Below are 72089 nucleotides of genomic sequence, written 5' to 3' on the forward strand. Positions count from 1 at the left end.
TCATGGATTGCTTGATAGGAACAGGTTCCCTTAAGGAGATAAACAATTTAGACTATTTACGTCTTTCTAACTCTCGCACAGGTAATATAAGTTTTCTACACAAATGTATGAATTGGGTATACTTCTAGGATAAAATGTAAGCCTACAGGGTGGGCCATTTATATGGATACACCTAAATAAATTGGGAATGGTTGTTGATATCAACTTTCTGTTTGAGGCACATTAGTATATGGGAGGGGGAAAACTTTTCCAGATGGGTGGTGACCTTGGAGGCCATTTTGGATCCAACTTTATTTTTTTCAATGGGAAGAGGGTCATGTGACACATCAAACTTATTGAGAATTTCATAAGAAAAACAATGGTGTGCTTGGTTTTAACATAACTTTATTCTTTCATGAGTTATTTACAAGTTACTCTTTGTTTACAGCCATTGACATGTCGCATAGGTTAACACGTGAGGAGCGGATAGAAATTGTGTTGATGTTTGGTGAACGCAGTACCCGGGTCATTGCAGCAGATTTCAATGCAAGCCACCCTACGAGACCACCCATCTCCCATGCTACAGTAAGCAAACTGCTTGCCAAATTTTGTGAAACAGGTTCAGTGTTGGATTTGCCAAAATGTGGACGCAAGAAAACTGTCACTAATGAAGAAACATCAGTGGCTGTCCTAGCTTCATTCAGCAAGAGCCCCCAGCGTAGCACTCGCCGAATGTCACTGGAGAGTGGCATCAGTCGAACATCCCTTCGGTGGATATTAGCTACTCACAAATGGCACCCTTACAAAATCCAGCTGCTGCAGCATCTCAACGAGGATGACCCAGATCGGCACACTGAATTTGCAGAATGGGCAAAAAAAATTTGGAACAGGACCCTCAGTTTACACAGAACATTATGTTCAGTGATGAGGCAAACTTTTTTGTGAATGGTGAACTTAACAAACAAAAACACTGCTATTGGTCTGACACTAACCCACAGTGGATAGATCCCTCCAAGACTGTTGGAACACAAAAATTGATGATATGGTGTGGTATATAGGGTACAAAGATAGTGGGGCCTTTCTTCATCAATGGAAACCTCAATGCCACTGGATATCTGAAATTGCTACATGATGATGTGTTGCCCTCTTTATGAACTGAAGATGGCACGTTCCCTGAGTTTTTCCAACAAGATGGTGCACCACCACATTATGGGTGTCAGGTCCAAGCATTCCTACATGAACAGTGTCCTGGAAAGTGGATTGGTCGTCGTGGGCCAGTTGAATGGCTACCAAGGTCTCCCGATCTGACCCCCTTAGACTTTTATCTTTGGGGTCATCTGAAGGCAATTATCTATGCTGTGAAGATACGAGATGTGCAGCATCTGAAACAATGGATACTGGAAGACTGTGCTAGCATTTCTTCTGCAGTGTTGCTATCAGTGTGTCAAGAGTGGGAGAAGAGGGTTGCATTGACAATCCAACACAATGGGCAGCACTTTAAACACATTTTATAAGTGGTCATAAACTTGTAAATAATTCATGAAAGAATAAAGTTATGTTAAAACCAAGCACACCATTGTTTTTCTTATGAAATTCTCAATACGTTTGATGTGTCACATGACCCTCTTCCCATTGAAAAAAATAAAGTTGGATCCAAAATGGCCAACTTCAAAATGGCCACCATGGTCACCACCCATCTGGAAAAGTTTTCCCCCTCCCACAAACAGGAAGTTGATATCACCAACCATTCCCATTTTATTTAGGTGTATCCATATAAATGGCCCACCCTGTAGACCTCTGTGGGAAGCAACATAAAGACTCTGCCAGACGAATCATGATTGGCTTTATAAAGTTTATTGATTGTTTTTGCTGAACTATAGTTTCAAAATAATTAAGTTTATGATGGTCCATAGGCTGCATCGTTCTCTTTATTTTTTGGCACAGTTTAGGATATTTGGAGTCCTCTAATTGTCTCAAGTGTGGATCTGATAAAGCGGATTTTTTTCACATGTATTTGTCCTCTCCAGAAATTATTTTCTTATGGCAAGAAATATGTGAATATGTAAATAATAAGTGGGGCTGTACATTGACTCTTAGAGTCTTGATTTCTTACTATGCATTTTTTAGAATGGTTGACGAAAAGTCTTTGTAACTCAAAGACTCAACCAGAGTAACTCTTTGAAGGAAGCAACAGCTAATCTTTTTATGATAGGTATAGTTTTTATTCTAATAAATTGGCTTTCCTCTAAGAGAACAGTTCTTCAAGATTGGCTACAATTGGTTAAAATATTTATGAACATGAGATAATGGCAGCATACTCAGTGGGCTGTAACGGAATGATAATAAGGAGATGGTTACAGTTCTGGGCTAAAACATTCTGTTATAGGTGTTGTCCGGTGAAAACAAGTTATCAACCTATCTTTGGATTAGGTGACAACTTACTGATGAGTGGGGATCCAACTGTTAAACTCACACTAATTACCAGAACCATTAATTTTTATTCACATAGGGGCACGTTTTTCTCCATTACAAAAAAGAGCAGCAAGTTGATTGCCCAACCGACGATCCATTCAATCTCTAGGGGGATGCTGGAAAAATTTGAGCACATCCATTCACAGCCCCATAAAAAGTGAATGGAGCAGTGTTTGATCATGAGCACTGCTCTATTTTAACTGGGGATAAAAGTAACTCGTTCTGCATATCAAACCCCCACCAATCTATAAGTTATCGCCTAACCTGTGGATAGATGATAGCTTGTTTTCACAGAACAATGCATTTAAAGAATCTATTTTTTTGCTTAATTTTGTTATTTGTTTTATTTTTTCAATTTTCTTCTCTCCCTCTCTCATGGGCAGATTTGTAAAGGGTCATTTTTGTTTGTAATTCTTCATTTATCATACTTGTATTGTAACTAAAAAAATAAAACAAAAAAATCAAAATAATCGGAAAATGCATAGAGTGATATCACGGAAGAAGTATAATACACATTGTTATAACATATTACAGGAAGAACAAACTTCTACAGCGTGAACGGAAAACTATGAGCCATTATCCATAGTAAAATGTAGAATGGGACAGCATTCAGATTTGCATTAGTCATTAATTTTTGCACCTTTTCAGTAGAGATAGGCCCCCTTAGCTGTAGCAGCTGCAATCTCCATCCTCCTGGTAGTTTCGTCCATGCATATACCATATACATAATAATTAATTGTAAGGTATAAGAGAATTCAGCTGAAGCAGAATGGCGTTCAGGAGATGACTTTGGTTTTATATGCTCATATCACCAGGCTACCAGAGGATGAAGTGGTCAGATGATTTAACGAATTTATACGTTTTGTGAAAAAGCAGGAGGTAACGTCCTGGATGGCAGGTATGTGTCACCGAGGTAGCTGACCTTGGCAATGTAAGTCACAGGAGAAAGTGCACCAGTAACAATAGGTGACTGAGATGGTTTTATTTCATCTGGATTTTGGGTTCAGGATTTAGGAGCAACTAAAAGAGCCTGGGTGGGAAAAATCGCTCCCATACTCCAGTCCAGGTCTTACAGGCCTAATAACAGGCAGCTGGGTATAGCTCAGCAGAGTGTGTTATGCTAGAGCTGGAGAAAGATCATTTATGGTGGATAGTCTGTTAGAGAATGAGAAGTGCCAGTGACAGCAAGTTGGTTAAACCATTTAATTTCTTTTGCCTTACCCAAAAGAAAGGAGTGTTTTCTTATTAATTTGTGCTGAAGAAAGCTATTTTACTCTTGGAGCTCCAAAGTTTATGAAGGGCAATAAACTTTACTGTGCTCTGATATTAAACTCTGTGCCTATGCGTGTGTCCAAGTGGCTACAACAGAGCTGAAACCCCTACAGTGTATACATAAAGTAAATTATGAAGTTAATTTCTATTTATTTGCAGTCACAGAATAAAAATGTACTTTCCCTTCTTTTAATTATTCAGTCAAATACATTTACATGTGTTTCTAACTTTAGCATCTGCAAAAGCATAAGGTCCCTTTTTATTTGCATTTAGAAAAAATATAAATGTGAATGATGGCTTGATGAGGGACATTCTTATTTTTGAGTGATCTTTTTTCCATTAAAAAGAACAAAAAAAACCATAGCATGCTATCATTTTCCCCCATGGTGTAATACATGTAAACTATATAATGTAGATTCAGCCATGTATTATCAGTAAATAGGAGACAATGCAAGTTGCGCATTTAAATCCTGAAAAGCATGTTAAGCTATCTTAAAACCATTGGCACATTAGAAGAGGAAGCATATTATAAAATATGTAAATATGGAGCAAGGAGGTGTAAAATTAGAGGATTGATTAATGTAAGTGAAAACTGGAGCCAAGAATATTTTTATGACTCCTAAAGGCATGATCTGTTAGCAGAAACTGTCTCCAAATATTTACATCTAGTTAAATAATTGCTAAAAAATTCAAGTTCATGGCTTAAAAATGACAGTATACAGTAGTTGAGGATTCAAGCAAATGGGATAGTGTATCTGTTGATAATTTTGTAGTAATATGATTACAACATTTACCAAATGTTTGTCCCTTCTAGAAACAGGGCATACTGTTGACACAATTAAGATTTCTTTTTGATATCTTTTATTATACAGTGGTGCAGATGATCAAACTGGCTCCGTTCTTCATAAATTACAGACCAGTATTATGAACAGCAGGATTAGGACGGATTCACAAACATTATTTTGCTGCAAAAAAGGCCACATTTAATCAGTTCCAGACCAGTCAGAGACTTTAAATGACTTTCTAGAACATCATACACAAGACTGTAGGGGTGGTGAGTCGAGGAGCCAGACTCTGCCTTTGTGATCCCTGTATTCAATTTTCTGAACAAGCACTGTGTATCCAGATTAGAAAGCACTGACATTGCTTCCTTCTCTGGACCTAGTGTTCATGTGATTGCTGGGTTTAGGGAGAGAGCAGGAGCAGCTGGGTCCTAAGAGAATCAGTCAGCTTTACTATGCAGCAAGGCGGCTGAATATGCCCTGTAACTGGGACTAATATATCAGCCCCAGCTACAGGGAAAAACAGCAATAAAAATAATGTATTAATATGTTTAAATGCTCCCCAAAGGTCTTTTGACCCCTTCCTAACATATGACGAACTGGAACATCTTATGTCCGATCCTGTTCTTTGACGTGGGCTCAGAAACTGAGCCACATCTTTGCCGGCAGATAATGGCACCATGCTGGACACATTATCTTGACATCCTGGTTTACTATCAAGCCTCCTGATGAACCTGGTGGGGAAACGCGTCTAGACAGCTATTTTTTTCATCACCCTCTGTCTGTCCTTTATATCATACTTTTAATTTTTGTAGGCTACACCGGGTCTTCTAAAATATATGTATGGGACTGCATCTCAGTTATAACAGGGTAATTTAGGGCTTCTGAGGGACAGCTGTCGGTGGGCGGGGACGTCATAATCGCAACTGTTAGGGCGCCAACCTCCACAGCTAGGCAGTATCAGACTTTTCAGGTACAGATTTAGGATTAAACAGCACCCTTTGTAATCCATTCAGCATTATCATAGTACTGTATCAATCCTATACCCACAATAATATACACCAGTTATGTGGAGATTTTATCTAAGGTGTTTTTTTCAAGTCTTGTGAGTCCATGGTTTAATGTATATATAATAAAAATTTAAATTTTTATAGGGGGGGTTTACATCTTAGCTTGGCATTTTTGGACCTCTGAGTCTACGATCTCTATTTTATGATCTGTTATTTTTCTGAAGAGTAAAAGTCCAATAAAATGTTAAAAAATAAAAAGCAAGTTTCCATTTTTTTTTACATATTCTGTTTATTATACTCTGAGGTCTGGAGAGACTTCAGGGCATAATAAGGGACATTACATTTGTGGAGAATAACTTCTCTGCTAATCAAATTTCCAGTGATAATCCACACAAACAGATAAATTCAAATTTTGCCCATTTCGCTCATCTCTAATTGAGAGAAATTATGCCATCAGGACTTTTGAGCATGATAGTATGTTCCCAGATAAGAGATAGACACCAGTGTGTGAAATGTCGCAAGTCAGTATAAGGTTTATTTGTGAAACTTTTTATGCATGCTTATTAGTACATTTAAAGGGGAACCTGTCAAGTGATTCATGCTGTCCAAACCACGGGAAGCATGAATCAGCTTGGCTGCATATTTCTGAGAAAATCTACTTTAAAGATCAGGCTGGGGGAGGAGCCAGACTAGTCTCATTTCCGGCACTTCTCAACACTGCTGCAGGTGATTGACAGGTCTTTACCGGTATACACGCAAGAGAGAGACCTGTCAATAACCTGCAGCAGTGCTGGAAAAATCCAGCTGGCTGCAGAGTCGGGCTATCTCGTCTCGGGCTGTGGCCAGATCTTCGAGTGTATAAAGGGTATCAGAGAATAATATATGTGACGGCTAGGAACTGGATGGGTGTCTTTAAAAGCATCCAGCATCTAGAGGGGTTAACAAGTTGCAGCTAGGGGGAGTGGTCAGGCCTGCCCCATAAGGATTGGTAAAGTCAGTCTTTGTTTGGAGAGTGAGCTGGAAGGATGCAAATCTCTACACTAGGCTGATGGAGGTCCTGAGCTTCTCTTAGGCTATGTGCCCATGTAGCGTTCTTGAAGTGTCTTTGCGGTGTTTTTACGGCCGCGAAAACGCTTGTAAAACTGTCTGCCTTGCAAAGCAATGTGAATTCGGATGTGCTGTGCACATGATGCGCTAATTAGCGCTCCAAATTCGCATTGCGTTGCAAAACACAGTATGACCATTTCTACCGCAATTACGCCGCAAATTTGCAGCCATTGAGGAACATTGAAATGCAGCAAACACGCAGGTATATGTGGATTTGCTGCGTTTCAATTAAATTCAATGGCCGCAAATTTGCAGCATAATCGCGGTGAATGTGGTACCCAGGATGAAGAGGAGACTAAAAAGGTTAAAAATAAAAAAAACCTGTATACTCACCTCTCCGGCCTGCTCCCGGCGGCGGCAATCCTCTCTCCTCGGCGTCCCGCAGTGTACTGGCAGGACCTGCAGTGACATCATTTTATCAGCTGATGGTCACGTGTGACCGTCAGCTGACTAAATTACGTCACCGCAGGTCCTGCTAGTACACCGCGGGACGCCGAGGAGAGAGGATCGCCGCCGGGAGGAGACCGGAAAGGTGAGTATACAGGTTTTTTTTTATTTTTAACTTTTTAATTCTTTTTTTACTGTGGATGCAGCATTTAAAGCATCTAAGTTGGTCACACAATATAAATCCACGCCAGTTGTATGGATTTATATAGTGTGACCAAGTTGTCAAGCACTTTTCCAAGTGATGCTCAAAATCGCTTGGAAAAGCGCTTGAAAAAACGCATGTAAAAACGCTGAAAAAACGCTTCTTCCTGGCAGAGAAAAACGCATGTAAATCTGAATGCGTTTTTTCTGCCAGGGAGAGGCAAAAACGCTCTGCATCAAATCTGCATCGTGGGCACTTACCCTTATTGCAACTGACCGCTAGTTGTTAGCGGTAACTACCCAAGGAGGAAAGTGGAGAGGGAGCCAACGGTTCTTAAACTGAGGAAAAAGGAGTGAACAAAACGTCTAAGGGCTGGATTCATCCTTCTGCCCCCCCCCCACCACCCCACCTCACTGCAATAAGAAGGTAAAGTTGGCACTGGGAACAATGACTGTTGTGGGTGAAACAAACTGTGATTATTGAAGAGACTATCTTTATTGTATTGAAGGCCTGTTGCTGAAAAGACTTGTTTTATGTGCTAGACTTAATCTCCAGTTAAACAACTGTGTTCAACTGTTACCTAAGACCCTGTAATCATTGTGTATACCTGAAAGCTGATACATCTCATGACTGTGGAAGCTATGATCAATGGTCTCCCTGAGTAACGTTCCCCCAGGATTCCAAGAATTCATGTTAATTAGTATAGCCTCTATAAGCCTAGTGGCGTACAGGCAACGTATACCTGCTTATAATCGTGCAGCTGTGGCGCCCCTGAGGGTTCAGTCGCCACAGGGGTACTGCACCTCAGAACGAGGTGTGGTATCTCTGCTCCCAGGTAAGGATGGAGTACCTCACAGGACCCCAACCACACACTCAACACTACACCACTCCAGTTCTGAAGAGGGCCTAAAGCACTATAGTGCTGCCCCAGGCCTGAATGGAGGAGTTGGGGGGAACCAAAGTTAAGGGGAACCATGTAGTGAGTGAGGGTGGAGGAAGCACTTTATCTAAGCACTTAATAGAATCATATATAGCTGGAGGCCATTTTAATAACCGGGTCTTTGGTCGTGGGTCTTTGGTGCGGCAGGTCAGCACAAGGCTGCAGCCGGCTGAGGGTCCACGATTCCCGGTCTCAGGCCTCGAGATGGGGGATTGGGGCAGAGTATAATCGGCTCTGTCCCCGGTCTTAGTCCAACCAAGAAGGCCCAGGAGGGGAGCAGAGGAGTTAGGCTCCACAGGCGAAAGGATCTCAGGGGGTGCGGACGGAGCGGAGTCGCCACTTGCATACCTTATTCTGGCCCTGCCAGAGAGACCCTGCCGCAAGAGGGGGTACCGGTCCCCGATTATCTGACTTTGCACTTCACGTCTCTGTCGGAAAAGTCCGGAGGCTTATGTGGATCCCAGGGGGATACGGACGGAGCGGAGTCGCCACCTGTATGCCCTATTCTGAGTTTATCCAGAGGGACCCGGCCTAACGCCACATTCTCACCACCAGTCACCAAAAAGGGCACCCAGTCGGTCCGGGAACTACACGTTACCCACAAGGGACATCGCAGTACCCGTACGGGACTCAGTGGGGGACACAAGGCGGGAGAAGTTCAACTAGAGAGGAACACACTAGAGCGGGGGTCCTGTCAAGTGCACCTGAACTACCTGGAGTGTGCTGAACCCCACCCTGGCGGCCGCAGCTCACCGTGTGACAACAGAGAGGAGCTCTGAGCTGAGAAAACACTACCGTAAGTAAAAGGCTTGGATGACTTCAACTACTGCCTCTGTCTGTTCTTTCCCCCGCGGCTCTGCACCCGCCAACGCTCTACTCTGCATCCCTCTCTACACTGCCCTGAGGCCCCGCTCCACCTGTCGGGAGAAGCACCAACTAAGCTGCCTGAACACCGGCCTCAGAGGACTGTCGCAGGCTGGTGAGCCTCACCAGACACCACGGGTGGCGTCACGAACAGTCCCCTTTCCCATACACCTTTTCCCCCCCATTCCCTTGCTTTTAAGAGTGACCCGAGGGTACGGGCCTGGGAGCCGGCCACCGTGACACCCCCAAGAGTCAACAACGAGGCCCGGGCGCTGAGTCGTCCCCATCCCCTGGGCGCGTCATCTCTTCCTGGCGTCACGAACAGAATTTCGTGCCCGTGGCAACGGCAGAAACCTATACCCATTGCCATCGGGTACTGTGCGCCTTTCCTAAAGACTGTATTTCCACATTCAATGTGGCGCCTGCCCAAGAAGAATGGGCGCCATTATGTGCTGGAAGACAACAACTTAAGCCCTCCCATCGTGGGCCAGGTTCCCCAATGGCGCCAAAAGCTCAGACCGCCCATTGCCTTAGAGACTGTCCACATAGTTGTGTCCATCAAGACGGATGGGACGTCCCAAGGAGTGCCCGTCTGCGAGCAGCCGCTGAACCGCCCCCGAAAGAGGAGGAGAAAGAAACGGAGACAAGGTGTGGCCCGGGCAAGTCTAGACAGAACACACCTGGCAGCAGCGATGGAGGAAGCGCAGGATATGCCCTTCGTCGCTGGCCCACCAGCAGCCACCTCTCTTACGCTGGAGGGATACAGCATTCACTTGACAGCGGAGGAGGCCGAGTTCCTCCGCGGTGAGACGCAGGACCTGACCCGTCGAGTCGAGGAGGCCCAGCGGACAGCGGTCGCGGAGTGGAGAGAGGACCTGCTGGGGAAGCTTGCGGCCCGACGCCAAGACACGTCGTGCCCCACCAGCAATGCCCCAGCCCAGGCGAAGAAGGAGAAAGACCAGGAGGCTGCATGCAGCCCAGGAGCGGGTAAGCAAGAAACCCCTGCCCCGGGCGCCGAGTGTGCCGACCTCCTCCTGGACCTCCTACCGTCGCCTCCATCCCCGGGCGCAACCGTCTGGGAGCAGCTATTGGCCCCGTACCCTGAGGCCCAAGCCACCGCAGCCTCCGGAGACCTGCTGCCGCTCCCACTCCCGGAATCATCGGCACCTGCCCTCACCTGGGTGTACTCACACCCGAACCCGGACTGGTCCACAAGGGTCGAGGACCAACAGCGGCCCCCATTACCGCTGTTGCCAGCACCCCCGGTTGCTTGCCCAAAAGCGGAGGAATTTACATGGGACAACCAGGGGGGGGGGATCTAATGGAGTTTCCCCGGGAGACCCAAGCTGAGGCTCAACAGCGGGAGGAGTATTGCCAACGTGAGCTCCTCCAGCTAGAGAGGGAACGACGCACCCGGAGGGTCCGCTGTGAACAGCTGGAGGTGCGGTCAAAAGCCGCCAAGGCCCACGCCAGACAGGCGGAAGCCTCCCGTCCTAGCCCCCGGGAGGAAGGATTAATCGTCCGGTTCCACCAGGAAGCGGGATGGGGCTTTATCCGCAGCCCCCAGTTCAAGCATGACGTCTTTGTGAATCGGCGGGACGTTGAGCCCCACTTGGAGCAAGGCCACCCCGATCGCAATCTCTACCCGGGAGATTTGGCCTCCTACACCTGCCACCATGGAGTACGTGGGTGGTACGCCCTAGAGGTGCACCGGGTGTTTAAGGAAGACGCCCCCCTGCGCATTGCCACTGGAGACCGTTCCGGATCTGTGGGTAAACACGAGCCATACCCCCGGTGGGGATACCACCACTAATGCGGCCCCGGAGTCTGAACTTCCTCGTTGTTTTCCAGTTTACTGTTCTTGTTTTATTAAGACATTGTGTCTGCGGACATTGAGCAGACAACAAACTTAAATGTACATAGGTTGCACCTATTGAGGTGCCCCCTATTCGTTTTATATGCACAACATCCGACCTCAGAATAAAAACCTGTCTGGTGTGGCACCAATGGAGGTCCAACTCGGGATCAACATGCCCTGCAGCCACCCTAGGGCCTACGTGGAGGGTTTGCTTTGGACAGGTCCCTCATGCTGCTGAACTTGCACTTATATAATATTTTCTACGGTTTCCTATATATATGCCATGTTTTTGTATTTAACATGTATAATCTGTAACGTTAAAGCAAATTGCCTCCCATAAAGGGAAGATTGTTATGTTTAAAAAAAGTTTTGAATGTCTGAAATATACCATGTCTTTACTCTATTGCAGCCTGCGGACGTGCTGTGTTTCACCAGGGGGGAATGTGGCACCCCTGAGGGTTCAGTCGCCACAGGGGTACTGCACCTCAGAATGAGGTGTGGTATCTCCGCTCCCAGGTAAGGATGGAGTACCTCACAGGACCCCAACCACACACTCAACACTACACCACTCCAGTTCTGAAGGGGGCCTAAAGCACCATAGTGCTGCCCCGGGCCTGAATGGAGGAGTTGGGGGGAACCAAAGTTAAGGGGAACCATGTAGTGAGTGAGGGTGGAGGAAGCACTTTACCTAAGCACTTAATAGAATCATATATAGCTGGAGGCCATTTTAATAACCGGGTCTTTGGTCGTGGGTCTTTGGTGCGGCAGGTCAGCACAAGGCTGCATCCGGCTGAGGGTCCACGATTCCCGGTCTCAGGCCTCGAGACGGGGGATTGGGGCAGAGTATAACCGGCTCTGTCCCCGGTCTTAGTCCAACCAACCAAGAAGGCCCAGGAGGGGAGCAGAGGAGTTAGGCTCCACAGGCGAAAGGATCTCAGGGGGTGCGGACGGAGCGGAGTCACCACCTGCATACCTTATTCTGGCCCTGCCAGAGAGACCCTGCCGCAAGAGGGGGTACCGGTCCCCGATTATCTGACTTTGCACTTCACGTCTCTGTCAGAAAAGTCCCGAGGCTTATGTGGATCCCAGAGGGATAAGGACGGAGCGGAGTCGCCACCTGTATGTCCTATTCTGAGTTTATCCAGAGGGACCCGGCCTAATGCCACGTTCTCACCACCAGTCACCAAAAAGGGCATCCAGTCGGTCCGGGAACTACACGTTACCCACAAGGGACATCGCGGTACCCGTACGGGACTCAGTGGGGGCTCAAGGCGGGAGAAGTTCAACTAGAGAGGAACACACTAGAGCGGGGGTCCTGTCAAGTGCGCCTGAACTACCTGGAGTGTGCTGAACCCCACCCTGGCGGCCGCAGCTCGCCGTGTGACAGCAGAGAGGAGCTCTGAGCTGAGAAAACACTACCGTGAGTAAAAGACTTGGATGACTTCAACTACTGCCTCTGTCTGTTCTTTCCTCCGCGGCTCTGCACCCACCTCTACTCTGCATCCCTCTCTACACTGCCCTGAGGCCCTGCTCCACCTGTGGGGAGCAGCACCAACTAAGCTGCCTGAACACCGGCCTCAGAGGACTGTCGCAGCGCTGGTGAGCCTCACCAGACACCACGGGTGGCGTCACGAACATTCCCCATTCCCATACACCTTTCCCCCCCCCCATTCCCTTGCTTTTAAGAGTGACCCCAGGGTACGGGCCCGGGAGCCGGCCACCGCGACACCCCCAAGAGTCAACAACGAGGCCCGGGCGCTGAGTCGTCCCCATCCCCTGGGCGCATCACAGCCAGGATGCAATTCATACTGCTTTTGGTGTGGGCAGCATGAATCACCTGACTGGTTCTCTTTAGCAGTTTAAGAAAAGAGCAGGAGACCAATGTTTCAAATGTCACATGTCTATGTAGTATTTGGCCAAATTGTGCCTTTTTATGCATTTTTAAAATGGTTGCAACATAAAATATCATTTTAAATGCATTTTTAAGACTGCTATGACCTGTCTAGAATATGCAACTTTTTTTGTCATTTTCATGTTGAAATGCCTTTACAAATATGTCTTACTTAACGGCAAAAGGTTAATCAAGCCCCTTTTCTCATAATTGTAAGTTTTGACGTAGGTACTAAAATATGGTTTCAAAAAATGGCATACAACATTGATAAATTTGGCTTAGGCATTTACGACAATAAAATGTTGCAATATTTGTAAAAATGTTGACACAAGCGCAATGATAAATGTCCTCTATGCTATCTTTCACATAGTTTTCTCAATTAAAAAGTACTTACCAAATTATTCAAAATAAAATAGTCACCATCAGGGTAGGTACAGAAGACAGTATAAAAAATCATTCAGCGTTGTATCCAGAAAAGTGGGACGATTTTTTTCTCACTTATCATTAGAGATGAGCGTTGTTCTACTCGAACTGTTCGCCAATCTCAAATTCGAGCTGTTTTGGGCGGTGTTCGAGCCGGTTGGCGAACACGAACAATTTGAGAAAAATTCGGCTGTTCGAGGTTATGTTCGATAACTGTTCGTGCACCAAAATCATAACTGGATTTTTTCTCAGTAATGATGAAAATTAATGTTAATACGCAGTTTGAGTGTACAGCGGGGCGGGGGGAGGGGCAGGGGATGGATCTCTGCAGGAACAATGAAGATCTCCATTTTTTTTTCTCTTTCCCGCATTTGCAGTGGGGAGGTGCAATCTGTCAGCCTATCAGCAGCGCACACACGGAGCGAAGTGCTTTTTTTCACACAAGCAACGGCATGTGTCATTGGCAGTGTATGTCACATGTCCTTGCCCTATAAGACCAAGCCATTTTCCCCGTCGCCACCATTTTCTCACTGCTGCAGCTGCGTGTTAGACGGCACCGCTGTTGCTGTGTGCGCTATACCTTGTTAATTTCAAGCCAATTTTCGCACAAATATACAGATAGCTTGGGAGTAGGGAATAGTTGTGATTGCAGTCCTTTTAAGGACTAGGTTACAGCATTTCCTACGACTTTTATCAAGCAGGTCTGTGCTCTTAAATAGATAGATTGTGGGAGTAAAGACTAATTGTAATTGGAGTCCTTTTCAGGACTAGGTTACATCAGTTCCTATCAGCTTTTGCCAGGCAGGTCTGTGCCAGTGCTGTGCAAGTTTTTTTCACAGCATTTGGCTGAATCTAGCAAAGCTAATCCTTTTTGGCCTATTGCAGAGTGTGTTAGTCAGTGGAGTAGCCTATCTGTGTTGCAAGATATACCACCTGTGTATAGAATACCAATTTTTTTACTGCACCTAGTGAAGTAAAATCTTTTGGGCATAGCATCATTCTATTAGTCCATCTATACTGACCTCCATCTGCATCTAGCTCTGAAAAAATATTTGGGCTTCTAGCAGTGTGTGGGACTTGGTCTATTAGTCCATCTATACTGAACTCCATCAGGTTGCAAATTAAAAATAATTTTTTTCTTCATTTAGCTCTGAAAAAATATTTGGGCTTCTAGCAGTGTGTGGGACTTGTTCTATTAGTCCTTCTATACTGACCTCCAGCAGGTTGCAAATTGAATATAATTTTTTTCTGCATCTAGCTCTGAAAAAATATTTGGGCTTCTAGCGGTGTGTGGGACTTGGTCTATTAGTCCATCTATACTGACCTCCATCAGGTTGCAAATTAAAAATAATTTTTTTCTGCATCTAGCTCTGAAAAAATATTTGGGCTTCTAGCAGTGTGTGGGACTTGGTCTATTAGTCCATCTATACTGACCTCCATCAGGTTGCAAATTAAAAATAATTTTTTTCTGCATCTAGCTCTGAAAAAATATTTGGGCTTCTAGCAGTGTGTGGGACTTGGTCTATTAGTCCATCTATACTGACCTCCATCAGGTTGCAAATTGAATAAAAAAATTTTCTGCATCTAGCTCTGAAAAAATATTTGGGCTTCTAGCAGTGTGTGGGACTTGGTCTATTAGTCCATCTATACTGACCTCCATCAGGTTGCAAATTAAAAATAATTTTTTTCTGCATCTAGCTCTGAAAAAATATTTGGGCTTCTAGCAGTGTGTGGGACTTGGTCTATTAGTCCATCTATACTGACCTCCATCAGGTTGCAAATTAAAAATAATTTTTTTCTTCATTTAGCTCTGAAAAAAATATTTGGGCTTCTAGCAGTGTGTGGGACTTGTTCTATTAGTCCTTCTATACTGACCTCCAGCAGGTTGCAAATTGAATATAATTTTTTTCTGCATCTAGCTCTGAAAAAATATTTGGGCTTCTAGCGGTGTGTGGGACTTGGTCTATTAGTCCATCTATACTGACCTCCATCAGGTTGCAAATTAAAAATAATTTTTTTCTGCATCTAGCTCTGAAAAAATATTTGGGCTTCTAGCAGTGTGTGGGACTTGGTCTATTAGTCCATCTATACTGACCTCCATCAGGTTGCAAATTAAAAATAATTTTTTTCTTCATTTAGCTCTGAAAAAATATTTGGGCTTCTAGCAGTGTGTGGGACTTGTTCTATTAGTCCTTCTATACTGACCTCCAGCAGGTTGCAAATTGAATATAATTTTTTTCTGCATCTAGCTCTGAAAAAATATTTGGGCTTCTAGCGGTGTGTGGGACTTGGTCTATTAGTCCATCTATACTGACCTCCATCAGGTTGCAAATTAAAAATAATTTTTTTCTGCATCTAGCTCTGAAAAAATATTTGGGCTTCTAGCAGTGTGTGGGACTTGGTCTATTAGTCCATCTATACTGACCTCCATCAGGTTGCAAATTAAAAATAATTTTTTTCTGCATCTAGCTCTGAAAAAATATTTGGGCTTCTAGCAGTGTGTGGGACTTGGTCTATTAGTCCATCTATACTGACCTCCATCAGGTTGCAAATTGAATAAAAAAATTTTCTGCATCTAGCTCTGAAAAAATATTTGGGCTTCTAGCGGTGTGTGGGACTTGGTCTATTAGTCCATCTATACTGACCTCCATCAGGTTGCAAATTAAAAATAATTTTTTTCTGCATCTAACCCAGCCAATAGTTTTGGCCTAATACCACAGTTTGGCCACTCAGCTCTGCTCGGTTACCATCCATTGTTTTTTTGTGCAAACAACTCCAGAGTTGTGAATTAGTTAACCACCAAAATGAGTGGAAAAAGGCCTGCTGCTGGTGGAAAGGGGAATAGGCGTGTTGGGAAGGGGAAAAAAGGTTGTGTCCGTGGGGTAGGTGCAGAAGAAAGACCATCTTCCAGCCAAACTAAAATGTCTACTTCTTTTAGCGGACAATGTGATAAAATCCCTTTCTTACGGCCACGCCAATCGCTACAAATTCCAGATGAGGCACAAAAACAGCAGGTGCTTCAACGGATATCAAGTGCTCCTTTAAGTGGGCTCTCCTCCACATCAACTTCAACATCACAAATACTCCAGTCCTCAAAGGTGTCACCCAAATCGCACTTGCTTCCTCACAGCTCCCAAATCTCCAGCTGCCCGTCTGAGTATGAGGTAGAACAGATGGTTGAGTCTGCAGAGCTGTTTACTCATACTATAGCCTGGGAATCAGAGGTCGACTCCAGCGCTTCTGTGAATCCAGACGAGGAAATGATCTGCACTGATGCCCAGAATCTTTATGAGTCGGATCCAGGACCAGACGCAGAAGGTTCTGACCATAATGTAGACCTTCATTCCCAAACTGTAACTCCTGTTGGTGGAGACAATGAGGAAGACGATGATAAGACTCAAATACCTGATTGGAGCGACAACTTTAGTTTTTTGTCAGGGCAGGAACAGGTTGGCTCTGAGGACGACGGGTGTGATAACGCACAGGGTGATGATGATGAGGTCGGAGATCCCACTTACTGTCAACCCACAGTCAGCCAAGAGATGAGGTCAGCAGAGGAGGTGGAGGAAGATGCTAGTGACGACGAGGTCAGGTTGCGCCTTCCTGGACAGAGACGTAGTACTGGAAGCACGTCAACAACTGCATCCTCAAACACAACTCTGCCTCTCACCACAAGTCGTGGTGGCTCTTCAGGTCGCATGGGTGCTAAGCCTTGCATAGCCTGGGCATTTTTTCAGATCGATAAAGATGACCCAACTCGTGTTATCTGTAACATTTGTCAGCAAAAGCTAAGTAGAGGCCAAAAAATACATAGTTTGAGTACTTCATGCATGAACCGGCACATGGACATGAAGCATAAGTTGCAGTGGGAAGCTCAGTGTGCTACAATGCGGCCTAGCCGGCCGGGCCAACCACCGTCTGCCATATCTTGTGCATCCGCGGCCTCTTCATCCTCTGTGACTGGGGGGACAGCAGTCACACCTGTTTTGGGGCGCAGACCTGCCACCTCTTTACCCGCAACAGCCAGCGTGATTGGCAGGTCATCATTTTCTTTGGAGGTGGTAACACCAGCTGGTCTTGAGCGCTGTCCGACATCGATAGCACCACCTTTGGATCAAGGCAACCTAACATGTCCGCCTGCATCTTCCTCACAGACCGGCAGTTTGCCGGGGACACCCTTATCAACCCCGTCTAAGCACAATAGCCAGCCCTCGGTCCCTCAGATGTGGACAAGTAAAAGACCATTTCCTCCTAGCCATGAGAAAGCTAAGAGGTTGAATTTCACCATCTGCAAGCTCTTGGCTACAGAAATGCTGCCTTTCCGCCTGGTGGACACAGAGGATTTTCGAGACCTTATGTCCGTCGCAGTGCCCCAGTACCAGATGCCCAGTCGGCACTACTTCTCAAAGAAAGGTGTGCCTGCGCTCCACCAGCATGTCGCACACAACATCACCGCTTCTTTGAGAAACTCTGTGTGTGACAGGGTGCATTTCACCACAGACACTTGGACGAGTAGGCATGGACAGGGGCGTTACATGTCGCTGACTGGGCACTGGGTAACTATGGTGACAGCAGGACAAGGGGCTGCTGTCCAAGTCTTGCCGTCCCCACGAGTTGTGCGTCAATCCTCTTTATGTCAAAGTTCCTCCACTGCTTCTGCCTCCTCAACCTCCTCTCGGTCTTCCACCTGCACCCAAAGCCTGTCTGGTCATGCCACAAGCTTTCTAACTGCGCAGTAGGGATCCTGCACACCTCCTTACTATGCTGGCAGTAGGGCTCAACGTCATCAGGCGGTTTTTACATTGAAATGTCTGGGAAATGTGAGTCACACAGCTGAGGAGTTGTGGTCAGCTCTGGAGAACCAATTTCATGAATGGTTGTCTCCACTGGACCTGAAACCAGGGAAGGCCGTGTGCGACAATGCTGAAAACCTGGGTGCGGCCCTTCGCCGGGGCAATGTCACACACGTGCCTTGTATGGCTCACGTGTTGAACCTGGTTGTCCAGCAATTTTTAGCCCACTATCCCAGACTAGATGGCCTTCTGCAGAGGGCACGGTCGCTGTGTGCTCACTTCCGCCGTTCGCATCCCGCAGCTCAGCGACTTACATCTCTACAGAAGTCGTTGGGCCTGCCACTTCACCGGCTAAAATGCGATGTGCCTACCCGGTGGAATTCAACTCTGCACATGTTGCAGCGACTGTGGCAGCACCGACAAGCCCTGGTGCAATACGTTCTGACGTATAGCCTGGGCCAACGAGATTCAGAGGTGGGGCAAATCACGCTGGAGGAGTGGTCTCAGATCAGGGACCTATGCACCCTTCTGCACAGTTTTGAAATGGCGACGAAGATGTTTAGTGCTGACGATGCCATTATCAGCATGACTATTCCGGTGATTTACATGCTGGAGCACATGTTAAACAGAATTCGGAGTCAGGTGGTGGCACAAGAGGAGGTGGAGGAAGTAGAGGAGGAGGAGTTGTATGCGGAAGGGCTAACATCTGCAAGGTCCAGATGGTCGGCAGCACCAAGGCGGCAGGCATGTGAGGGTGGGGGAGATGGTTTTACCAGGGCGCATGGTAGCAGCCAAACTAGTGAGGAAGGTGCAGGAGCCCAGGAAGAAGTGGAGGACGAACTGATGGAAGACTCATCAGATGAGGGAGACCTTGATCACATTTCTGTTGTGCGAGGTTGGGGGGAGAGGACAGAGGAAGGAAGCATGATTGTTACCTCGCCACCAACACAACAGGGACTTGGTGCTCCTGGATGCGCAACACACATGAGTGCCTTCTTGCTGCACTACCTGCAACATGACCCTCGAATTGTGAGAATTAGAAATAATCATGACTACTGGGTTGCCACACTGTTAGATCCCCGGTACAAAAGTAAATTTGCAGAAATTATTCCTGCCATAGAAAGGGATGCACGCATGCAGGAGTATCAGCAGAGACTGTTGCAGAATCTTACATGTGCTTTTCCACAAAATACCAGTGGTGCACGTAGTGAATCTCACAGTTCCAACTTGCCAACCGTGGGACCGTCAAGTGTTCAGCACTCAAACCGTAACAGAACCACAGTATCTGCTGGTAACATCAATTTTGCGGAATCATTTCACCACTTTTTTAGCCCATCCTTTGCAAGGCCACAGGAGACAAGAAGTCTGACACATAGTCAACGCCTAGAGACGATGGTACAGGAGTATCTCCAAGTAAACATTGAAGCCACGACTGTGTCACTGGACCCTTGCTCTTTTTGGGCTTCCAATCTGGATAAATGGCCGGAGCTAGCCACTTACGCCTTGGAGATCTTGTCATGCCCCGCAGCCAGCGTTCTGTCTGAACGTGTGTTCAGCGCTGCTGGTGGTGTGCTGACAGATAAGCGCACGCGGCTCTCCACTGATAATGTAGACAGACTCACGTTCATAAAGATGAACAAATCATGGATCCGAAATGACTTTTCTACCCCTGTGTCATCCTGGGGAGAGTAAAAGCTTGATGATTGGTTAAAATCACCCTACCAACCGTTTTAAGCTTTCAAATTACTAATCATGTTTATCTGTATCTTGACTGGAAAATAATTTGGGCTTTGTAGCAGTGTGCAGCACTGATCCTATTAGGCCATCTATACTAAAGCTTCACCAGATTTAAAATTAAAAATAATTTTTAGCTGCATCTAGCCCGGAAAATAATTTTGGGGCTCCGAGATGCGCAAGGCACATAAGTGCCTTCTTGCTGCACTACCTGCAGCATGACCCTCATATTGTCAGAATTCGAAGTAATCATGACTACTGGGTTGCCACACTCTTAGATCCCCCAAACTTTTCGATCAACCTTTTCATTTTAATAAAGACCAAAAAAATGGTCATTTTTGAAATTATAAGCATTAGCAGGTTGTTAGAAACTGAAATCAAACAGTTTTCAACTCAAAACTTTATTCTAGGTGATGTTACATTTTCACATAGGACCCCTTGTTCGAAAGGAGCTTCTGAACTCTCTCGTCCATTGAATTTGTCAGGTTTTGGATGGTTTCTGCTTCAATTGTTTTGCATGAGGACAGAATACCCTCCCAGAGCTGTTGCTTAGATGTGAACTGCCTCCCGCCATCATAGACACTCCTTTTAATGATGCTCCAAAGGTTCTGAATGGGGTAGAGGTCAGGGGAGCATGGGGGTCACACCATAAGTTTGTCCCCTTTTATGCCCATATCAGCCAGAGATGCAGATGTTTTATGTGCAGCATGAGATGGTGCATTATCATGCAGAAAAATGATCTTGCTGTGAAATACACGGTTCTTCTTCTTGAACCATGGCAGGAAGTGCTGTTTGAGAAAATCCACATACATTATGGAGTTCATCTTTAGCGCCTTCAGGGATCCTAAAGGGGCCGACAATCTCTCTCCCCATGATTCCAGCCCAAAACATTACTCCACCTCCTCCTTGTTGGCGCTGTAGCCGTGTTTGCGTGGGGTGTCCATCAACCAGCCATCCTCCACTCCATTCATCTGGACCATCGAGCGCTGCACGGCACTCATCCGTGAACAAAACAGTTTTGAAATCAGTCTTCATGTAATGTTTGGCCCACTGGAGCCGTTTCTGCTTGTGTGAAGTGGATAGAGGAGGTCGACAGGATGGCGTATGCACAGCTGCAAACCTCTGAAGGACCCTGCATCTTGTTGTTCGGGGGACGTTGGAGGCACAAGCAGCTTCAAAAACTTGTCTGCTGCTATGACAAGGCTTTCTTGCCGCTGCTCTTTCAACCTGACGTAATTGCCTGTAGGAAAGAGTCCTCAATTTGCCCTTATCAGCACGCACACGTGTGTACTGTGAATCAGCTACATACTTCTTGATTGCCAAGACACTTCATCCTGATCATCGCACAATGTTGATTGTAGTCATGCCTTGACCTAAACACTCCACAATTTGTTGCTTCTCAGCAGCCGACACATCCTTTTTCTTTCCCATTTTGGCAGAAAATGTAGGCTGCTTAATAATGTGAGAGAGCCTTCTTAAGTAGTCTTGCCTTTCATTGGACACACCTGCCAAACTAATTAGCACAGGTGTCTGCAATTGCTTACAGTGATATAAAGAGCCCTGACACACATCACCATCAATGAGTTTAACTGACAAACAAACAAATTCTTCCCTTATCACTCCTAAACACTTTTTGCATAATAATTTGGAACGCGGTGTACATGTGCTTTTCCACAAAACACCAGTGGTTCACGTAGTGAATCTTACAGTTCTAACTTGCCAACCGTGGTCTGTATGGAATTGTTCAATAAAGGGCCCAAAATTAAGATAACATAGATGGGAGAGGTCTCTATGAATAGGAATTCCTAAGTATTTGATACCCTGTGAGGGCCAGGCAAAGGGAAAGTTGGACTGGATGGAATCCTATATGGATTTAGGGAGGGAGACATCGAGGGCCTCAGACTTCGCTGCATTGATTTTAAAACTTTACCATGTAACAAAGTGATCTATTTCAGCCATAACAGCAGGGATGGATATATGTGATTGAGTGATATATACTAGGACATCATCAGCAAATAGAGAGCACTTGTACTCGGTGCCTCCCACCTCAATCCACCTAATATTGGGGTTATGGCGAATTGATGAGAGCAGGTGCTCCGTCACTAGGATGTATAAGAGAGGGGACAGAGGACATCCCTGCCTTGTCCCATTGGTGATTGTGAAAGGTGATGAAAATGTTCTGACGCACCCCCTGGGCCTTGGGACACCCGGAGCCGGACCCTTTTTGGTGGATGCTGGTGGTTGTAGTCTTCGTGGCGGCGATCCGGTTCCGTGGCTCAGGGCGGTCAAACCAGTGGCGGAACTATTTATGTGGTTTTGATGTTTAAATGTCCAACTACGCCACCCGTGGATTGCGGTCAGAGTGAACCGCCGCTACAGGGCAGACCGCTAAGGCTGGTGTTGTGGGTGCAGCAGAGCGTAGCATAACTCCCCACGGGAGGAGTATAGCCTCAGGGCAGTGTATGCGGAGGATGGGGGTGATGGTGCAGGGCAGCAGCAGTAACGACACAGAGTCAGTGATGCAGTTCAGGGCCTTTACTCACAGTTCTTATTATCCAGACCACGTCTGCAGGTAACGGCTGCCCACGTCGTACTGTGCTCACCAGGTGAGGGGCTCAGACAACTCCCAGATAACTTTGGAGCACTTCACAGGACCCCCTTTGTGTGTCCTTTGTCTGGCCTTTCTTACCAACACTTCTGTCCGGCTGCCTCGGGCCTCCTCTTGGTAAACTTGGCGCCAGTTTCCCTGACCCTATGTGGTGCCTTCCTAGCGGGTGTAGCGAGCGGCTGCGCCACATAAAATGTCAGAGCCTCCGGTTTCTAGCTGAGGGTCGTTTCCTGCCTCCACTAGTTCGGGGACCGGTCTCCCCCTTTGGCCTGACCCCTCCACGCAGGTGGATTCGGGCGTGCGGTGGCGACTCGCCCGTCCGCACCCCTGGGATCCCTTCATTCCTCGTTCCTGGAGCCTTCTCCGCTCCTCTTCCTTCCTTCTCCCTCTTCCAGGCCTGGGCCTCTGTTACTAGGCCCGCCTCCGGAGCAGAGCTCATGCAGAGCCCCTGCTCCCTGCCACTTCTGCTCAGACTTCTCTGCACTGAACTAAGATGGTGCCCACCTTTTATACTCCCTTCTCAATGCACCCAGGAACTGCTTCCTCCCTGCTCCTGCACTACAGGGTTCCCCTTCCTCAGTGTTCCCTCCCCCCACTCCAGCCAGGGACAGGGACTGTCGTGCCCATCTCAGGGGCATATTGGTCGCCATGCCCCACGGCAATGTGGTGTAATGCATGCAGGTGTCGGGTCCTGATCCACACTCCATCCTTACCTGAGAGTGAGATATCACACCTCTGGGTGAGGTGCAATACGTCTGTAGCAACCGAGCCCTCAGGGTGCTACAGTTCCATTTATCTTCAGCCTAGGTGACGTATTGCGATACAGGGCCGTGATTTTGGCTATAAAAGGGTCCCCTAGACCCCTACCCCAAGCTTTTTAAGAGAATCATATATGGCGTGCCAGGAGACTCTATGGAATGCTTTCTCAGCATCCAACGAGAGTATCTAATTACAAATTTTTAACTGCATCTAGCCCAGGAAATACTTTGTGCCTAGTAGCAGTGTCTGCTAGTGAGCGGATTATCCCGGCTGTTAAGCAAGCTGCACCACCTGTAGTTTAGACACTTAATTTTTTCAAAGGAAATGCTTCGGGACCATGGGATACTTAGTGAAGAGCATCAGAAGGCACCCCAAGGCATAGGGGCTGGGACTGGCAGTAGGATGCCTTGCGGTGGACAGCCGAGCTCGATCCTTATAAAAGCTTTTTAACTGCAGCAGCTTTAGTGGACGCTACTGGAGCTGGAATTACCGCGGCTGCTGGCATGAGACTTGCTCTCCAATAGATCCTTGTAAATGGATTTAAAGTGTATTCATTCAAATTAGAGAGACAATTTAAATTAAAAAGCTTAGAGCTGCCTCCACCACAGGGGGGCTCGCTCGACCCACCAGCGGACAGGCACCAGTATTGGGAGAGGGGGGCTGGCCGTCAGGGTTCACCGCGGCTCTGGCACAAACCCGGCGACACGGAGGTGGCACGGGCAGGAGCGGACTGGCCGTGTCGGCTTCTCACTTTTTGGATTTTAGAAGGGCATGACATGCCTATATCTGTGTCTCCCCCTCCTTTTACTCCTCCACCTCTTTTATTTTCGCATGACTATATGTACTTGTCACTTTTCCATGTGTTAGTTATGTCTTCTGAGCAGTTTGTCAGCTTTTGGACACCTTTGAAGGTGTTTTCTATGTGTTTCTATGTGTTTTTGTTTGCCTGCCATTGGTTTTAACGGTGTTCGAAGGTGTTCGACGAACAGTTCGACGAACAGTTCGGCGAACACACGGGTGTTCGACGAACCGAACCGAACTCGAACACTACGGGGGTGGCTCAACACTACTACTGAATAGACTGTTAGAATTTGTATTATAGCAAGAAAAAAGCAGGTAAATAAAGAAAAACGAGTGGCCATCATTACTTTAAGAAATGAAGGTCAGTCAGTGCGAAAAATTGGGAAAACTTTGAAAGTGTCCCCAAGTGCAGTTGCAAAACCCATCAAGCGCTACAAAGGAACTGGCTCACATGAGGACCGCCCCAGGAAAGGAAGACCAAGAGTCACCTCTGCTTCTGAGGATAAGTTTATCCGAGTCACCAGCCTCAGAAATCGCAGGTTAACAGCAGCTCAGATTAGAGACCAGGTCAATGCCACACAGAGTTCTAGCAGCAGACACATCTCTACAACAACTGTTAAGAGGAGACTTTGTGCAGCAGGCCTTCATGGTAAAATAGCTGCTAAGAAACCACTACTAAGGACAGGCAACAAGCAGAAGAGACTTGCTTGGGCTAAAGAACACAAGGAATGGACATTAGACCAGTGGAAATCTGTGCTTTGGTCTGATGAGTCCAAATTTGAGATCTTTGGTTCCAACCACCGTGTCTTTGTGCGACGCAGAAAAGGTGAACGGATGGACTCTACATGCCTGGTTCCCACCGTGAAGCATGGAGGAGGAGGTGTGATGGTGTGGGGGTGCTTTGCTGGTGACACTGCTGGGGATTTATTCAAAATTGAAGGCATACTGAACCAGCATGGCTACCACAGCATCTTGCAGCGGCATGCTATTCCATCTGGTTTGCGTTTAGTTGGACCATCATTTATTTTTCAACAGGACAATGACCCCAAACACACCTCCAGGCTGTGTAAGGGCTATTTGACCAAGAAGGAGAGTGATGGGGTGCTACGCCAGATGACCTGGCCTCCACAGTCACCAGACCTGAACCCAATCGAGATGATTTGGGGTGAGCTGGACAGCAGAGTGAAGGCAAAAGGGCCAACAAGTGCTAAGCATCTCTGGGAACTCCTTCAAGATTGTTGGAAGACCATTTCAGGTGACTACCTCTTGAAGCTCATCAAGAGAATGCCAAGAGTGTGCAAAGCAGTCATCAAAGCAAAAGGTGGCTACTTTGAAGAACCTAGAATATAAGACATACTATATTTTCAGTTGTTTCACACTTTTTTGTTAAGTATATAATTCCACATGTGTTAATTCATAGTTTTGATTCCTTCAGTGTGAATGTACAATTTTCATAGTCATGAAAATACAGAAAAATCTTTAAATGAGAAGGTGTGTCCAAACTTTTGGTCTGTGCTGTATATGGACCCTTCGTGAGTAAAAATATAGCTGTGTGAATGCAGCTTTTGGGGTTCTTCGCACACACTTAAAGAAAACACCTTGAATTTCAAGCATTATTTATTGCATTTTATTCTAAGCACTTAAAGCTCGTACACACAACTGTATTTTTGGTTTGAGTTTGAGTGCTGTCCATCAAAAAAACGAATCGCACTTGGACCAATGTTATTCAATGAGGCAGTGCAGATGAACTAGTTTTTTCACTTACTGAACCTGCGTGTGAAAAAAGTTACAACATGCATGATTTTCTTCTGAAAATCGGTTGAGCCTCACCTATTCAAGTTTATGTGAGAAAAAAATCGGATGCCATATAGAGCCACAGTCTAGGATCTGATTTTTAAGGATACATTACAATTCTGTAACATATGAAACTGTTATTGGTCCTGTAAATGATTTGTAGCTGCAGCTGTAAAAAAAAACAAACATTGTATATGGATGATAAGTAGTGTTGAGCCACCCCCGTAGTGTTCGAGTTCGGTTCGGTTCGTCGAACACCCGTGTGTTCGCCGAACTGTTCGTCGAACTGTTCGTCGAACACCATCGAACACCGTTAAAACCAATGGCAGGCAAACAAAAACACATAGAAACACATAGAAAACATCTTCAAAGGTGTCCAAAAGCTGACAAACTGCTCAGAAGACACAACTAACACATGGAAAAGTGACAAGTACATATAGTCATGCGAAAAGAAAAGAGGTGGAGGAGTAAAAGGAGGGGGAGACACAGATATAGGCATGTCATGCCCTTCTAAAATCCAAAAAGTGAGAAGCCGAGACGGCCAGTCCGCTCCTGCCCGTGCCACCTCCGTGTCGCCGGGTTTGTGCCAGAGCCGCGGTGAACCCTGACGGCCAGCCCCCCTCTCCCAATACTGGTGCCTGTCCGCTGGTGGGTCGAGAGAGCCCCCCTGTGGTGGAGGCAGCTCTAAGCTTTTTAATTTAAATTGTCCCTCTAATTTGAATGAATACACTTTAAATCCATTTACAAGGATGTATTGGAGGGCAAGTCTCATGCCAGCAGCCGCGGTAATTCCAGCTCCAGTAGCGTCCACTAAAGCTGCTGCAGTTAAAAAGCTTTTATAAGGATCGAGCTCGGCTGTCCACCGCAAGGCATCCTAGTGCCAGTCCCAGCCCCTATGCCTTGGGGTGCCTCCTGATGCTCTTCACTGAGTATCCCGTGGTCCCGAAGCATTTCCTTTGAAAAAATTAAGTGTCCAAACTACAGGTGGTGTAGCTTGCTTAACAGCCGGGATAATCCGCTGACTAGCAGACACTGCTACTAGGCACAAAGTATTTCCTGGGCTAGTTGCAGTTAAAAATTTGTAAGTAGATACTCTCGTTGGATGCTGAGAAAGCATTCCATAGAGTCTCCTGGCACGCCATATATGATTCTCTTAAAAAGCTTGGGGTAGGGGTCTAGGGGACCCTTTTATAGCCAAAATCACGGCCCTGTATCACAATACGTCACCTAGGCTGAAGATAAATGGAACTGTAGCACCGAGGGCTCGGTTGCTACAGACGTATTGCACCTCACCCAGAGGTGTGATATCTCACTCTCAGATAAGGATGGAGTGTGGATCAGGACCCGACACCTGCATGCATTACACCACATTGCCGTGGGGCAGGGCGACCAATATGCCCCTGAGATGGGCACGACAGTCCCTGTCCCTGGCTGGAGTGGGGGGAGGGAACACTGAGGAAGGGGAACCCTGCAGTGCAGGAGCAGGGAGGAAGCAGTTCCTGGGTGCATTGAGAAGGGAGTATAAAAGGTGGGCACCATCTTAGTTCAGTGCAGAGAAGTCTGAGCAGAAGTGGCAGGGAGCAGGGGCTCTGCATGAGCTCTGCTCCGGAGGCGGGCCTAGTAACAGAGGCCCAGGCCTGCAAGAGGGAGAAGGAAGGAAGAGGAGCGGAGAAGGCTCCAGGAACGAGGAATGAAGGGATCCCAGGGGTGCGGACGGGCGAGTCGCCACCGCACGCCCAAATCCACCTGCGTGGAGGGGTCAGGCCAAAGGGGGAGACCGGTCCCCGAACTAGTGGAGGCAGGAAACGACCCTCAGCTAGAAACCGGAGGCTCTGACATTTTATGTGGCGCAGCCCCTTGCTCCACCCGCTAGGAAGGCACCACATAGGGTCAGGGAAACTGGCGCCAAGTTTACCAAGAGGAGGCCCGAGGCAGCCGGACAGAAGTGTTGGTAAGAAAGGCCAGACAAAGGACACACAAAGGGGGTCCTGTGAAGCGCTCCAAAGTTATCTGGGAGTTGTCTGAGCCCCTCACCTGGTGAGCACAGTACGACGTGGGCAGCCGTTACCTGCAGACGTGGTCTGGATAATAAGAACTGTGAGTAAAGGCCCTGAACTGCATCACTGACTCCGTGTCGTTACTGCTGCTGCCCTGCACCATCACCCCCATCCTCCGCATACACTGCCCTGAGGCTATACTCCTCCCGTGGGGAGTTATGCTACGCTCTGCTGCACCCACAACACCAGCCTTAGCGGTCTGCCCTGTAGCGGCGGTTCACTCTGACCGCAATCCACGGGTGGCGTAGTCGGACATTTAAACATCAAAACCACATAAATAGTTCCGCCACTGGTTTGACCACCCTGAGCCACGGAACCGGATCGCCGCCACGAAGACTACAACCACCAGCATCCACCAAAAAGGGTCCGGCTCCGGGTGTCCCAAGGCCCAGGGTGTGCGTCAGAACATTTTCATCACCTTTCACAATCACCAATGGGACAAGGCAGGGATGTCCTCTGTCCCCTCTCTTATACATCCTAGTGACGGAGCACCTGCTCTCATCAATTCGCCATAACCCCAATATTAGGTGGATTGAGGTGGGAGGCACCGAGTACAAGTGCTCTCTATTTGCTGATGATGTCCTAGTATATATCACTCAATCACATATATCCATCCCTGCTGTTATGGCTGAAATAGATCACTTTGTTACATGGTAAAATTTTAAAATCAATGCAGCGAAGTCTGAGGCCCTCGATGTCTCCCTCCCTAAATCCATATAGGATTCCATCCAGTCCAACTTTCCCTTTGCCTGGCCCTCACAGGGTATCAAATACTTAGGAATTCCTATTCATAGAGACCTCTCCCATCTATGTTATCTTAATTTTGGGCCCTTTATTGAACAATTCCATACAGACCACGGTTGGCAAGTTAGAACTGTAAGATTCACTACGTGAACCACTGGTGTTTTGTGGAAAAGCACATGTACACCGCGTTCCAAATTATTATGCAAAAAGTGTTTAGGAGTGATAAGGGAAGAATTTGTTTGTTTGTCAGTTAAACTCATTGATGGTGATGTGTGTCAGGGCTCTTTATATCACTGTAAGCAATTGCAGACACCTGTGCTAATTAGTTTGGCAGGTGTGTCCAATGAAAGGCAAGACTACTTAAGAAGGCTCTCTCACATTATTAAGCAGCCTACATTTTCTGCCAAAATGGGAAAGAAAAAGGATGTGTCGGCTGCTGAGAAGCAACAAATTGTGGAGTGTTTAGGTCAAGGCATGACTACAATCAACATTGTGCGATGATCAGGATGAAGTGTCTTGGCAATCAAGAAGTATGTAGCTGATTCACAGTACACACGTGTGCGTGCTGATAAGGGCAAATTGAGGACTCTTTCCTACAGGCAATTACGTCAGGTTGAAAGAGCAGCGGCAAAAAAGCCTTGTCATAGCAGCAGACAAGTTTTTGAAGCTGCTTGTGCCTCCAACGTCCCCCGAACAACAAGATGCAGGGTCCTTCAGAGGTTTGCAGCTGTGCATACGCCATCCTGTCGACCTCCTCTATCCACTTCACACAAGCAGAAACGGCTCCAGTGGGCCAAACATTACATGAAGACTGATTTCAAAACTGTTTTGTTCACGGATGAGTGCCGTGCAGCGCTCGATGGTCCAGATGAATGGAGTGGAGGATGGCTGGTTGATGGACACCCCACGCAAACACGGCTACAGCGCCAACAAGGAGGAGGTGGAGTAATGTTTTGGGCTGGAATCATGGGGAGAGAGATTGTCGGCCCCTTTAGGATCCCTGAAGGCGCTAAAGATGAACTCCATAATGTATGTGGATTTTCTCAAACAGCACTTCCTGCCATGGTTCAAGAAGAAGAACTGTGTATTTCACAGCAAGATCATTTTTCTGCATGATAATGCACCATCTCATGCTGCACATAAAACATCTGCATCTCTGGCTGATATGGGCATAAAAGGGGACAAACTTATGGTGTGACCCCCATGCTCCCCTGACCTCTACCCCATTCAGAACCTTTGGAGCATCATTAAAAGGAGTGTCTATGATGGCGGGAGGCAGTTCACATCTAAGCAACAGCTCTGGGAGGGTATTCTGTCCTCATGCAAAACAATTGAAGCAGAAACCATCCAAAACCTGACAAATTCAATGGACGAGAGAGTTCAGAAGCTCCTTTCGAACAAGGGGTCCTATGTGAAAATGTAACATCACCTAGAATAAAGTTTTGAGTTGAAAACTGTTTGATTTCAGTTTCTAACAACCTGCTAATGCTTATAATTTCAAAAATGACCATTTTTTTGGTCTTTATTAAAATGAAAAGGTTGATCGAAAAGTTTGGGGGATCTAAGAGTGTGGCAACCCAGTAGTCATGATTACTTCGAATTCTGACAATATGAGGGTCATGCTGCAGGTAGTGCAGCAAGAAGGCACTTATGTGCCTTGCGCATCTCGGAGCCCCAAAATTATTTTCCGGGCTAGATGCAGCTAAAAATTATTTTTAATTTTAAATCTGGTGAAGCTTTAGTATAGATGGCCTAATAGGATCAGTGCTGCACACTGCTACAAAGCCCAAATTATTTTCCAGTCAAGATACAGATAAACATGATTAGTAATTTGAAAGCTTAAAACGGTTGGTAGGGTGATTTTAACCAATCATCAAGCTTTTACTCTCCCCAGGATGACACAGGGGTAGAAAAGTCATTTCGGATCCATGATTTGTTCATCTTTATGAACGTGAGTCTGTCTACATTATCAGTGGAGAGCCGCGTGCGCTTATCTGTCAGCACACCACCAGCAGCGCTGAACACACGTTCAGACAGAACGCTGGCTGCGGGGCATGACAAGATCTCCAAGGCGTAAGTGGCTAGCTCCGGCCATTTATCCAGATTGGAAGCCCAAAAAGAGCAAGGGTCCAGTGACACAGTCAAGGCTTCAATGTTTACTTGGAGATACTCCTGTACCATCGTCTCTAGGCGTTGACTATGTGTCAGACTTCTTGTCTCCTGTGGCCTTGCAAAGGATGGGCTAAAAAAGTGGTGAAATGATTCCGCAAAATTGATGTTACCAGCAGATACTGTGGTTCTGTTACGGTTTGAGTGCTGAACACTTGACGGTCCCACGGTTGGCAAGTTGGAACTGTGAGATTCACTACGTGCACCACTGGTATTTTGTGGAAAAGCACATGTAAGATTCTGCAACAGTCTCTGCTGATACTCCTGCATGCGTGCATCCCTTTCTATGGCAGGAATAATTTCTGCAAATTTACTTTTGTACCGGGGATCTAACAGTGTGGCAACCCAGTAGTCAGGATTATTTCTAATTCTCACAATTCGAGGGTCATGTTGCAGGTAGTGCAGCAAGAAGGCACTCATGTGTGTTGCGCATCCAGGAGCACCAAGTCCCTGTTGTGTTGGTGGCGAGGTAACAATCATGCTTCCTTCCTCTGTCCTCTCCCCCCAACCTCGCACAACAGAAATGTGATCAAGGTCTCCCTCATCTGATGAGTCTTCCATCAGTTCGTCCTCCACTTCTTCCTGGGCTCCTGCACCTTCCTCACTAGTTTGGCTGCTACCATGCGCCCTGGTAAAACCATCTCCCCCACCCTCACATGCCTGCCGCCTTGGTGCTGCCGACCGTCTGGACCTTGCAGATGTTAGCCCTTCCGCATACAACTCCTCCTCCTCTACTTCCTCCACCTCCTCTTGTGCCACCACCTGACTCCGAATTCTGTTTAACATGTGCTCCAGCATGTAAATCACCGGAATAGTCATGCTGATAATGGCATCGTCAGCACTAAACATCTTCGTCGCCATTTCAAAACTGTGCAGAAGGGTGCATAGGTCCCTGATCTGAGACCACTCCTCCAGCGTGATTTGCCCCACCTCTGAATCTCGTTGGCCCAGGCTATACGTCAGAACGTATTGCACCAGGGCTTGTCGGTGCTGCCACAGTCACTGCAACATGTGCAGAGTTGAATTCCACCGGGTAGGCACATCGCATTTTAGCCGGTGAAGTGGCAGGCCCAACGACTTCTGTAGAGATGTAAGTCGCTGAGCTGCGGGATGCGAACGGCGGAAGTGAGCACACAGCGACCGTGCCCTCTGCAGAAGGCCATCTAGTCTGGGATAGTGGGCTAAAAATTGCTGGACAACCAGGTTCAACACGTGAGCCATACAAGGCACGTGTGTGACATTGCCCCGGCGAAGGGCCGCACCCAGGATTGCAGCATTGTCGCACACGGCCTTCCCTGGTTTCAGGTCCAGTGGAGACAACCATTCATGAAATTGTTTCTCCAGAGCTGACCACAACTCCTCAGCTGTGTGACTCACATTTCCCAGACATTTCAATGTAAAAACCGCCTGATGACGTTGAGCCCTACTGCCAGCATAGTAAGGAGGTGTGCAGGATCCCTTCTGCGCAGTTAGAAAGCTTGTGGCATGACCAGACAGGCTTTGGGTGCAGGTGGAAGACCGAGAGGAGGTTGAGGAGGCAGAAGCAGTGGAGGAACTTTGACATAAAGAGGATTGACGCACAACTCGTGGGGACGGCAAGACTTGGACAGCAGCCCCTTGTCCTGCTGTCACCATAGTTACCCAGTGCCCAGTCAGCGACATGTAACGCCCCTGTCCATGCCTACTCGTCCAAGTGTCTGTGGTGAAATGCACCCTGTCACACACAGAGTTTCTCAAAGAAGCGGTGATGTTGTGTGCGACATGCTGGTGGAGCGCAGGCACACCTTTCTTTGAGAAGTAGTGCCGACTGGGTATCTGGTACTGGGGCACTGCGACGGACATAAGGTCTCGAAAATCCTCTGTGTCCACCAGGCGGAAAGGCAGCATTTCTGTAGCCAAGAGCTTGCAGATGGTGAAATTCAACCTCTTAGCTTTCTCATGGCTAGGAGGAAATGGTCTTTTACTTGTCCACATCTGAGGGACCGAGGGCTGGCTATTGTGCTTAGACGGGGTTGATAAGGGTGTCCCCGGCAAACTGCCGGTCTGTGAGGAAGATGCAGGCGGACATGTTAGGTTGCCTTGATCCAAAGGTGGTGCTATCGATGTCGGACAGCGCTCAACACCAGCTGGTGTTACCACCTCCAAAGAAAATGATGACCTGCCAATCACGCTGGCTGTTGCGGGTAAAGAGGTGGCAGGTCTGCGCCCCAAAACAGGTGTGACTGCTGTCCCCCCAGTCACAGAGGATGAAGAGGCCGCGGATGCACAAGATATGGCAGACGGTGATTGGCCCGGCCGGCTAGGCCGCATTGTAGCACACTGAGCTTCCCACTGCAACTTATGCTTCATGTCCATGTGCCGGTTCATGCATGAAGTACTCAAACTATGTATTTTTTGGCCTCTACTTAGCTTTTGCTGACAAATGTTACAGATAACACGAGTTGGGTCATCTTTATCGATCTGAAAAAATGCCCAGGCTATGCAAGGCTTAGCACCCATGCGACCTGAAGAGCCACCACGACTTGTGGTGAGAGGCAGAGTTGTGTTTGAGGATGCAGTTGTTGACGTGCTTCCAGTACTACGTCTCTGTCCAGGAAGGCGCAACCTGACCTCGTCGTCACTAGCAACTTCCTCCACCTCCTCTGCTGACCTCATCTCTTCGCTGACTGTGGGTTGACAGTAAGTGGGATCTCCGACCTCATCATCATCACCCTGTGCGTTATCACACCCGTCGTCCTCAGAGCCAACCTGTTCCTGCCCTGACAAAAAACTAAAGTTGTCGCTCCAATCAGGTATTTGAGTCTTATCATCGTCTTCCTCATTGTCTCCACCAACAGGAGTTACAGTTTGGGAATGAGGGTCTACTTTATGGTCAGAACCTTCTGCGTCTGGTCCTGGATCCGACTCATAAAGATTCTGGGCATCAGTGCAGATCATTTCCTCGTCTGGATTCACAGAAGCGCTGGAGTCGACCTCTGATTCCCAGGCTATAGTATGAGTAAACAGCTCTGCAGACTCAACCATCTGTTCTACCTCATACTCAGACGGGCAGCTGGAGATTTGGGAGCTGTGAGGAAGCAAGTGCGATTTGGGTGACACCTTTGAGGACTGGAGTATTTGTGATGTTGAAGTTGATGTGGAGGAGAGCCCACTTAAAGGAGCACTTGATATCCGTTGAAGCACCTGCTGTTTTTGTGCCTCATCTGGAATTTGTAGCGATTGGCGTGGCCGTAAGAAAGGGATCTTATCACATTGTCCGCTAAAAGAAGTAGACATTTTAGTTTGGCTGGAAGATGGTCTTTCTTCTGCAGATGTTACTGTTGCTTTAACACCTACCCCACGGACACAACCTTTTTTCCCCTTCCCAACACGCCTATTCCCCTTTCCACCAGCAGCAGGCCTTTTTCCACTCATTTTGGTGGTTAACTAATTCACAACTCTGGAGTTGTTTGCACAAAAAAACAATGGATGGTAACCGAGCAGAGCTGAGTGGCCAAACTGTGGTATTAGGCCCAAACTATTGGCTGGGTTAGATGCAGAAAAAAATTATTTTGAATTTGCAACCTGATGGAGGTCAGTATAGATGGACTAATACAAATAGTCCCACACACTGCTAGAAGCCCAAATATTTTTTCAGAGGTACTGTAGATGCAGATAAAAATTATTTTTAATTTGCAACCTGATGGAGGTCAGTATAGATGGACTAATAGACCAAGTCCCACACACTGCTAGAAGCCCAAATATTTTTTCAGAGCTAGATGCAGAAAAAATTTATTTTTAATTTGCAACCTGATGGAGGTCAGTATAGATGGACTAATAGACCAAGTCCCACACACCGCTAGAAGCCCAACTATTTTTTCAGAGCTAGATGCAGAAAAAAATTATATTCAATTTGCAACCTGCTGGAGGTCAGTATAGAAGGACTAATAGAACAAGTCCCACACACTGCTAGAAGCCCAAATATTTTTTCAGAGCTAAATGAAGAAAAAAATTATTTTTAATTTGCAACCTGATGGAGGTCAGTATAGATGGACTAATAGACCAAGTCCCACACACTGCTAGAAGCCCAAATATTTTTTCAGAGCTAGATGCAGAAAAAAATTATTTTTAATTTGCAACCTGATGGAGGTCAGTATAGATGGACTAATAGACCAAGTCCCACACACCGCTAGAAGCCCAAATATTTTTTCAGAGCTAGATGCAGAAAAAAATTATTTTTAATTTGCAACCTGATGGAGGTCAGTATAGATGGACTAATAGACCAAGTCCCACACACTGCTAGAAGCCCAAATATTTTTTCAGAGCTAGATGCAGAAAAAAATTATTTTTAATTTGCAACCTGATGGAGGTCAGTATAGATGGACTAATAGACCAAGTCCCACACACCGCTAGAAGCCCAAATATTTTTTCAGAGCTAGATGCAGAAAAAAAATATTTTTAATTTGCAACCTGATGGAGGTCAGTATAGATGGACTAATAGACCAAGTCCCACACACTGCTAGAAGCCCAAATATTTTTTCAGAGCTAGATGCAGAAAAAAATTATTTTTAATTTGCAACCTGATGGAGGTCAGTATAGATGGACTAATAGACCAAGTCCCACACACTGCTAGAAGCCCAAATATTTTTTCAGAGCTAGATGCAGAAAAAAATTATTTTTAATTTGCAACCTGATGGAGGTCAGTATAGATGGACTAATAGACCAAGTCCCACACACCGCTAGAAGCCCAAATATTTTTTCAGAGCTAGATGCAGAAAAAAATTATTTTTAATTTGCAACCTGATGGAGGTCAGTATAGATGGACTAATAGACCAAGTCCCACACACTGCTAGAAGCCCAAATATTTTTTCAGAGCTAGATGAAGAAAAAAAATATTTTTAATTTGCAACCTGATGGAGGTCAGTATAGATGGACTAATAGACCAAGTCCCACACACCGCTAGAAGCCCAAATATTTTTTCAGAGCTAGATGCAGAAAAAAAATATTTTTAATTTGCAACCTGATGGAGGTCAGTATAGATGGACTAATAGACCAAGTCCCACACACTGCTAGAAGCCCAAATATTTTTTCAGAGCTAGATGCAGAAAAAAATTATTTTTAATTTGCAACCTGATGGAGGTCAGTATAGATGGACTAATAGACCAAGTCCCACACACCGCTAGAAGCCCAACTATTTTTTCAGAGCTAGATGCAGAAAAAAATTATATTCAATTTGCAACCTGCTGGAGGTCAGTATAGAAGGACTAATAGAACAAGTCCCACACACTGCTAGAAGCCCAAATATTTTTTCAGAGCTAAATGAAGAAAAAAATTATTTTTAATTTGCAACCTGATGGAGGTCAGTATAGATGGACTAATAGACCAAGTGCCACACACTGCTAGAAGCCCAAATATTTTTTCAGAGCTAGATGCAGAAAAAAATTATTTTTAATTTGCAACCTGATGGAGGTCAGTATAGATGGACTAATAGACCAAGTCCCACACACTGCTAGAAGCCCAAATATTTTTTCAGAGCTAGATGCAGAAAAAAATTATTTTTAATTTGCAACCTGATGGAGGTCAGTATAGATGGACTAATAGACCAAGTCCCACACACTGCTAGAAGCCCAAATATTTTTTCAGAGCTAGATGCAGAAAAAAATTATTTTTAATTTGCAACCTGATGGAGGTCAGTATAGATGGACTAATAGACCAAGTCCCACACACCGCTAGAAGCCCAACTATTTTTTCAGAGCTAGATGCAGAAAAAAATTATATTCAATTTGCAACCTGCTGGAGGTCAGTATAGAAGGACTAATAGAACAAGTCCCACACACTGCTAGAAGCCCAAATATTTTTTCAGAGCTAAATGAAGAAAAAAATTATTTTTAATTTGCAACCTGATGGAGGTCAGTATAGATGGACTAATAGACCAAGTCCCACACACTGCTAGAAGCCCAAATATTTTTTCAGAGCTAGATGCAGAGAAAAATTATATTCAGTTTGCAACCTGATGGAGGTCAGTATAGATGGACTAATAGAATGATGCTATGCCCAAAAGATTTTACTTCACTAGGTGCAGTAAAAAAATTGGTATTCTATACACAGGTGTTATATCTTGCAACACAGATAGGCTACTCCACTGACTAACACACTCTGCAATAGGCCAAAAAGGATTAGCTTTGCTAGATTCAGCCAAATGCTGTGAAAAAAACTTGCACAGCACTGGCACAGACCTGCCTGGCAAAAACTGATAGGAACTCATGTAACCTAGTCCTGAAAAGGACTCCAATTACAATTAGTCTTTACTCCCACAACCTATCTATTTAAGAGCACAGACCTCCCTGATAAAAGTCATAGGAAATGCTGTAACCTAGTCCTTAAAAGGACTGCAATCACAACTATTCCCTACTCCCAAGCTATCTGTATATTTGTGCGAAAATTGGCTTGAAATTAACAAGGTATAGCGCACACAGCAACAGCGGTGCCGTCTAACACGCAGCTGCAGCAGTGAGAAAATGGTGGCGACGGGGAAAATGGCTTGGTCTTATAGGGCAAGGACATGTGACATACACTGCCAATGACACATGCCCTTGCTTGTGTGAAAAAAAGCACTTCGCTCCGTGTGTGCGCTGCTGATAGGCTGACAGATTGCACCTCCCCACTGCAAATGCGGGAAAGAGAAAAAAAAATGGAGATCTTCATTGTTCCTGCAGAGATCCATCCCCTGCCCCTCCCCCCACCCCGCTGTACACTCAAACTGCGTATTAACATTAATTTTCATCATTACTGAGAAAAAATACAGTTATGATTTTGGTGCACGAACAGTTATCGAACATAACCTCGAACAGCCGAATTTTTCTCAAATTGTTCGTGTTCGCCGAACGGCTCGAACACCGCCCAAAACAGCTCGAATTTGAGATTGGCGAACAGTTCGAGTAGAACAACGCTCATCTCTATTCAGTAGGACTATCAGCTGTGTATCCACCAGACTTCTGCACAACACAACTGATGGTCCCAACCCCATTGCTAAGGCAAGAAATCCCACTAAGTTAAACCTGACAGGGCACACCTGTGAAGTGAAAACCATTTCCGGTGACTACCTCTTGAAGCTCATCAAGAGAATGCCAAGAGTGTGCAAAGCAGTCATCAAAGCAAAAGGTGGCTACTTTGAAGAACCTAGAATATAAGACATATTTTCAGTTGTTTCACACTTTTTTGTTAAGTATATAATTCCACATGTGTTAATTCATAGTTTTGATGTCTTCAGTGTGAATGTACAATTTTCATAGTCATGAAAATACAGAAAAATCTTTAAATGAGGTGTGTCCAAACTTTTGGTCTGTACTGTATATATATATATATATGTTGTAGGGATCGTACTCACTTGGGTGCAATGGGAGGCAAACAGGAGGCATAACGGTTTATTGGCTTCATAAACTGATCAAAAGCAACATGCAAACAAACAGCCTTTAGTTCAGACAAAAACAAAGAAAAGAGTCCGTTTAGTAAAGACTCTGGTTAGTCAGCACTGTGGACACACAGGCTGGCAAGCATCCAGTCTATGGTCCAGTCTGGAGACAACCACACACAGGAGTCCTTCTCCCTCCAGACACGCAGACCATGTGCCAAACAACAGCCTCCATTATATAGGCTGTTAACCACACCCAGAGGTGAGGTATGTGGGTAGCTAGATCCGCCCAACTCACTAAACTACCCCTAACCCGGCTCCCAGGTGCAACAAACAATCCTCTTAGTGCTTAAGTGCACTAGAGAAACACTCCAGGTTACATCACAGAGACCAGCCACCTCTTTGACTCATACAGTACCTCCCAACAACTATGTGACCATTAGCCACCTTATATATACCTATTGGTTCCAACAATGGAACCAGTCATCCATCAATAGTCTGTAAATGTCTTCCCCTTTTGCCCAATTAAAATTTCTTGTCTATGGCTAGCTTTTATAGCCTATTGATCTGATTGAAATTTGTTTCCTCTGCAAGAAAACTTGCCTTACATGCATACTTAAATTCTTTGTGTACCAACTAGTATTATCACTGTAATAATGCCATGTAAACATTATAAGGAGTAGAAAAAGATGAGTGAGGAGACTCTTTAGATAGCTTTTGTTTAAACCATTTTTCATCCAACAGCTATCTCCCCTGACTCCCCGATACACAGGAGGTCTCATTCTCTCGCTCTGTCAAGTGCTCCTGTGCTGTCTGAGAGAGACGCTGCCAGTCGGTTTCAGAAGGTTCAACTGTATGGGTGTTTTTAATTTTACCATAGCAAAAAAAATCTGTGGGGCTGATTCATCAGTTTGTGCTAGAAATTTGTCATGAAATTCAAACGTCACAAGATTTTTGTGCAATTCGTTGTTGTGCTAAAATTTTGCAACTACTAACATTTTTACGGCAGATCTGCTAATGTTTTGAAAAGTAGAGTTTAGAAGGAGGTGCGTGGCCAAGCGGTGCCAAACAAATTCATTATGGTTTACACCACAAAACTTGTGTAAATTAAGATTAAAATGCACTACAGTCTATTACTGAATGACTTTTATATAGCTGGCGCATGACAGCTGATAGATGTGCTAAATTCAATTCATTAAGAGGCAAAAGATTCAATGAATTTTGCACATCTTACTCCAGCGCCCCCAGTATCAAGACTGGCATATAAAAAAACATCAGTCTTGACGAATAGGCTCCTATGTCTATAACCAGTCAACTCAGAACAATTTTACAAATATTAAAATTAGACTAAATTGGGTTTTATGAATACCCCTTACATGGACTGATAATTGACTGAACTCTTGATCAATATCATTGGCCTGTGTAAACACAAATCTCAAGACAAACAAGCAAATCTCTTGTTTTTTAGCTGGTTGGATCCTAAAGATAACTGTTGTCAGCAGCACATCATCCCTGTGTAAACAGATGCACTTCTGTCAATTTGAAAGCTCTATGGGAAAAAAAGAACAATGGTAATATTGAGGACTTTTTTGTGCTTTCGTTTTTTCCTCCTCTTCTTTCAAGAGCCATAACTTTTTTATTTTTCGGTCAACATAGCCATATTAGGGCATGTTTTTTGTAGTTTTGAATTATAGCATTCATTTTATCAGATTACATAAATATCGAAAAACGGGAAAAAAGCAGTTACGACATTATCTTTTAGATTTTGTTTTTACTGCATTCATTGTGCTGTAAAGTTGAGCTAACAATATGATTCCCCAGGTCAGTATGATTGCGGCGATGCCAAACATATAAGTTTTTTTCTTTATACTTTTCAGGTTAAAAAAATTCTGAACCTTATTAAAAAAAATTGTGTTGCCTTGAGACCCATAACTTTTTTATGTTCTGTCCATGGAGCTGGGTGAGGGGTTGATTTTTGTGCACTGAGCTGAAGTTTTTATTGATGCCATTTTGGAGTACATACAACATTTTGATCAGTTTTGTGGTACTTTTGGGGGAAGTATGGTGACCAAAATTTTGTAATTCTGGGTTTTCTAATTTTTTTTCTCTTTTCCGTGTTTAATGTAGGGTTTTAAATAATTTTATATTTTTATAAATTGGATTTTTTCAGGCACGATGATACCAAATATGTTTATTGCTTTATTTTTGAAGGGAGAAAACAGAGAAGATTTTATTGCTTATACTTTATATTGCAATACCATAATTTGTCAGAATGAAGCTCAACCCATGACTGAGCATCAAAAGATGACTAAGATTGCAGTTTCAGTGGTCTTCAGCAAGTCTCCGGCATAGCTCCCCTATAGTGCCATGGAGAGCCGATAGGCATGGCCAATAGAAAAATTTAAATGCTCCTGTCAGTGACTGAAAACTAGTGTTGAGCCACCCCCGTACTGTTCGGGGTCGGTTCGTCGAACACCAGGATGTTCGTGGAACTGTTCGTCGAACACCTTAGAACACCGTTGAACACCGTCGAACACCGTTAAAACAAATGGCAGGCAAACAAAAACACATAGAAAACACCTTCAAAGGTGTCCAAAAGCTGACAAACTGCTCAGAAGACACTCTCTTTAAAAAAGCCGGCCGGCAATTCAGCATCGGTACCCGACAATTTAGAACAGAAAGAATAGAGCATCACACATAGATTAGATAGCTAGAAACATGTCAGTCATATATATAATAAGTACAGTGATAGTGTTGATTAAAGTACTTGTTATTTAGTGTTAAAATAAAGGATTTATTAAAAAAAAAATTGGCGTGGGGTTCCCCGTAATTTTAGTCTCTAGTGGAGGTTAAGCAGACGGCTGGGACAGATGTTTGAAGCCTGGGAAGGGGGTAATACCCACGGAGCTTCCCAGGCTACTAATATCAGCCCCCAGCTGAATACCTAGCCTTTACTAACTATTAAAATGGGGGACCCAAAACAAAAATGACGTGGGGTCCCCCCTATTTTAATAGTTAGCAAAGGCTAGGCAGATAGCTGGGGGCTGTTATTAATAGCCCAGGAAGGGTGCCATGAATATTGGCCCCCTCCCAGGCTAGAAACACCAGCCGTCAGCCGCCCCAGAAATGGTGCATCCATAGGATGCGCCAATTCTGGCACTTAGCCTCGCTCTTCCCACTGCCCTGTAGCGGTGGCAGTGGGGTAGTAGGGCTGGGGTTGATGTCAGCTTATAATGCCAGCTGACATCAAGCCCAGGTTAGTAATGGAGAGGCGTCTATAAGACACCCCCATTACTAACCCCATAGTCAAACTTAAAAAAACATAAACACCCAGAATAAAGTCCTTTAATTGAAATAAACACACAATTCTTTAATGTTCTAAATTAAACCATACTTACCGTCACGCCCATTCCAGCAGAAGCCAACGATCTCCTGCAATAAAAGTAAAATAATAAACCAACCTCATCCTTACCTTTCCATGGTTCCCAGGATGGCTCCAGCTCTACTACATTCACATGACAGGCTGGATCGCAGCAGAAAGCTGCCATTGAGCTTGCCATGCCGCAGACACTGAGAAGCGCAGGCATGCTTGCGCTCCTCAGTGTCTGGCTGTGATGGCATCCAGATGAGCCGAGTTCATGTCCAATGAACTCAGCTCACCTCTTGCACGTCACTGACAGGGAGAATTCTCCTGTGCATGCAGTGAGCGTTGGAGAATTCAGAAAAGCTTGGGCCTCCCTGCGCTGCGGATTCCAGCCCCCAGCTGCCTAGTTGTACCTGGCTGGACACAAAAATAGGGCGAAGCCCCATGTATTTTTTTTTTAATTATTTAATGAAATTCATGAAATAATAAAAAAAAAAGGGCTTCCCTATATTGTTGTGTCCGGCCAGGTACAAATAGGCAGCTGGTGGTTGGGGGCAGCCCGTTCCTGGATGCTGTACCTGGCTGACATACAAAAATATGGCGAAGCCCACGTCAACATTTTTGGGAAAAATTTATTTAATAAATTTTTTAATAAATCCATTATTTTAACACTAAATGACAAGTAGAGTAATCAACACTATCACTGTACTTATTATATATGTGACTGACATGTTTCTATCTATCTAATCTATGTGTGATGCTCTATTCTTTCTGTTCTAAATTGTCGGGTACCGGTGTATGCCGCTGCTGAATTGCCGGCTTTTCATGTTTCACTGTGAGTACTGTTCCCATCGATTTGGGCAACCACTGTAATGCCACAACCACCATGGCTGTGGCATTACAGTGAGTGGCAGACAATCCCTGCATGATGTGAAAAAATCCAGTTATGCTTTTGGTGCACGAACAGTTATCGAACATAACCTCGAACAGCCGAATTTTTTGCAAATCGTTCGCGTTCGTCGAACGACTCGAACACTGCCCAAAACAGCTCGAATTTGAGATTGGCAAACAGTTCTAGTCGAACAGCGCTCTTCTCTACTGAAAACAGCATTTAAATGGTTAAACTGCAACCAAATGGAGCATGCTCCAGTGGCTGCTATAACAGGCAGATGTGAGCTATGTAATACAGCCGGCATCTGCAATATATGAAGCAGGCTCAGGTCCTGAGCCAGCTTCATACTGTCATTAGCGATCTAAGATAAAATTGGTAGGGAGGAGCAAACCCGAAGGGGAAGATTCGGGGTCCATACCGCCATTACCAAACCCCGAACATGGACTTTTTACTGTATGTCTGGTTTGTTGTTCGGGCTCGCCAGTCTAATAAAGCTTGTTGAAAGGCTGCAGCGCAGCCAGTCAACATGATTTTAGACTGTGGGCACTTTTGGAGCCATCTCAACTATGTTAAGTATTGGCATAGCTGTGATTGGCCGGCACACCACGTGACCCAGCCTGTATCTAATGTATGCGATTACACATAGCATTAAGATTTACCGACTTACAGCACATGCTAATGCTTAATACTCAAACCACACCACCCCCTCTATTGCATGATGGAAAGTTGTGTAAATGTCTATACAGATAGAGGAGGCAGACAGGACTATATTTGACAACTTCAATTTTTATTTTCCTTAATATTTTTTTTCCTGACAACAAAGAAACATAAAATAGAGAAACATAATTGCTATATTTGGTAATGCCTCAGGTGTACAAACAACAGAATTACATTTTGAACCCTCAAAAAAAAAAATTGTAATACTCAGGTGTACTCCTCCGCCTTTGGGAGTACTGTCCTTTAAGCCGCTGTGTGTACTCTGCACCTCTCCACCAGTGAGAGTATTTTCCTTTAAGCCACTGTGTGTTTTCTAGTAGTCTGAGAAATAACTGGCATCAGGAGCGCTGTGTGTTTTCTAGTAGTTTTGCAAATATATATTTAGCATCAGCCATCTCATTGCCATTTCTAGGCCCAAAAAATAATTTTTTCTGGACTAGTGTGTGTTTTTTAGTACTGTGGCAAATAAATCATTGGCATCAGCTGTCTAGTTGCAATTTCTAGGCCAAAGAAATATTTTTTTCAGGACAGCTGTGTGTTTTCTAGTACTGTGGCAAATAAATAAATCTACTCTTTCGCCATCTCTTTGGGAGTAGGGTTTACAAAAAACACTTCCAAAAATGAGACGAGCATCCAATAGGGAACGTGGACATGGTGGTGGTGGTGTAGCTAATGCAGGGAGAGGACGTGGTCGTTCTATACCTGCTATGTGCTCAAATACAACACCTTTCTCTAGTGTACGCAGGCGACAGGATGGTATGCGTCCTTTCGTAGGTCCGAATACTGCTGCATGAATAGTGAGGCCACAAGATGTTGAAAAGATGTTAGATTGGATGGCTGAGAGTGCCTCCAGTTCCTTTGAATTATCTTCCACTTGGTCCACTGAAAGTGCACAGTTGTCACCTGAGGACCATGGTAACCCGGCTTCCACCTCACCCCCTTGCAAATCAGCCAAGCAGTCTGAACCTCAAGTCATGCAGCAATCTCTTCTGCTTTTTGATGACTCCGCTGGTTGGGGTTCTGTGGCCCATCCACCTGCAACAGCTCCAGAAGTGGAAGAGACTGAATGCACTGATGCCCAACCACTTGTTATGTTGGAGGATGAGAATGTGGGCCATTTAACCCATTAAGATGCTGCTGTCAATAGTATGGTCAGTGAGTCAGTTGGTGTGCACTGCTCACTGACAGTATGGCTGGTGCTATCAGCACAGCAGCAGGCTCTCAGAGAATGCTTGCTGTTATGTCCTGACTAGTGATGAGCGAGCACCAAAATGCTCAGGTACTCGTTGCTCGGGTCGAGCAAATTTTAATACTCGGGTGCTCGACCCGAGCAACGAGCCCAATGTAAGTCTATGGGAAACTCAAGCATTTTTCAGAGGGCTCCCCTCGGCGGTCTGCAGAGGGACTAAAAATTGCCCTAATCGATGGGAATAGTGCTCAAATGACATGGGAACAGCATGGGGAAGACCCCTGGAAGCATTTCTGACTCCCAGATCACTGCTGTCAGCAACGTGGCCAGAGTATTACGCCACTTTTATGGACTCACAATAAAATATACAAAAACAACACCAAAATGGATTTTCCTGTGAAATATGTTAAGGAACATCCTTTCCAGGGTAATGACTTGTATATACAGCAAATAAATGACCAAAACCAAAAATACTCCTCCACAACTTGGGCTATGTTCACACGTAGCGTTTTTGATGCATTTTTTCACTTTTGCATTGCTTTCAACCGTGACAAAAGCATTCACCAGGAAATGTAATTTTAACATTTTACAACCTTATCTGGCCATGTGGTGTGTGAGACATGATCAGACACATCGTGTTTCATTTATGAAGGAGTGACTCTGAAAGTCACAAAGCCTATTTTTATAGGGCCATCAGGCGACCTTTATTATTCTTAAAGGGCCAGCAGTCGGCTATGCTTTATTGTTCCCATTACTAAAGAGTGGGTCTCCTATACTGTTATTGCGTAAGCAGTGAGTGGCAGGGCTGTCCAAAATTTGGATGCACCCCAATACCACTTTGAAAATTTGGATGCACCCCAATACCCCTTTGAAGAGACTTAGAGGAGGGCCTCCTGAAAACAATGTTTCCATTATTAGGAAGTAGGTCTCCAATTGTGTTTGCCTATGCAGTGATGCAAGGGTTGACAAAAATTTGGAGGCACTCCAATGCACTTTGGAAGAGACGTGGAGGTCAGCGGGCCTCCTGAAAACAATGTTCCTATTATTAGGAAGTGGGTCTCTCATTGTGTTTGCCTATGCAGTGAATGCAAGGGTTGCCAAAAATTTGGAGGTACTCCAATGCCCCTTGGAAGAGATGTGGAGGTCAGAGGGCCTCCTGAAAACAATGTTCCTAATATTAGGAAGGGAGTCTCCCATTGTGTTTGCCTATGCAGTGAATGCAAGGGCGACCAAAAACTGGAAGGCACTCCAATGCCCCTTGGAATAGACTTGGAGGAGGGCCTCATAAAAAAATGTTCCCATTAGAAAGGAGCTGGTCTCTTATACTTGTAATGCCCATGCACTAAGTGTATGGGCTGACAAACATTTACCCCTGGGGGGTATACATGAACATACAGTATAAAAAAAAATTATGGGCATCAAAAACACCCTTTAAAAAAATTATCGGGGTGTTGCATCACAGACCACGGTCACCCTGGTGATATGGTGGTGGAGGATGAGGAGAAGGAGGAGGACAAGAGCAAATAGACAAAATCAGGAAGCGTATGCCCATGTGTGGGTGTGAAAAGGTGCATGGGAATACACCTCCCAAAAAAAGACACTAGATTTGAGTTTATGTTACGCTGCTATCATTTGGTGATGTTGAGAAGTCTGGCCCAATCCAGCCCTTGTTCATTTTTAGAAGAGTCAGCCTGTCAGCATTTTCAGTTGACAGGCGGATGCGCTTATCAGTTATAATTTCACCAGCGGCACTAAAAACCCGCTCTGATAAAACGCTGGCGGCAGGGCAGGCCAGGACCTCCAAAGCATAGAGAGCCAGTTCATTCCACGTATCCAGCTTGGATACCCAATAATTATAAGGCACAGAGGAATCATGGAGGACGTTGGTACAGACGGCAAGGTACTCCCTCAGCATCTTCCCAAACTTTGCACTCCTTGTGAGAGTACCCCGTGCCTCATGGCTTGTGCTATGGGAGGGTCTGAGAAAATTCTCCCAGAATTGACAGTGTTCCTCTGCCTCTGCTGAATTGAAGTTGTGTCTCTCTCACCTGTACTCCTTGGTTGTCCAACGAAGTGTGACCTCTGCCACCAGCGTTTTCAGATGGGAATTTTTTTAATAGTTCCACAACAAGGGCCTTCTGGTACAGCCCCATTTTTGTAGACCTGTCCGCCTCAGGAATAAGAGATATAAAGTTCTCCTTGTAGCGTGGGTCTAGAAGTCTCATCAACCAGTAATGACTGTAGCCCAAAATTTTGAGAACGCGAGGGTCATGGGAAAGGCAGCATAACATAAACTCAGCCATGCGTGCCAGACTACTAACAGGCAAGACTTCCGTGTCGTCACCAAGAGGATGACTGACAATGCTCTCCTCCTCCTCTCTGTGCTCTGGCCATCCACGCTGAACAGACGGTATGACAGTTGTGCAGATAGCACGTCTATAGCACATGAAACTAGCTCCTGTTCTTCCTCCTCCTCTTCCTCATTGTCACCCAATCCACGTTGGGATGAGATGAGGCTGGGCTGTGTGTAATCACCCTGTATGGTTCCTTGCTCCATCTCATCATGCTCCACCTGCAATGCATCCTCTTTTATTATGAGCAGAGAGCATTTCAGAAGACAGAGAACCGGGATGGTGACGCTAATTTTGGCGTCAACACCGCTACCATCTTGGTGGAGTCCTCAAAGTTTTGGAGGATGGTACATATGTCTGACATCCATATCCACTCCGGCGGTCTTATGTGTGGAGTCTGGAGTCTAAACTGAATACCGACGGCCTTGTTGATGCTGGTACTCAACAACTGCCCTCTTCTGCTCACAAATCCTTCCCAACATCTGCAGTGTAGAGTTCCAATGCGTGGGGACATCACACTCCAGTCTGTGAGCTGGAAGCTGCAAACGCTGCTGAAACACGGCAAGGGCAGCGGAAGCTGTAGGTGACTTTCTAAAATGGGCACACAGGTGGCGTACTTTAACAAGCAGATATGGCAGCTCTGGGTAGGATTTGAGAAACCACTGAACCACGAAGTTAAGCACATGGGCCAGGCATGGTACGTGTGTGAGCTCACCTCGCCTCAGAGCCGCCACCAGGTTCCGGCCATTGTCACACACGACCCTGTCTGGCTGTAGGTTCAGTGATGTGAGCCACAGATCAGCCTGATCTTTCAGAGCTGTCCACAACTCTTCAGCATTGTGTGGTTTGTCACCTAAGCATATTAGCTTCAGCACAACCTGTAGCCGCTTGGCCGATGCAGTGCTGCACTGCTTCCAGCTTGTGACTGATGTGGTCATTTCGGAGATGGAGGCTGAAGAGGAAGAGGAGGCTGAGGAGGATGAGGTGCAGGAGCTGTAGACTGTGGGGGCAACCCTGATTGAGCTAGGGCCCACAATCCTGGCGTTGGGAGGACGTGTTCCGTCCCAAGGTCCGACTGGGTCTCGGCTTCCACTATGCTAACCCAGTGTGCTGTCAGCGAGATGTACCGTCCCTGCCCACAAGCACTTGTCCACGTGTCCATAGTTAGGTGGACTTTCCCGGTAACTGCATTGTTGAGGGCACGGCTAATGTTTTGGGACACGTGCTTGTGTAATGCGGGGACGGCACACCGGGAAAAATAGTGGTGGCTGGGGACCGAGTACCAAGGGACGACTGCCGCCATCAGGTTGCGGAATTCTTCCATCTCCACGAGCCTAAAAGGCAACATTTCGAGCGCAAGCAGTCGTGAAATGTGGGAATTTAATAGTGTGGTCTGTGGGGCATTGGCTGCGTATTTGCGCTTGCGTTCCAAGGACTGGGGTATGGACAACTGAACACTGCGCTGGGACAAGGACGTGGACGTGCTTGCTGATGCTGCTACTTGAGAGTGTGCAACGACAGGTGCAGGGCAGGAGGCATCTTCGCATGCACCATGGACAGGGGATTAGCTTGCATGCACAACAGCGGAAGAAGCAATGGTGCCACCCGCAGACACTCTTCCTGGACCCTGGGGTTCGGACCACAAAGTCGGGTGCTTTGCTGCCATGTGACTGATCATGCTGGTGATGCTCAGGCTGCTAGTTTTGCCACCCCTGATGATGCTGGCCTGGGCGGTGGTGCAAATGGCCTTTTTGGGGTTATCAGCAGTGTCTTAAAAAAACAACCAGACTCGGGAAGACCTAACAGTTGTACTGGCAACTTCCTTCGTGTTGGTGTTACGGGGAATGGTTGCCTGCCTTTTGTCTACGGCCACCACACTGCTTCTTCCTGCCCGTTGGGGTGCTCTGCCTCCCTGTCCCTGTGTGCTGCTGTCCTCGCTCTGCATGTCCTCCTGTCAGGTTGAGTCAGTTACTATATCATCTACCACCTCGTCTTCCACTTCCGCACCCTGGTCCTCCTCCTGACTTTCCGGCAATTGTGTCTCATCATCATCCACCTCTTGTGACACTTTCCCACCGTCGCCTTCGTGTGACTGTGGCTGCTCAAATATTTGGGCATCGCTACATGCAATCTCCTCTTGCCTCGCTTCAAGTGGACCGGGCGAGAGGCCCGAATCTATAAATGGAAAAGTGAACAGCTCTTCATAGTGTCCAAGTGTGGGATCAGTTGTCTCCGGGCACTCGGCATGGTGGGAGGAAGGAGGATCAGGGTGAGGAATATGCGGTCCAGAATCACGGCTACTAAGACTTGACCGTGTGGAAGACAGGGTGGTGGCGGTGGTGGTGGCTAAGTGACTGGAGGCATTATCCGCTATCCAACCAACAACCTTTTGTCACTGCTCTGGGTTTAATAGTGATGTGCTGCGGTCCCCTAGGAATTGGGAAAGGAAGGTCGGGTGAGAAAATGTGGGTGTTTGTTGTAGCACAATTTCAGCTTTCCCACGGCCTTGGCCTCTGCCTCTGCATGCACCATCACCATCACGTCCAGTTCCCCGTCCCTTGTCAAGCGCCTTGCCCATTTTAAATTGAGGACAATATCTTTCACGCTCACTACAAATGGCTGAATTTGGAGCGAAGTTATATGTAATCCGTGTGATGGAGAAACCACAGCTTTAAATACCTGGCCTGTAGGTAAATATTTTAAACAGCAAACCGGTGTCAACAACTTCGCTGACACACTGAAAAAAAATTTGAATAGAGGCCAAAAATGGCAGTATTTTCAGCGCAATTATATGTGATCCATGTGACGGACAAACCACAGTTTTAAATAGCTGGATTTTCAGCGCTGTAATATGAAAGGGACCTGGCTGTATTCTGCAGTGCCAACAAGCAAATGGCGCAGAAAAACGGTGTTCTCTGGATTGCTTTTTAAGCAAATAATGAGGATTAAGATCCCAAAAAAATTATTCCTGGCCTCTGAGACCTGGGCCTTTGTCTAGAAATATCTAACAGCAGCAGAAGGCAGAACTGGAATGGAGCCTCTAATGCTATATATACTGCCTGCCTGCCTATATACACTGCCTGCCTGATATCTCTGCAGATGGATTAGTCCTCAGAAGGACTGTTTGTTGAGATGGATAAGTGTAATGTACTTGTTTTATCCCTACACTACCTAATACACAACCAAATCTCTCTCTAGCTCGGCAGCACCTCTCCCTACACTGCCTGATTGCGGAGTAGACTGATGAGCACAGCGACGCCAGGTCTGATATAGACCTGATGACGCTGTGCGGCCAGCCAATCACTGAAATGCCACAACCACCATGGCTGTGGCATTACAATGAGTGGCAGGCAATCCCTGCATGTTGATGCAGGGAGGGGACCCGAGCATCCGCCCGAGCATCTCGCAAGTACTCGGCGAGCTCCGACCATCTGGAGTACTGAGATGCTCGAGCGAGTACTGAGTACTTGTGAGCATGCTCGCTCATCACTAGTCCTGACCCCTGTCTATTTGTCAGCTATAAATGCTGATAAGAGAAGAGCGTGGTCTGTGCTGGTGACCCCCTCCCCCCACTCCTCACCTCCTGCAGAGAAGCATAAGGCTGGCTGAGCCCAATTCCCCCCCCCCCCCGTCCGAGAGGACACCGCAGCCCCACTCATATATGTCACCATACAGTTGGTTTTCGATTACAGGTCTTTGCTTATACTGAAAAGTACAGTATATCATTGGTCGTTAAGAAGTCTGTAGATTATAACTGCTTTACCACATCCAGGAATTTGTTCATCCTTTTGGCTTAAAAACCTGGTGCCTGGCAGGTGACGTAAGCTACCACCACTTACTGGTTTATACCTGCAGACCACAAGAATCCTGACTAAATACTATGATATTTTAGGGTAGAACTACTATTGATTTAATCTTTTTGCTGTAGGCAATGGCTGTATGTCTTGGGATCTAGGGATATTTTGGATTTTGAACTAATGATGCATGCTGTACTTAGCATGGCATAGAATACAACATAATGCTTTATTGTTTCATTTCTAGAATAAATCTTTCCATGTGGTAAATTCCTATAACGTTAATGTCCCATGTCCTTTAATAATTGAGCACTGAGGTCAGTGTACATTGTTTAGAATACAATGAATGACTCTAAATCCAATTGTTAACTGACAGTCCTGAGAAACAAGAGAACCTTTAGCCCATAGTATACTAAACTGGTGTTTCTGAGGATTCTAATACTACTGCTAGTAATGGTCACCATGGTGTTCTCAGTGTGTCAATGTGAACTGCTTACAGCTTACAGTGAACGTGGGACCTTTGACTTTTATCATTATTGATTGAACTTTTGAAGTCAATTAGACCCTGTTTTTCTTAATATGCTTTTAATTAAAGAGAACCTGTAATCTGATTCCTGCTGCCTGAACACGAGTAAGGCTGTGTGCCCACGATGCGTTTTTTAAGCGTTTCCGCAGCGGCAAAAACGCTGCAGAAACGCTTAAAAAATGCATGGTAGAAGGCCTGCCATGTTCCCCAATGATAATCCGCATGTGCTGTGCACATGCTGCTGAAATTTCTGCTGCGGGTTATCATTGCGGAAAAAAACGCAGCACTACCAATTATTTTGTGGAAGCGCTGCGTTTTCGCCGCCATTGACTTTCATTGGAACGCATGGATTCCGCATCACTGTATCTGTAGATGCCGAATCCATGCGTCCCAATGTGCGTATGGTACCCGGGTGTGGTGGACAGGAGACTCTCCTCCGGACCCGGGTACCATAGAACCTGTGAAAAAAAGAATAAAATAAAAAATAAATGTTATATTTACCTTCTGAAGGCCCCCGGTCTCCTTGTCTTCAATTGCCGGCAACTCGTGGTGGACTGAAGGACCTGCGTTGACGTCATAGTCATGTGACGGCAAGTCCTTCAGTGTAGTGCACCGCGAGCTGCCGGCAGCCAGGACCGAGCAAAGCAAGACTGCGGGGGCCATCAGAAGGTAAGTATAGATTTATTTTTTATTTTTTTACCATTCTTTAAAGGTCACAGTCTATAAATCCATGCCGTTTGCATGGATTTATATAGTGTGACCAAGTTGACAAGCACTTTCCAAGTGATGATAAAATCGCTTGGAAAGCGCTTGTCAACCTGCATGCGGAAATGCATGTGAAGAACGCTTCACATCCGCTTGTCCCTGGCAGGAAAAACGCATGTACAATCCGCATGTACAATCTGCATGCGTTTTTTTTCTGCCAGGTAGATGCAGAAACGCTCAGGAAAAAATCCTGAGCATTTCTGCATCGTGGGCACATAGCCTAACATGCATTAAGTCCGGCTTTTCAATTACAGCCATGTATGTTCTTCTGTAATACGCTTTTGCCTTTCAGAGAAAATTGGGAATGGCTACATGTCTCAGCTGATCAGTTAGAGGGAGGACCCAAATGGCCTCTCCCAGCCCACTCCACTAGACTGGCAGATCTTTCCCTATGTGTGTGAATAGGGAGAAACCTGTAACTCAAAAGGATTGGGTGTAGAGAACATTGTGGGGAACTGCCTTGGACTAGTCAGACAAGTAGTTCCCGGACAGCTTTTCATAGTATGTATAGTACTATAACACTGAAGGATTTCAAACTAAAACATACCTGGTTGCAATCATGCTTCCGGTCTCTGATTCATTGTGTCTATGACTTGGCCAGCATGAATCAGATGATAGGTTTTCTTTAATAGGAGGCAAGCAAAATTTCTTCTGTTTGATGTCATATGCGACATCAGTTGCTCTATTAGAGAGAGTTTGGCTTCAATAACTATACTATTTTGTAATTAACTCACATTAGTGGAAATTGTATAAAGTGTTGATGGCCTTGATGGTGCAACTAGATAAGGAATGAAACCATATTGGCATTGGAATTGGACAGGATGCTTACATGTTTCAGAGCAAACATATGATCCTTGGTCAAGTTCTAGTCACAAACAGCACTATTACTCATTACTATATACACTCCAACTCCATCCGCATTAAGGATTATCCTCAAGTTTTTTAATTGATTAACAAAAGATAAGGACTTATTCTCTAAAAACTCCACTGCTATATTCTGGATTGTCAAGGACTGATGTATCCGTTATTGGTTGCAGTACATACATTGGTTACTTAAGTTGCTTTCTTGCCTTATGTTGAATACCATAATATATTGTGTTTCCACTGCTACGTACCACTAGCTAACCAGAAGACCATTTAAAATGCAAGTGCAAGCCCACTGTTGTAAATGTGTATACATGTGGCGCAGTGGTTAGCACATACATGTGTATACACGGTGGTGCAGTGGTTAGCACTGCAGCCTTGCAGTGCTGGGGTCCTGGGCTCAAATCCCACCAAGGACAACATCTGCAAGGAGTTTGTATGTTCTCCCTGTGTTTGCGTGGGTTTTCTCCAGGTTCTCTGGTTTCCTCCCACACTCCAAAGACATACTGATAGGGAATCTAGATTGTGAGCCCCAATGGGGACAGTGACGATAATGTATGTAAAGCGCTGTGGAATATGTTAGCGCTATATAAAGATTATTATTTATTACCTCTACTCAAGCCATTGACTTTTTGTGATATTGTTTGTAACCATGAAACTTGTGCCTTTTGGAAGACTTTGTAAGCACCAAGCTCAATGCATTTTAGTGGGTAAAATTGTTCATGGACGGTCTTCCTTCACCCATTCCTGAGAGGTGAGGTCACTCTACCACAAAGGGCTGCTAGATTCCAAATATTTTTTTAATATTAATTTGTGCACACCACTTCTAACATGGTTATATTATTAGTAATGATGGGCGAGCACTAAAATGTTTGGGTGCTCGATGCTCGGGTCGAGCAAATTGGAATACTAGGGTGCTTAACCCAAGCAACGAGCCCAATGTAAGTCTATGAGAAACTCGAGCATTTTTCAGGCGGCTCCCCCAGCGGTCTGCAGAGGGACTAAAAATTGCCCAAATTGATGGGAACAGTGCTCAAATGACATGGGAACAGCATGGGGAAGACTCCTGGAAGCATTTCTGACTCCCAGGTTACTGCTGTCAACAACATTGTCAGAGGTATTATGCCACTTTTACGGACTCACAATAAAACATACAATAACGTTTTTGATGCATTTTTGCACTTTTGCATTGCTTTCAACCAAGACAAATGCATTCACTGGGAAATGTCATTTTAACATTTTACAACCTTATCTGTCCATGTGGTGTGTGACACATCATCAGACACATGCATACAGTACTGAAAAGACATGGGAACAGCATGGGGAAGACACCTGGAAGCATCTCTTACTCCTAGGTCACTGCCTAAAAGTGAAAAAGTGTGCCCATCATACGTGATCCTTGGCGCATGTGAAGATGCCTCCGCCATGCACCTATTGGTGCAGACTTGCAACAATCTCCATCCACATCCTTGTCCCAGTGTAGCGTTCAGTTGTCCCTACCATATTCCTTGGAATGCAAGCGCAAGTATGCAGCCAGCTACCCACCCATCCACAGGCTGCAATACTATACTGCCAAATTTTTGACAGCTGCTTGCACTTGAAATGTGGCCTTTTAGGCTCGTGGAGGCGGAAGCTGTCCACAATCTTATGGCGGCGGCGGCTGGGTATCCATACTCGGTCCCCAGCAGCCACTATTTGTCCCGGTGTCGTCTCCGCCTTCCACAAGCACGGGTCCTACAACATTACCCGTGCCCTCCCCAGTGAACTTACTGGGAAGGACCGCCTGCCCACAAACACGTGGTCAAGTGAATGTGGCCAGGGACGGTATGGAGCCAGTCCACAGCTTTTTTTGCTGAGAGTTGTATTTCACCACAACCATATTCTTTAGCTTGGTGAAAGGACTTGGGAAACCATATCGACTCCAGCTGTCATTTCTCATATGAAGTCCTCTAAAGCTGATTTCACTTGAAATATGGCCTTTTAGGCTCGTGGAGGCGAAAGCTTTTCACAACCTCATGCCGGCGGCGGCCGGGTGTCCATACTCGGTCCCCAGCCGCTACTATTTTTCCCGGTATCGTCTCTGCCTTCCACAAGCACGGGCCCCACAACATTATCCGTGCCCTCCCCAGTGCGCTTACTGGGAAGGACTGCCTAACCACAAACACGTGGACAGGTGAATGTGGCCAGGGATGGTACGGAGCCAGTCCACAGATTTTTTTGCTGAGTTGTATTTCACCACCGCCATATTCTTTAGCTTGGTAAAAGGATTGGCATAGAAGGAAACAGTATCTACTCTGGGTGTCATTTCTCCCAGGAAGTCCTCTAATGCAGCTTGTTGCAGAAGCAATGGCAGCCCGTCCAACATCAGCTCGCACTTGTCGGTGGTGCTTCGACACACAAACATCTTTCTTTGCGACTTTAATTTCATGACTACAGAGTTGGGCAATGGCCTGATCTGCAATGTGGTTTGAGAAATAACATGCATAAACACATCCAATCCACATTAAAAAAGCAGCCATAGAGTGTCCGGGAACCTTCCCACACACTTTTCTTAACCAGGGCTGCTTTTCGGAAGGGTTGGACGGGCCCACCAGAGAACCAGAGACTCCTCCGGTGGGCCCTGGCTTCTCCTTCAGGAGAATTTATAGTCCCAAGGTGAGGTCATTATGATGATAGAGGCCACCATTAGTTTTCTGTTACTTGGAATGCAAGCGCAAGTATGCAGCCAGCCACCCACCCACCGACAGGCCGCAATACTAAACTGCCAGATTTCTGGGCAGCTGCTTGCACTTGAAATGTGGCCTTTTAGGCTCGTGGAGGCGGAAGCTTTTCACGACCTCATGCCGGCGGCGGCCGGGTGTACATACTCGGTCCCCAGCCGCCACTATTTCTCCAGGTATCGTCTCCGCCTTCCACAAGCACGGGTCCCACAACATTACCTGTGCCCTCCCCAGTGCACTTACTGGGAAGGACCGCCTAACCACAAACACGTGGTCAAGTGAATGTGGCAGGGATAGTACGGAGCCAGTCCACAGATTTTTTGCTGAGAGTTCTATTTCACCACAGCCATATTCTTTAGCTCGGTGAAAGGACTTGGGAAACCATATCTACTCCAGCTGTCATTTCTCACAGGAAGTCGTCTAAAACAGCTTGCACTTGAAATGTGGCCTTGTAGGCTCGTGGAGGTGGAAGCTTTTCACAACCTCATGCCGACGGCGGCCGGGTGTCCATACTCGGTCCCCAGCCGACACTATTTCTCCCGGTATCGTCTCCGCCTTCTACAAGCGCGGGTCCCTGAACATTACTGCAGGTACTTCTCTGTGGGAATCTGCTTGCCTCCTACCAGCCTGGAATATTTCAAGTAAACTATGGTACGACGCCATGGTATTAGCACTACCCCCAGTACCAGTAACGAAGCCATCCCCAATTTCCTTCTCAGGAATTTTATTTGGTAGACTGAGTGGCTGCCCAAATACATTCGTTTCTCACAAAGGAACTGAAGATAGAGTGGCAGTAGGTGCAAGTTTTTCCAGCCTGTTAGATATCAGAGGGTGAACGGCAGCACATTGGATCAGTGGTTAGCACTAAAGCCTTGCAGCGCTGGGATCCTGGGTTCAAATCCCAGCAAGGACAACATCTGCAAGGATTTTGTATGTTCTCCCCGTGTTTGCATGGGTTTCCACTTCAGTAAAAAAGCAGCTATAGAGTGTCCGGGAACCTTCCCATACACTTTTCTTACCCAGGACTGCTTCTCAGCAGGGTTGGACAGTCCCTCCAGAGAATCCTCTGGTGTGCCCCGGATTCTACATCAGAAAAGTTCATGATAGCGCTAACTTTGCAGCCGCTATGGGGCTCTTGAGCGGGGCAGAAAGGTGAACACTCAGAATCAAATCCTTTGGTGGGCTCAATGTTTTTCAATCTGAAACAGCTTCTCAATTGGAGTTGTATTTCACCACAGCCATATTCTTTAGCTCGGTGAAAGGACTGGCATAGAGGGAAACCGTATCTACTCCGGCTGTCATTTCTCCGTTACCAGTTTCTGCCCACTGTCACACACGACCATGCCTGGCTGCATGTTCAGCGGTGAGAGCCACAGATCAGGCTGCTGTGTTACTTTCAACAACTCTGCAGTGCTGGGAGGTTTGTCACCTAAGCATTAAGCATGTTATCTTCAGCACAGCCTGTTGCCGCTTGGCCAAGACAGTGCTGCAGTGCTTTCAGCTTGTGACTGATGAGGTCATTTTGGAGATGGAGGAGGAGGTGCAGGAGCTGAACAATGTGATTACATTGAGGTTACATTGGCGACGCTGTTTTTTATACTAACGAAAGATCCTACTGTTTTGGGGTTTTTTTACGTTATTTTTTAAGACAAATGCATTCACCGGGAAATGTCATTTTAACATTGTACAACCTTATGTGGCAATGTGGTGTGTGACACATCATTAGACACATCCTGTTTCATCTATGATGGAGGGATTCTGAAAGTCACAAAGCCTATTTTTATGGGGCCATCAGGCTGCCCTTACTATTCTTAAAAGGCAAGCATTCGGCCCTCGCTATTGTTAGAGAGCCATTAGCCGGCTATGCTTTGTTGTTCCCATTATTAATGAGTGGGTTTCCTAAACTGTTATTGCATTGCATATGCAGTGACTGCAAGTGCTGCCAAAAATTCGGACGCAACCCAATACCCCTTTGAAGAGACATAGAGGAAGGTCTAAGTAAAAAAAATGTTCCCATTTTAAAGGACCGGGTCTCCTATAGTGGTAATGCTCATGCTGTGACTGCAAGGGCTGCAAAATTTGGGTAAAACCCAACTATCAATTTAAAGTCACATAGAGCAGGGCCACAGTAATGAGTACGACATGTTCCCATTAGAAAGGAGAGGGTCTGCTGTACAGTTATAAGGTATGCACTGAGTCTAACGGCTGACCAAATTTAGGAAAAATCCCACTAAGAATTTAAAGACACATAGAGCAGGGCCACAGTAACAAGTATGACATGTTTCCATTAGAAAGGAGCGGATGCGCTATACAGGTTATAGGGTATGTAGTGAGTCCAATGGCTGACCAAATTTAGGAAAAACCCCACTAAGAATTTAAAGACACGTAGAGCAGGGCCACAGTAATGAGTACGACATGTTCCCATTAGAAAGGAGACACATAGAGCAGGGCCACAGTAATGACAAATTCTCATTAGAAAGGAGAGGGTCTCCCTTAGTGTTGGCCTATGCAGTGAATGCAAGAGCTGCCAAAAATTGGGAGGCGCTCCAATGCCCCTTGGAAGAGACGTAGAGGGCCTCATGAAAAAATGTTCCCATTATTAGGAAGTGGGTCTCCTATAGTGTTGGCCTATGCAGTGAATGCAAGGACTGAAAAAAAAATGGAGAGGCACTCCAATGCACCTTGGAAGAGACTTAGAGGGCCTCATAAAAAAATCTTTCCATTAGAAAGAAGCGGGTCTCCTATACTTGTAATGCCCATGCACTAAGTGTATGGGCTGACAAATATTTACCCCTGGGGGGTATACATGAACATACTGTATAAAAAAAATTTTTACGGGCATCATAAACACCCTTTAAAAAATTATGTGGGTGTTGCATCACGGACCACGGTCACCCTGGTGATGTGGTGGAGGATGAGGATGAGGAGAAGGAGGAGGATTTGAGTTTATGTTACGTTGCTATCATTCAGTGGTGTTGATAAGCCTGGCTCAATCCAGCCTTTGTTCATTTTCATAAGAGTCAGCCTGTCAGCATTTTCAGTTGACAGGCGGATGCACTTATCAGTTATAATTCCACCAGCGGCACTAAAAACCCGCTCTGATAAAACGCTAGCAGAAGGGCTGGACACGACCTCCAAGGCGCAGAGAGCCAGTTCATTCCACGTATCCAGCTTGGATACCCAATAATTATAAGGCACAGAGGAATCACGGAGAATGTTGGTACTGTCAGCAAGTTACTCCCTCAGCATCTTCCCAAACTTTGCACTCCTTGTGAGAGTACACCGCGCCTCAGGGCTTGTGCAATGAGAGGGGCTGAGAAAATTCTCCCAGAACTTTGACAGTGTTCCCCTGCCTCTGCTGGATTGAAGTTGTATCTCTCTCGCCTGTAGTCCTTGCTTGTCCAACGAACTACACTGTGTTCCAAATTATTATGCAAATAATATTTTCTCAGATTTTCCCAAATTACCTATATGAATTGCAGTAATTGTAATTTTCCAGTCAAATAACTATTAGAGTACAATTGAAAGGTTTTTGTACAAACTGCCTATGATAACAGTATATTTTTAAAAAAATAAAAACTCAAACTGCACTCAAAATGCATGTTCCAAATTATTATGCACAGCAGAGTTTTCAACCTTTTCATTTTAATAAAGAACAAAAAAATTGTCATTTTTGAAATTATAAGCATTAGCAGGTTATTACAAACTGAAATCAAACAGTTTTCAACTCAAAACTTTATTCTAGGTGATGTTATATTTGCACATAGGACCGCTTGTTCGAAAGGAGCTTATGCATGATAATGCCCCATCTCATGCTGCACATAACACATCTGCATCTCTGGCTGCTATGGGCATAAAAGGAGACAAACTTATGGTGTGGCACCCATGCTCCCCTGACCTCAACCCCATTGAGAACCTCTGGAGCATCATCAAAAGGAGTGTTTATGATGGCGGGAGGCAGTTCACATCTAAGCAACAGCTCTGGGAGGGTATTCTGTCCTCATGCAAAACAATTGAAGCAAAAACCATCCAAAACCTGACAAATTCAATGGACGAGAGAGTTCAGAAGCTCCTTTCGAACAAGCGGTCCTATGTGCAAATGTAACTTCACCTAGAATAAAGTTTTTAGTTGAAAACTGTTTGATTTCAGTTTGTAATAACCTGCTAATGCTTATAATTTCAAAAATGACAATTTTTTTGTTCTTTATTAAAATGAAAAGGTTGAAAACTCTGCTGTGCATAATAATTTGGAACATGCATTTTGAGTGCAGTTTGAGTTTTTTATTTTTTAAAAAATATACTGTTATCATAGGCAGTTTGTACAAAAACCTTTCAATTGTACTCTAATAGTTATTTGACTGGAAAATTACAATGACTGCAATTCATATAGGTAATTTGGGAAAATCTGAGAAAATATTATTTGCATAATAATTTGGAACACAGTGTACAGTGGTGGCCAAAAGTATTGGCACCCCTGCAATTCTGTCAGATAATACTCAGTTTCTTCCTGAAAATAATTGCAATCACAAATTCTTTGGTATTATTATCTTCATTTAATTTATCTTCAATGAAAAAACACAAAAAGAATTGTCCTAAAGCCAAATTGGATACAATTCCACACTAAACCTAAAAAAGGGGGTGGACGAAAGTATTGGCACTGTTTGAAAAATCATGTGATGCTTCTCTAATTCGTGTAATTAACAGCACCTGTAACTTACCTGTGGCACCTAACAGGTGTTGGCAATAACTAAATCACACTTGCAGCCAGTTAACATGGATTAAAGTTGACTCAAGCTCTGTCCTGTGTCCTTGTGTGTACCACATTGAGCATGGAGAAAAGAAAGAAGACCAAAGAACTGTCTGAGGACTTGAGAAACCAAATTGTGAGAAAGCATGAGCAATCTCAAGGCTACAAGTCCATCTCCAAAGACCTGAATGTTCCTGTGTCTTCCGTGTGCAGTGTCATCAAGAAGTTTAAAGCCCATGGCACTGTGGCTAACCTCCCTAGATGTGGACGGAAAAGAAAAATTGACGAGAGATTTCAACGCAAGATTGTGCAGATGGTGGATAAAGAACCTCGACTAACATCCAAACAAGTTCAAGCTGCCCTGCAGTCCGAGGCTACAACAGTGTCAACCCGTACTATCCGTCGGCGTCTGAATGAAAAGGGACTGTATGGTAGGATACCCAGGAAGACCCCACTTCTTACCCTGAGACATAAAAAAGCCAGGCTGGAGTTTGCCAAAACTTACCTGAGAAAGCCAAAAACGTTTTGGAAGAATGTTCTCTGGTCAGATGAGACAAAAGTAGAGCTTTCAAAGGCATTCAAAGAAAAGAACACGGTCCCTACAGTCAAACATGGTGGAGGTTCCCTGATGTTTTGGTGTTGCTTTGCTGCCTCTGGCACTGGACTGCTTGACCGTGTGCATGGCATTATGAAGTCTGAAGACTACCAACATATTTTGCAGCATAATGTAGGGCCCAGTGTGAGAAAGCTGGGTCTCCCTCAGAGGTCATGGGTCTTCCAGCAGGACAATGACCCAAAACACACTTCCAAAAGCACTATAAAATGGTTTGAGAGAAAGCACTGGAGACTTCTAAGGTGGCCAGCAATGAGTCCAGACCTGAATCCCATAGAACACCTGTGGAGAGATCTCAAAATGGCAGTTTGGAGAAGGCACCCTTCAAATATCAGGGACCTGGAGCAGTTTGCCAAAGAAGAATGGTCTACAATTCCAGCAGAGCATTGTAAGAAACTCATTGATGGTTACCGGAAGCGGTTGTTCGCAGTTATTTTGGCTAAAGGTTGTGCAACCAAGTATTAGGCTGAGGGTGCCAATACTTTTGTCCGGCCCATTTTTGGAGTTTTGTGTGAAATGATCAATGATTTGATTTTTGCTTCATTCTCTTTTGTGTTTTTTCCTTGCAAGCAAATTAAATGAAGATAATAATACCAAAGAATTAGTGATTGCAATCATTTTCAGGAAGAAACTGAGTATTATCTGACAGAATTGCAGGGGTGCCAATACTTTTGGCCACCACTGTATGACTTCTGCCACCAGCGTTTTTAGATGGGAATTTTTTTAATAGTTCCACAACAAGGGCCTTCTGGTACTGGCCCATTTTTGTAGACCTGTCCGCCTCAGGAATAAGAGATATAAAGTTCTCCTTGTAGCGTGGATCTAGAAGTGTCACCAACCAGTAATGACTGTCACCCAAAATTTTGAGAACGCGAGGGTCATGGGAAAGGCAGCGTAACATAACCTCAGCCATGCGTGCCAGGCTGCTAACAGGCAAGACTTCCATGTCCTCACCAAGAGGACGACTGACCATGCTCTCCTCCTCCTTCTCCTCCTCTCTGTCCTCAGGCCATTCACGCTGAACAGACGGTATAACAGTTGTGCAGGTAGTACCGTCTATAGCGCATGAAACTAGCTCCTGTTCTTCCTCCTCCTCCTCTTCCTCATTGTCACCCAATCTTTTTTGAGATGAGATGAGGCTGGGCTGTGTGTAATCACCCAGTATGGTTCCTTGCTCCATCTCATCGTGCTCTGCCTGCAATGCATCCTCTTTGATTGTGAGCAGAGAGCATTTCAGAAGACAGAGAAGCGGGATGGTGATGCTAATTTTGGCGTCATCGCCGCTTACCGTCTTGGTGGAGTCCTGAAAGTTTTGGAGGATGGTACATATGTCTGACATCCATGTACACTCCTGAGGTCTTAGGTGTGGAGTCTGAACTGAATACAGACGGCCTTGTTGATGCTGGTACTCAACAACTGCCCTCTTCTGCTCACAAATCCTTCCCAACATCTGCAGTGTAGAGTTCCAACGCGTGGGGACATCACACACCAGTCTGTGAGCCGAAAGCTGCAAACGCTGCTGAAACACGTCAAGGGTGGCAGAAGCTGTAGGTGACTTCCTAAAATGGGCAGAGAAATTGATGAACCACGAGGTTAAGCACATGGGCCAGGCATGGTACCTGTGTGAGCTCGCCTCGCCTCAGAGCCGCCACCAGGTTCCGGTCATTGTTACACACGACCATGCCTGGTTGTAGGTCCAGCGGTGTGAGCCACAGATCTGCCTGCTCTTTCAGATGGAGGCTGAAGAAGAGGAGGAGGCTGAGGAGGATGAGGTATAGGAGCTGTAGACTGTGGGGACAGCCTTGATTGACCTAGGGCCTGCGATCCTTGGCGTCGGGAGGACGTGTTCCGTCCTAAGGTCCGACTGCGTCCCGGCTTCCACTATGTTAACCCAGTGTGCGACATGTACAGTCTCTGCCCAGGAGCACTTGTACACGTGCCCGTGGTTAGGTGGACTTTCCCGGTAACTGCGTTGTTGAGGGCACAGCTAATGTTTTGGGACACGTGCTTGTGTGGCACCCCAGGAGTCCGCTTGCCACAGTGTCATTGCCTCCCTCACAAGGGGGTGATGCCATGCCTGGAAGCAAGGAGGGGTCCCCTAATCAGGTTTTGCTAGCATGCAACACTTTCCTGGCTCCAAACCCGCAAGGGGAGCTCCTCCCCATAGCAATTGGAATCTGGAGGCAGGGTTAGTTAGTGTGAGGAGAGCAGAGAGGAGTTGAAGTCAGGATGTCGACGAGGAAAGACCTAGGAGCGGAGCTGCACGGCAGTTCACCCCAGAGGAGAGAAGCGCAGAAGAACCCGACACCGGTGTCCGAGGTTGTGGGGCACTGAAGGCCCAGCAGCAGAAACTGGAGGGCAGGAGACTGCAGGTCTCCTGGCCCCATCAGACGCCCGGAGGCTCAGCAGCACGATAGGGCCCAGCACCGCCACGTGGGAGCGACACTCCAGGAAGGCCCGAGCTGCCTGCTATACGGGTGAGCACAGAGACGTTTTACTCAGGGACGAGGGCCACAGCATAGCTACAAGCAGCAGGGCCAAAGAGATTAGTGCAAAGGGAAGGCCTACAACTTCACCTGGCGAGGTGGATTCCCAACTTGCTTCCAGGCCGCCTGGACCTCTACTACTAGCTAGTACCCATGCCCCGGTTTTCCTAACCACCGCAAGTAAAGATAAGAGGAAACCGCCATTAAGTTGTGGACTGATTATTAATTGCATCATCCTCTGCACTACACCGCACAGCAACATCCATAAAATCACTACTTCCTGCCCTGGAGCTATGCTCTGCCTGTGGAGAGCTGAACCAACTCTGCTGCGTCATCATCGGCTCCAGAGGTTCGACACCGCAGTGGCGGCTCCATATAGCCGCATACCACAGGTGGCGTCACGAACATTATATAAAAAGTATAATCCCCTTTCCCAAATTCCCCTTTTATTGACTGCCCTGGGTCACGGACCTGGTCACCGCCACTCCCCTAGCAACGACCGGCCCAGCTACCGAGTACCCCACGGCCCAGGGGGCGCGTCACTTGTGTAATGTGGGGACGGCACACCGGGAGAAATAGTGGTGGCTGGGGACAGAGTACCGATGAACGGCCGCCACCATCTGTTTGCGGAATGCTTCCGTCTCCACGAGCCAAAAAGGCAACATTCCCAGCGCAAGCAGTCATGAAATGTGGGAATTTAGTAGTGTAACGCTTGCGTTCCAAGGACTGGGGTATGGACAACTGAACACTGAGCTGGGACAAGGACGTGGACGTGCTTCCTGATGTTGCTACTTGACAGGTGCAGGGCAGGAGGTATCTTCGCATGCACCATACACAGGGGACTGGCTTGCATGCACAACAGCGGAAGAAGCAGTGGTGCCACCCGCAGACACTGTTCCTGGACCCTGGGGTTCGGCCCACCAAGTCGGGTGTTTTGCTTCTATGTGCTTGATCATGCTGGTGGTGGTCAAGCTGGTCGTTTTGCCACCCCTGTTGATGCTGGCCTGGCAGTTGGTGCAAATGGCCTTTTTGGGGTTATCGGCAGAATCTTTAAAAAACAACCAAACTTGGGAAGACCTAACAGTTGTACTGGCAACTTCCTTCATGTTGGTGTTACGGGGAACGGTTGCCTGCCTTCTTTCTGTGGCCACCACACAGCTTCTTCCTGCCTGTTGGGGTGCTCTGCTTCCCTACCCCTGTGTGCTGCTCTCCTCGCTCTGCATGTCCTCCTGCCAGGTTGGGTCAGATAATAGTATCACCTCGTCTTCCACTTCCGCACTCTGGTCCTCCTCCTGACTTTCTGGCAATTGTGTCTCATCATCGTCCACCTCTTCGTGTGACCGTGGTTGCTCAAATATTTGGGCATCGCTACATGCGATCTCTTGCCCCGCTTCAAGTGGACCGAGCGAGAGGCCCAAATCTATAAATGGAAAAATGAACAGCTCTTCGGAGTGTCCAAGTGTGGGATCAGTTGTCTCTGGGCACTCGGTATGGTGGGAGGAAGGAGGTTCAGGCTGAGGAATATGCGGTCCAGACTCACAGCTACTGAGACTTGACCGTGTAGAAGACAAGGTGGTGGTGGTGGCCAAGTACTGGAAGCACTATCTACTATCCAACCAATAAGCTTTTGACACTGTTCTGTATTCAATTGTGGTGTTCTGCGGTCCCCTATTAATTGGGACAGGAAGGTCGAGCGAGAAGATGTGGGTGTTTGTTGTGGCACAATTTCAGCTTGCCCACGGCCTCGGCCTCTGCATGCACCATCACCATGATGTTCAGTTCCAAGTCCCTTGCCACGCGTCTTGCCCATTTTAAATGGAGGACAATATCTTCCACGCTCACTACAAATGACTGAATTTGGAGCGAACTTACATGTGATCCGTGTGACGGACAAACCACAGTTTTAAATACCTGGCCTGTAGGTAACTATTTTGAACAGCAAACTGGTGTCAATAGCTCCACAGATACACTGAAAAAATTATTTAATGGAGGCCAGAAATTGCAGTATTTTCTGAAAATGTATATGTGATCCGTGTGACGGAGAAAACACAGTTTTAAATACCTGGCCTGTAGGTAAGTAGTTTGAACAGCAAACTGCGGTGAATTGCTTCAATGACACACTAAAGGAAATTTTTAATGGAGGCAAGAAATGGCAGTATTTTCTGACAACATATATGTCATCCGTTTGACGGACCAACCACAGTTTTAAATACCTGGCCTGTAGGTAACTATTTTGAACAGCAAACTGGTGTCAATAGCTTCACTGACACACTAAAAAAAATTTTTTAATGGAGGCTAGAAATGGCAGTATTTTCTGAAAATGTATATGTGATCCGTGTGACGTAGAAAACACAGTTTTATTTACCTGGCCTATAGGTAACTATTTTGAACAGCAAACTCGTGTCAATAGGTTCACTGACACACTGAAAATTTTTTTAATGGAGGTCAGAAATGTCAGTATTTTCTGAAAACGTATATGTGATCCATGTGACGGACAAACCAAAGTTTTAAATACCTGGCCTGTAGATATCTATTTTGAATAGCAAACTGGTGTCAATTGCTTCACTTACACACAGAAAAAAATGTTTTATCCCCTTTAAAGCTAAAGAAGTACTAATACGTACCTGCGCCCTGTGACTTAAGAGCCAGGTCCGGAATAGTAAGTCATGGCGATCGCACCCGTGCACAGGCTGTGTGGGCGCGATCGCCACCGGGTGTCAGCTGATTGTCACAATTGACACCCGGTGCTATGTGCTGAGAGCAGACCTGCACCACTCCCGGCACATTAACCCCTGCAATGCTGCAATCGAAGTCGATCGCAGCATTGTGGGGGCAAGGGGAGGTGATCGTGATACTCACCTCTCCTGCCGACGTCCAACGCTGTCTGCTGTGGCTTCCCGGATGTTGCCATGATGACCCGATGTTGTCATGACAACATCTGGGTCACCAGACAGCAGGAAGATACTTTCGTCATGCACACTGCATGACCAAAGTATCTTCTGCATCTGCAGCGCTGACAGCCTGTATAGCACAGGGAGTTTAGAAGGGAGGAATTTAGACTGAATTGCTGTCTGTATTTTATTAATTCTTTGCATTTCTTTTCACCTAACATTTCTGTCTAGTGCAATCCCCATTAGGAAATGAGCTCCATTATTGACAATGCTATCCAGTGTACATATTGCCACATGTATGCAATCCTTGAAAAGCCGGTCGTGGGTGCATACTGCTGTGCGAGATGTGTGCACGTTGTGCGTTTGGAAGCCCAGGTACTGGATCTAAATGAGTAGCTGGCAACACTGAGATCCATAGACAATATGGAAAGGAGTCTGCGCTGCTCACTGGGGTAGATGTGGGGGAGGGTGGTAGTAGGGAGCTGCAGGACAGTGTGGCAGCTAGCTGGGTGACAGTTAGAAGGGGGGGGTAGAGAGAAGAGTGCCAGGGAGGCTAGTCCTGATCTGGCACACCCCAGTAAGTTTGCAAAGTTGGCAGATGAGGGGGGTGTCAGTACAGGGGTAGCACTGCTGCAGCAAGGCATGTGCTCTGAAAGCCGGAGGAGTGTCAGCTCCAGTAAGGGGGGAAGTAGGAGAGCAGGGCAGGCCAGGCAGGTGCTGGTAGTCGGGGACTCAATTATTAGGGGAACATATAGGGCAATCTGTCACAAAGACAGGGATCGTCGAACAGTGTGCTGCCTACCTGGTGCTCGAGTCCGGCACATCGCTGATCGGGTTGACAGATTACTGGGTGGGGATGGTGAGGACCCAGCGGTCATGGTGCACATTGGCACAAATAACAAAGTTAGAGGTAGGTGGAAGGTCCTTAAAGATGATTTCAGGGAATTAGGCTACAAGCTTAAAGCAAGGACCTCCAAGGTGGTATTCTCTGAAATACTACCTGTACCATGTGCCACGCCAAAGAGGCAACCGGAGATTAGGGAGATAAATAAGTGGCTCAGGAACTGGTGTAGGAAGGAGGGGTTTTGGTTCGTGGAGAACTGGGCCAACTTCTCAGTTGGCTACAGATTCTACGCTAGGGACAGGCTGCACCTCAATGGGGAGGGTGCAGCTGTGCTGGGGGAGAAAATGGCTAGAAGGTTGGAGGAGTGTTTAAACTAGGGATTGGTGGGGAGGGTATTCATTTTATAGGTGGGGAAGATAGTGCAGATAGTGACCTGGGCCCAAATAAAGAAATTGGGGGTGGGGTTAGAACAGTCAATATAGTAAAAAGGAATAGAAGTACAGAGAGATACATAAAATGCATGTACACCAATGCCAGAAGCCTCACCAACAAAATTGAGAAATTAGAATTAATTTTGTTGGAAAATAATTATGACATGGTGGGGATATCTGAGACATGGCTGGACGAAAGCCATGACTGGGCAGTTAATTTACAGGGCTATAGTCTGTTCAGAAATGACCGTACAAACAAGTGAGGGGGAGTGTGTGTTTATATGTAAAATCATCCTTAAAACCCATCTTGCGTGAGAATATATGTGAATCTAATGAAAAGGTAGAGTCCCTGTGGGTGGAGATAAGGGGAGGGGGAAAAAATAATAAATTACTGATAGGGGTTTGTTATAAGTCTCCAAAAATAATGGAAGCAGCGGAGAATATCCTCATAAAGCAAATCGATGAAGCAGTGACTCAAGTAGAAGTCATTATTATGGGGGACTTCAACTACCCTGAAATACATTGGGGAACAGAAACCTGTGGTTCAAGCAAAGGTAATAGGTTTTTGACAACTATGAGAGACAATTACCTTTCACAACTGGTTCAGGACCCAACAATATTAGACCTAATATTAACCAACAGTCCAGGCTGCATATCAAATATACGAGTTGGGGGTCACTTGGGTAATAGTGATCACAAAATAATACGTTTTCATGTATCCAGATGTGTAGTAGAGGGGTTACAAGGACACTAAAGTTCAGGAAGGCAAATTTCCAACGGTTGAGAGATGATCTTAGTGCAATAAACTGGGACGATATCCTGAGACATAAAACTACACAAAGCAAATGGGAGACATTTATTAGCATCCTGAATAGAACCTGTGCACAATATACAGTTAGGTCCATATATATTTGGACAGAGACATTTTTCTAATTTTGGTTCTAGACATTACCACAATGAATTTTAAACAAAACTATTCAGATGCAGTTGAAGTTCAGACTTTCAGCTTTCATTTGAGGGTATCCACATTAAAATTGGATGAAGGGTTTAGGAGTTTCAGCTCCTTAACATGTGCCACCCTGTTTTTAAAGGGACCAAAAGTAATTGGACAGATTAAATAATTGTAAATAAAATGTTCATTTCTAGTACTTGGTTGAAAACCCTTTGTTGGCAATGACTGCCTGAAGTCTTGAACTCATGGACATCACCAGACACTGTGTTTCCTCCCTTTTGATGCTCTGCCAGGCCTTCACTGCGGTGGTTTTCAGTTTCTGTTTGTTTGTGGGCCTTTCTGTTTAAAGTTTAGTCTTTAACAAGTGAAATGCATGCTCAATTGGGTTGAGATCAGGTGACTGACTTGGCCATTCAAGAATATTCCACTTCTTTGCTTTAATAAACTCATGGGTTGCTTTGGCTTTATGTTTTGGGTCATTGTCCATCTGTAGTATGAAACGACGACCAATTAGTTTGGTTGCATTTGGCTGGATCTGAGCACACAGTATGGCTCTGAATACATCAGAATTCATTCGGCTGCTTCTGTCCTGTGTCACATCATCAATAAACACTAGTGACCCAGTGCCACTGGCAGCCATGCATGCCCAAGCCATCACACTGCCTCCACCATGTTTTACAGATGATGTGGTATGCTTTGTATCATGAGCTGCACCATGCCTTCGCCATACTTTTCTCTTTCCATCATTCTGGTAGAGGTTGATCTTGGTTTCATCTGTCCAAAGAATGTTCTTCCAGAACTGTGCTGGCTTTTTTAGATGTTTTTTAGCAAAGTCCAGTCTAGCACTTTCATTCTTGATGCTTATGAGTGGCTTGCACCGTGTAGCGAATCCTCTGTATTTACTTTCATGCAGTCTTCTCTTTATGGTAGATTTGGATATTGATACGCCTACCTCCTGGAGAGTGTTGTTCACTTGGTTGGCTGTTGTGAAGGGGTTTCTCTTCACCATGGAGATTATTCTGCGATCATCCACCACTGTTGTCTTCCGTGGGCGCCCAGGTCTTTTTGCATTGATAAGTTCACCAGTGCTTTCTTTCTTTCTCAGGATGTACCAAACTGTAGATTTTGCCACTCTTAATATTGTAGCAATTTCTCGGATGGGTTTTTTCTGTTTTTGCAGCTTAAGGATGGCTTGTTTCACCTGCATGGAGAGCTCCTTTGACCGCATGTTTACTTCACAGCAAAACCTCCCAAATGCAAGCACCACACCTCAAATCAACTCCAGGCCTTTTATCTGCTTAATTGAGAATGACATAACGAAGGGATTACCCACACCTGTCCATGAAATAGCCTTGGAGTCAATTGTCCAATTACTTTTGGTCCCTTTAAAAACAGGGTGGCACATGTTAAGGAGCTGAAACTCCTAAACCCTTTATCCAATTTTAATGTGGATACCCTCAAATGAAAGCTGAAAGTCTGAACCTCAACTGCATCTGAATTGTTTTGTTTAAAATTCATTGTGGTAATGTCTAGAACCAAAATTAGAAAAATGTTGTCTCTGTCCAAATATATATGGACCTAACTGTATATCCTATGGCAGTGCTGGCGAACCTATGGCACGAGTGCCAGAGTGGTCACGCAGAGCCCTCCCTAAGGGCACGCACGCCATCGCCACAGTACTAGCGCTACTGGACCAGGACCTGGCCCGGCGGGTGAGTAGTCGGAGCCCGCCGACGCCAGTCCCCACTTTAGCTAGATGTGCGTTCTCTGACACACATCTAGCTGAAGTGTATTAGCGCACGAGTTGCCAGGCCCGTGCGCCGCAATACACGCTGCTGGCCAATCAGAGGCCAGCAGCTAATGTCAGCGTACAGGCGACCGGGCGCATGGCAGTGACGTCATGCGCCCCGTCGCTAGGACGCTAAAGTCAGTTGCTGGCTACAGGAGAGGATGCGGCGCGGGAGAGGAAGGAAGGTGAGTAGGAGTGTTTATTATGTTTTTTTTTTTTATTTTTTATATATGAACAGCGGTGCCAGCAGGACAGAATGGGGGGCGGGGGGGGGGGGCGACAGCAATATATACTGTACATGGAATGGAGGGTGGGAGGGGGGAACAGCAATATATAAATGGAATGGGGGGCGGGAGGGGGGAACAGCAATATATACATGGAATGTGGGGTGAGGGAAACAGCATATATACATGGAATGGGAGGGGGGAGGGAAAGAGCATATATACATGGAATGGGAGGGGAGAGGGAAAGAGCATATATACATGAATGGGAGGGGGGAGGGAAAGAGCATATATACATGGAATGGGAGGGAGGAGGGAAAGAGCATATATACATGGAATGGGAGGGGGGAGGGAAAGAGCATATACATGGAATGGGAGGGGGGAGGTAAAGAGCATATATACATGGAATGGGAGGGGGGAGGTAAAGAGCATATATACATGGAATGGGAGGGGGGAGGGAAAGAGCATATATACATGGAATGGGAGGGGGGAGGGAAAGAGCATATAGACATGGAATGGGAGGGAAAGAGCATATATACATAGAATGGGAGGGGGGAGGGAAAGAGCATATATATCTGGAATGGGAGGGGGGAGGGAAAGAGCGTACATATCTGGAATGGGAGGGGGGAGGGAAAGAGCATATATAGATGGGAGTGGGGAAGGAAACAGCATATATACATGGAATGGGGGGAAAACAGCATATATACACTATCGTTCAAAAGTTTGGGGTCATTTAGAAATGTCATTATTTTTGAAAGAAAAGCACTTTTTTTTTCAATGAAGCTAACATTAAATGAATCAGAAATACACTCTATACATTGTTAATGTGGTAAATGACTATTCTAGCTGCAAATGTCTTGTTTTTATTGCAGTATCTACATAGGTGTATAGAGGCCCATTTCCAACAACCACAACTCCAGTGTTTTAATGGTACATTGTGTTTTCTAACTGTGTAAGAAGGCTAATGGATGTTTAGAAAACCCTAGAAAACCCCTGCACAAGTACTGTATGTTAGCCCAGATGAAAACGGTTTGGCTGATTTGAGAAGCTATAAAATTGACCTTCCTTTGAGCTATTTGAGAATCTGGAGCATTACATTTGTTTGTTCTATGAAACTCTCAAAATGTCCAGAAAAAGAGAACTTTCATGTGAAACTCGACAGTCTATTTTTGTTCTTAGAAATGAAGGCTATTCCGTGCGAGAAGTTGGCAAGAAACTAAAGATTTCCTACAATGGTGTGTACTACTCCCTTCAGAGGAGAGCACAAACAGGTTCTAACCAGAGTATAAAGAGAAGTGGGAGTCCCCGCTGCACAATTGAGCAACAAGACAAGTACATTAGAGTCTCTAGTTTGAGAAATCGACACCTCACAGCTCCTCAACTGGCAGCTTCATTAAATAGTACATGCAAAACGCCAGTGTCAACGTCTACAGTGAAGAGACAACTCCGGGATGCTGGCCTTCAGGGCAAAGTGGCAAAGAAAAAGCCATATCTGAGACTGACTAATAAAAGGAAAAGATTAATATGGGCAAAAGAACACAGACATTGGACAGAGGAAGATTGGAAAAAAGTTTTATAGACAGACGAATCAAAGTTTGTGGTGTTTGGATCACACAGAAGAACATTTGTGAGATGCAGAACAACTGAAAAGATGCTGGAAGAGTGCCTGACGCCATCTGTCAAGCATTGTGGAGGTAATGTGATGGTCTGGGGTTGCTTTGGTGCTGGTAAAGTGGGAGATTTTTACAAGGTAAATGGGATATTGAATAAGGAACGCTATCCCTCCATTTTTCAATGCCATGCCATACCCTGTGGACAGCGCTTGATTGGAGCCAATTTCATCCTACAACAGGACAATGACCCAAAGCACACCTCCAAATTATGCATGAACTATTTA

The sequence above is a fragment of the Phyllobates terribilis genome, unplaced genomic scaffold (genome assembly GCF_046119375.1).
Source record: "Phyllobates terribilis strain yellow unplaced genomic scaffold, ASM4611937v1 Scaffold_4__5_contigs__length_816908805, whole genome shotgun sequence".
Taxonomy (NCBI): Eukaryota; Metazoa; Chordata; class Amphibia; order Anura; family Dendrobatidae; genus Phyllobates; species Phyllobates terribilis.